This window comes from Rhodamnia argentea, chromosome 2 (assembly GCF_020921035.1).
Source record: "Rhodamnia argentea isolate NSW1041297 chromosome 2, ASM2092103v1, whole genome shotgun sequence".
Taxonomy (NCBI): Eukaryota; Viridiplantae; Streptophyta; class Magnoliopsida; order Myrtales; family Myrtaceae; genus Rhodamnia; species Rhodamnia argentea.
This window is the reverse complement of record NC_063151.1, coordinates 32,848,413-32,920,501: the sequence shown is the minus strand read 5'-3', so window position 1 is coordinate 32,920,501 and position 72,089 is coordinate 32,848,413. Positions and strand designations below refer to the sequence as shown.

At 39.6% G+C, this 72,089-nt stretch overlaps 3 protein-coding genes, 1 long non-coding RNA gene and 1 pseudogene across 5 annotated transcripts; 4 read left to right on the top strand and 1 right to left on the bottom strand.

Moving 5' to 3' along the window:
- Window positions 1–2,740: 2,740 nt before the first annotated feature.
- LOC115726302 (putative laccase-9) lies at window positions 2,741–7,250 on the top strand. The gene is made up of 7 exons (XM_030656149.2): window positions 2,741–2,854; window positions 3,347–3,498; window positions 5,203–5,447; window positions 5,629–5,760; window positions 5,893–6,493; window positions 6,577–6,935; window positions 7,017–7,250. The coding sequence occupies exons 1-7, from the start codon at window positions 2,741–2,743 to the stop codon at window positions 7,208–7,210; spliced, it is 1,797 nt and encodes a 598-aa protein (XP_030512009.2). The 3' UTR covers window positions 7,211–7,250.
- A 1,309-nt stretch (window positions 7,251–8,559) lies between these two features.
- Window positions 8,560–15,929, top strand: LOC115726460 (annotated as a pseudogene).
- An 11,377-nt stretch (window positions 15,930–27,306) lies between these two features.
- LOC115733501 (laccase-15-like) lies at window positions 27,307–31,524 on the top strand. The gene is made up of 6 exons (XM_048275129.1): window positions 27,307–27,427; window positions 27,536–27,687; window positions 28,591–28,835; window positions 28,972–29,100; window positions 29,789–30,733; window positions 31,340–31,524. Exons 1-6 carry the CDS (start codon window positions 27,338–27,340, stop codon window positions 31,468–31,470), a joined length of 1,692 nt encoding a protein of 563 aa, XP_048131086.1. The 5' UTR covers window positions 27,307–27,337; the 3' UTR covers window positions 31,471–31,524.
- A 9,184-nt stretch (window positions 31,525–40,708) lies between these two features.
- LOC125313917 lies at window positions 40,709–44,577 on the bottom strand. The gene is made up of 3 exons (XR_007197625.1): window positions 44,448–44,577; window positions 41,051–41,056; window positions 40,709–40,719 (listed from the first exon to the last, which is right to left on the bottom strand). It is a non-coding gene; the product is annotated as an uncharacterized LOC125313917 (long non-coding RNA).
- Window positions 44,476–55,819, top strand: LOC115732552 (laccase-15-like). 2 transcript variants are annotated; one of them, XM_048275128.1, is made up of 6 exons: window positions 44,476–44,577; window positions 51,853–52,004; window positions 52,917–53,161; window positions 53,264–53,392; window positions 54,088–55,032; window positions 55,638–55,819. In XM_048275128.1, exons 1-6 carry the CDS (start codon window positions 44,476–44,478, stop codon window positions 55,766–55,768), a joined length of 1,704 nt encoding a protein of 567 aa, XP_048131085.1. In that variant the 3' UTR covers window positions 55,769–55,819. The 2 variants fall into 2 exon arrangements, with proteins under 2 accessions (XP_048131085.1, XP_048131083.1); XM_048275126.1 differs by lacking the exon at window positions 44,476–44,577 and adding an exon at window positions 51,595–51,744.
- The last annotated feature ends 16,270 nt before the right edge of the window (window positions 55,820–72,089 follow it).

Sequence of the window (72,089 nt, the reverse complement as noted above, 5' to 3'; positions counted from 1 at the left end):
ATAAACGGCGTCGTGTAAAAATTTTTGAAGTAGGCGATGAGGTCATGGTTTTTCCGCGAAAAGAGCGTTTCCCTGTTGGTGCTTATAATAAATTGAAGCACAAGAAGGTTGGTCCTTGCCGAATATTGAAGAAGATCAACGACAATGCTTATGTGGTTGACCTCCCTGATGATCTCGCCATTTCTCCTACGTTTAATGTGGCTGACTTATTTGAGTATCATTCTCCCGATACTCCCCTCTATCCCGATCATAACTCGAGGGCGAGTTCTTCCGCAGAGGGAGGGAATGATGTAGAACAGTTGGCGTGCGATTATTTAGAATTACGTGATCGTCAAAATCGCCGGAAATAATCTCGGCATTTCGAAATTCGTTTGGATATGTTTTCTAGCAGTTTTCTGTTTTAGGAAATTCCTAATTATCTTTAATTTTAAATATTCTGTTTGATTAGATTAGATTCAGTTTATTTGATGTTATCTTTACTTATTCGGTTTCCAATAGGAGTCCTATCACTATATAGGACGTCCGTCTATGTAATTGATGGCATGAGAGTATCATTGAATAAGAATTTCGAGTTTTGGAATCGTTTGTTCCAAGCTTTTGCTTTCTTGCTGCGTCAATTGGTTACGGCAAATCAATCCCCGGGAAGGTACTACATGGCTGCTCAAAGATTTGCAAGTGAATACAAGGAATTCTCCAAATTTGCCCACGTTGTCGCTGCTGCTGTCATCCCGTACAAAGGGAATTTCAACCTCACATCTCCGCCAAGTTAGCCCAATCATACACTGCCATTTTATCACGACTATAATGCTGCAGCGAGTTTCACGCGACAACTGAGAAGTTTAGCATCTGCAGAACATCCCGTGGACGTCCCTCGCAAGGTGACGACGAGGATGTTCATCACAGCTTCCATGAATGAATTGCCATGCCCAGACGATTCGTGTTATTTGGGAGATTCCAAAATCGCCACAAGTCTAAATAACATAAGTTGGGGGGACCCATCTGTGGATGTGCTGCAAGCTTATTACAAGTTCATCTCTCTTCCGAGTGAATTTGCCGCCTGTCGACAATCATCACCGGTCACCGCCAGTCGCCGTTGATCTCCGGTGACCCTCGCCGGACGTAGAAGAAAAAAACAAAAGGAATTGCCACCAATCGCCGCTGATCTCCAGCGACCCTTGCCGGATGTAGAAGAAAAAAAAAACAAAAGGAAAAAAAAGAGAATATATAAAAATGTCGAAGAGAATTGTAATTTTTTTAAAAAAAATTATCTACAGCATTTTAGCAATATATTTTTTTTTTAAGAATTTTTTTTTAAATTGACATTGATATTAAAGTGTTTTAGCAATATGGGTCGGGTATGAACTGGGTATGGGTCGGGTCCGGTGGGGTATGAGTTATTTATTTATTTATCCGAGGTTGGGTCGGGTATAAGTTGTATTGCACGGAAATGGGTCAAAACGGGTTAAATGGGTAATATGGGTCGGATAATTTTCAATCTGACCCAAACTTGACCCAACTCGATCCATTCGTTTGACAGGTCCACTAGTAATTTAGTTTTTGTTTTACTTCCCTCGACTTTTTATCACAACATGCCACAAACAACTATTTTCAAGTTAGGATTACATGAGAATTATGAGTAACGCATCTTTGCCCATTGATATGCAGAAACATCAGTGGAGAATACGCCACTGATTTTCCAGATTTTCCTCCGGTTATGTTTAACTTCACGGGAGATGATTTGCCGAGCAGTCTCTCGGAGGCTACCGAAGGGACAGCCGTGAAAGTTGTGAATTACAATGAGAAGGTAGAGATAGTTTTTCAAGGGACAAATTTGTTGGCCGGATCGGAATATCATCCGATGCATCTGCATGGATATAGCTTTTACGTCGTCGGGCTCGGCTTGGGGAATTTCGACAACAAGACCGATCCCCAAGTGTACAACCTGGTCGACCCGCCTCAAGTCAACACATTTGGAGTTCCTAAAAGCGGATGGGTCGCAATTAGATTCAGGGAAAATAATCCAGGTATTCCTCCTTCTCTTTTCTTTCTTTTTGGTGTAATTTGACTTATCTAATTCGACTTGTAATTCATGTTCATGCAACGTGGGAAATCTCTTGGGACGGTCAAGTTAAGTGCTAAGGCCATTTCATGGCTTCTACGTGGGGTTAGGGCTCCCCGCACGTATCCCTCCAACGTTGGGTCAATGACGAGAACGACAAATGCACCGGTCCGGCCGAGATTGAAACTATTCCAAGCTTGGGTGAGCGTTTCATTATCCATAAAAAAGAGAAAAAGAAAAACACTTAGAGACCCTAAAGCATCTTCGAGGATGCATGTGCATTAAAAAGTCCAATCCAAAAATTTAAATTGGCATATGGGTACAGAATCCTTTGTCAAACGACGTGAGACAACACTTCAACACTTTGGAACAACGCGTCCACGCTCACGAGAGAACACTGGATGATCTGAGGAGCTAGCGGCATGTGTTCAACGTGGTTCGGTGCTGGTTTCTCGAAGAAGTATTTATTAAGTCGTTTCGAATTTCAAAGGAGGACGCTCATCGGCCGTTCTCGGCTTCGTACGCTGTAGCTGGGCGCAGCTGTAGGTAAAATTGCCCGGGGTTTGAATGTATGGTGCGCGCACGTGACCGTGAATATCCAGCAATGCCCACTCTCACTATAAGAGAGAAAGGCAGAGACACAGAGCCCTTGTGTGGTCCTCGAGTCAAGAAGACGCAAAGATGGCGATGCGATCGCCGTCCTACTCCATCTCTTTCCTTCCTGCGCTCGTCCTTCTTCTCGCGAACGCTCTCCTCGTCGCTCAATCCACCACCGTCCACTACTATGACTTCGTGGTAAGTTACAGTAGACACTTCTCTCCTTCGCGCTTCATCGCTTACCAAGCTTCAATCACCACTGGAATTTACTTTGTTTTTCTCGAATGGAATAGAAGTTGCTTACGAAACTTTTGAGTGCAGATCTCGAGGAGTTATCATTTTGTCTTTCGGTAAGTACAAAAGAAAGATTACTAGGCAGACAGAATGACAGACCAAATAGAAAAACCTTTTTTTTTCTTCCATCTCTGACCTTGGGAAGAAGGTAAATAACCCCCCCAAAGTCCAAGCATTCACATGGCACCCTGTCTCTTTTTGGTCCCCACTAAGGTAAAAACCCTAATGCAATGAGGAGAACTATGGCCAGAACAGAATGTGATATTTACAGTCAAGATCTCGTTAGCGATGAAAGTACGTCTATCTTGTTTGGAAAAAGACATGTCATGTGCAGTACACTCTTGAGTATGTGGCTATATTTACCGATGAGAATGTCTTTTTCCGCTCTTATTACAGCTGAGGGAGACGAATATCACGAGGAATTGTACTTCGTGGAGTCTATTATTAGTGAACGAAAGCCTTCCCGGGCCGACAATTGAGGTTCACAAAGGCGATCTCGCGTTCGTGAACGTTCATAATCAAGGAGATTATGGAGTCACACTTCACTGGTATTTACCAATCCCTCTTTGTCTCTCTGTTGCTCCCTTTGCTATAGCGTTAATGAGCGTTTTACTATGCGCTAAACTATTAGCGGTCTAACGAAATTAGGTTAAATATGCGCGAAGAAAAGAAACATAACCGGAGAAAACAACAATGGCGACACACTGCTATTTTAATGAGATAAGGTCGTTTAAGATATAATGTGTACCAAGCATCTGCTGGCCAAAAATGTACGATCAACAATCAAATTAAGCTGCGTTATCACTTTCCTGTCTGTAGCTTTATCCAGCGTATGCTCAACTAAAATTCAAAACAAAGCATTCAAAGGGCCTCCTCCATCCTGTCCCTTTCTTTCTTTCCTCCTCCTCTTTTCATTTAGGACTTTATGGTACATCTTAGGTCGCAAATTTAAAAAAAAAAAGTGGGCTTTGCAATAATTTTTAATTAATTTTATTTATTTATTTTTTCTCAAAACAGACTATTGACATAAGAGTCACTCAAAGACTTTTACAATTCCGTTTCATTTAAGCAAGAGATATGCTTTGGCCAAAAAAAAAATGAGAGAAATGCTTAAGTGACATCTTTAATCTATTGTTAGAATAATAATCTATTTCAGGCCACAAAAAATGAATTATAAATTATTATAAATTATTGTGGAGTTCACTCCTTCAAAAAATTATGATTCATAAAATGCTGCTACTTTCACAATGGCCCAGAGACTAGCACAGCCCGTTTAGCTTCTAGTTAATAGCTAGACCAAAGGCCGAGTTATCAATGAGGCTTAAGAGGTAAACCAAATCTATGTTTATAGGGAGAGAAATATTCGAGGTGCGAGAAAAATATTTTACCAGCAGAATTAAGGTACTGACAATTAGTACTTAGAGATAGTCCTTTATTTTGATTATTATATCCGCTCGACAACAAACGAGAGTTTTCATTGTCAAAAAGAAAGGAGATCTACGGAGGCGGAGGCGCTATATTTTTGGAGGGTGGCTCGTATGCAAGGAAACCCTAGAAATAGTATCATCTAGCAATAATTCAACCACCTTTGTAAGAAGTCCTGACATTGTTCTCTTACCACAACTAACAGTCTATGAAACGTGTCCGTAGCATCTCCTCACGTTGCCATAGCCCCGCTCATCTCGAACTTCGGCTTCTCATTTCGATCCATTTTGATGAAGGTGGGACCACACCGAATGGTCGCAATTGACAAGCCAGGGAAGATATCAGTGAGGTTACTAGAAAGGGAAAGAAAAAAGACCTTTCCCCTTAAAAATGGACATTATGGAGTAGGGACGGTCCACAAGTTTGGACAATTTGTAGTATGATTGTCTAGAATTGTCCCACAAGCAGGGTCGGATTTGGACATTTATGGAATTGGCAAATGCACATTCCATCACTTAGCTGATTAACTAATTTCGTTTTGTGTTTGCTAGAGTAAACAACATTTTCGTCGAGCGATATTCTTAGTAAAGAAGCAAAATGTGATGATACCAGCTATCCCTACCTTATTGTAGAAGCAATCAGTCCGGCGCAATATTTATCATACTTTCGGCTAATATACTGTTAGATATTATTTGTAATAACTCAAATGTGACAATTGATGGTGCTGGTGGATAGCATCCACTTTCAAAGTACTGGTTTAACATAAGCAATTGTTTTCATCAAAAAAGAGGGGCGCTTTCTAATCGAGGAAAGTTGTGTTCTTGCAGGCATGGCGTAAAGCAACCTCGCAACCCGTGGTCGGATGGCCCGGAATACATTACTCAATGCCCGATTCCCCCGGGCACAAGTTTCATGTACGAGGTAAATTTTACTACAGAGGAAGGAACCCTTTTGTGGCATGCCCATAGCGATTGGACAAGAGCCACGGTGCATGGTGCAATAGTCATTTTACCTAAAGAAGGAACAATTTACCCTTTTCCTAAGCCAGATGGTGAAGAAATCATTGTGCTTGGTACGTGTTTTAATAATAGTCTAAAATATTTAGGTAGGATGATAACCTTGTGAGACAATTGAAAAGATAAAAGCTTTTAGAAAAAGCTCATGAAAAACCTTCATAGAAATAAAACTGCATGCACTAGAGTGCGTTGAATCTCGTAAGATATTCCTTGAACTCTATCTTTCATAATGTATAGGTTCTTGGTATTCGCAAGGAGATTATCCGAATGCCGACTTGGACGAGGATCTAGCTGAAGGAAATGATGTACCTCATTCAGTTGGTTTTATGATAAATGGAGAATTCGGAGATTTTATTAACTGCTCAAAAGGTACATTTCTACTCTAGACTTATATGTCTTCAAATGTTTCAATTCACGTCTGTTCTATACTTGGTTTTTCTTTCATATTAGGGTGACAGATAAATGTGTGACATATTTGCTATGATGGTATTGATATGACAGATTCGACATATCACATGTATGTCGATTATGGCAAAACCTACCACCTCCGGATAATCAATGCCGCTGTCAGCGATCGGATCTTCTTTGCCATAGCCGATCACAACCTGACGGTTGTCGGAATGGATGCGGCATACACAAAACCATTAGTGAGTTCGTACTTAATGTTGAGCCCCGGGACAACTATTGACGTACTATTCACCGCCAATAAGACCTCGGGAAGGTATTACATGGCGGCCCGCCGCCTCTGTAGCGAGGCCACGACCGTCACAAACTTCGACCACGCCGTTGGCACTGCCATAATCCAGTACAGTGGAAACTATAGTCTGGACTCATCGCCAATGTTCCCAAATGGTTCTCTTCCGAGCTATTTCGACTATTATGCGGCAGATAGCTTCGATTTCTTGCTCAAAAGTTTGGCAAGTGAAGATCATCCTTCAGATGTGCCTCTCAACATAACAACGAGGATGTTCATAGTGGCTTCGATGAGTAAGGTATTGTGTTCGCATCACAAGTGCGTCAGTGCTCCGACCACGATCGGATCTAGTCTCAATAACCAAAGTTGGGAGAACCCATCAACGGATGTGCTCCAGGCATATTACAAGTAAGTTTTTTTTCTTATACTTATGCCATTTGAATTCTCTATCCTTGGACGAGTTTTATATAGAGTCTCGTGTGTATATGCAGCAACATCAGTGGAGTATATATGGCAGATTTCCCGGATTATCCTCCGGCTTTCTATAACTGGACGGGAGACGATGTGCCGGCAGCATCGGCAATGTCGGACAAGGTGACCAAAGTGAAGATGTTGGAGTACAACGAATCCATAGAGCTGGTCTTCCAAGCGAGCAACATCTTGCTAGGCGCGGAGAGTCATCCGATGCATATGCACGGATACAGTTTCTATGTCGTGGGACACGGCCTCGGCAACTACGACCCAGAGACGGATCCCCTAAGCTACAACCTGGTCGACCCGCCCCTAGTCAATACTTTTGCAGTTCCTAGGGAAGGATGGATCGCCATCAGATTCGTGGCAAACAATCCAGGTATGCCCTTCCAATTCACACTAATTTCCTGTTCAATCCCCATAGTTTTAAATATGACATTGATTGTGTGATCTATTACAGGTGTATGGTTTTGGCATTGCCACATAGATAAACACATGAGTTGGGGTATGGACACAGTTTTCATAGTAAAAGATGGAGGCACCGAGGAAACCAGCATGCGAGGACCTCCTTCGTACATGCCTCCTTGCGAGGATTCCTACAATATTGCCAGGATGAAATATCGACGTCTCCCCCGTCAAATCTCTAGCACATGAGACCACATGCAGCAATTTCACAGCTGAGAAGGAGAGGGTTGCGTGGCAATTATTTGTAGCCATTTAATCAGTAGCCTCGTCTGTCAAAATGATTTTTCCTCCTTAAGTTTTCGTGTGGCTCGTCGATCTTATAATTTGTACCAATTATGAACATTCAATTTAATAAAGTTATTAATCGAGACATTACCGTACAGATCAAACCCATGTTTTTATTCATTGTAACACATGTTTTTTTTTTTTTTTCAGATTACACTAATCTTAGATATATTTCTAATGCTTTTCTCCAGGTGTTTTGCATGATAATTTTTTTTTAAATCATGGAAGCAGACAATTTCTTCTTAGTAGACATTGTTTGTAAATATAGTGAACGAATGGGTATAAATAGAATCATTTTATGAGGCGTGATTACATTCTCCTTAAGGAATAATTTGCCTCACAACATTGTCAATGGTTACTTGAAAAAATCATCTAGGCCCTATCTAGTGTGGTGTCAAGAAGGACACAATCTTATTCGCGAGACTGCAAGAATAAAGTTGCCCTTCTCAGCCTTGAAATTTTATCTTGGCGTCGAAAGTGTTCATTTTTGTTTCCGAGACCGCTAGATTATAGGACGACCTTTAGACTAAGCCGGAGATAAAGAGGAAACAACCTTAGTCCGCAAGACTGCGGCTAGTCTGCTCATCTTCTTGGCCCCATTTGTCAAGCCTTTTTAGTTAGATGTCAAACCTCACATTATCATGTGCATATCTTTGTGATCGTTGCCATATTTCGATGCTCAAGTAAGTTTCCTACACTCTTCTCTATGTTACTTACCTCGTCGTGTTTTTAATTTTGCGTCAGTCCATGATAAGTGAGCCAATCGCTGCACCATTCGAAAAATTAGTTCCAATCGATAGTTTCAAAGTTCGTAATTTCAATATTTCATAAACGAACTGTCTTTCACAACTAATAAAGTAGGTGTTCGAGCATTGCATTGAAACCGGGTCTTTTCAATTTGTAATGCTTACTGCTCCAATTTCTAAGTCAAGGGGACACTCCACAGACAATTATCTTTTAGTCAGAAGTCAACTCTTCGTATTCTTGCATTTTAATTTTTTTAAACGGGACATATGTTGACACTAAAAAGTAATCGATGCCTTTATGGGTTGGCGAAGGAGTCCATATCGAGTGATCGACAAGTAAACAATACGTACCTTCACAAATCGGCGGCTGATGCGAATCGATGCCATAGGAGGATGATTTTATTGATGAAAGGTTATCGACTAGGACAATTATTGATCTACGACGATGAGTGGATGATTACAAGGGAAAATTGTAGACGAGTATTTGAATAAGAACTGGATAAGAGAATGTCTAGTGAATTGCAAACGTTTGTGGACAAGAATGCGCAGTTGAAGGCAATAAAGTTGATGCCTAGAATAACAAAGGTAGTTAGAGTTTGGAATTTGAAAGATAAACGAATTTCGACAGTTATATTTTGTATAAGGCTATAAGGCTGAAGTGAATCAATTGGAAATGATCCGCAATTTTAAAACCGTTATCTAATTTCTGCGGTTCAATTGCTTCTTGTCCAAATCGCCACAAAATCAGATGCATTTAAAAAACCAGAGATGCAATCTTTGATGAATGGTATTCTGACCAAAGATCTCTTTGATTTTATTTTATTTTTTTTTTGCTTACCTCGATCGCAAGTCTCGGCGACTCCTCCATCACCGTGATGATCTTGACGTCACTATCAAGTCTGGGGCTGGAATTGCAGCCTCCCAATCTAGAAAGGATAGATAAATGAGAGTGAAAGTACAGGAGAGAGAGAGAGAGAGTCAAGGTTGATGGATGGGATCTGTTCGAGTGTGGGTGAGCATAAATAGAGCGTCCACATAGTGTTATCTATGGGCGTAAAAAATGTCCCAGCCTAAAAGTGAAGATTTCGAATATTTTCGGGACAGGTCTCATTTTGGTTCGGGTAATAAGAAGAAAGTTTGCGTGTCTTGAAGGTTTAGGTCGTACACCCGAACCGAATCGAAACACCAAAAAGAAAAGAAACCCCATACACTAAGACATGAATGATAACCCTTTTGTTTCTGGAATCAATTTCTAATCAAAAATAGATTTTTCTATTTTTAGTTTCTGTATGAGTTTCTAAGCAGATAAACATATTTGATAATGACATAAAATTGCTTTTTCCAGCAATAATAATTCATTTGATAACAGCATAAAATTTCTAGGTTTATCGGCTATCGGAGGGCGGCGGACCGACGACCGGCAATTGGCGAACCGAGAGATGGAGGATCGACAATTGGCGACCGGTGGCTAGTGGATGGCGACCAGCGAACCGGTATTCGGCGGACTAGCGACTAGAGAATCGAGGGACAAAGGATCGGTGATCAACAACGGCGTCATGCGAAAATGGGGACCGGCAACCCGATGATCAAGATGCCAGAGAGAGAGGGCATGAGCGATTTTTAATTTCTCATTTCTATTCTAAATCTATTTCCAGAACAAATTTTTATTCCAAAAAAAAATAGAAAAATGAAATTACATTACCAAACGGATTTCTATTTCAAATTTGTTTCCGATATAGGTTTGGAGCAGAAATAGAAAAACAAAATGGTTTTTATTCACGCCCTAAATAGCTCGCTTCCCTCGGCACCTCGCCTTTCTCTCATGCCCTCTTCGCCGCAGTCCCACGGTGCCACAGTCCCACTCACCTTCACCATTAAGGAATTAGCATCCCGGCTTCTGTGCTTTTGGCATCTTCTAACTGAATGTTATTCTTTCCAAGCAAGTATCGAAAGGTTAAGGAAGAAACAAATTGTTCGAAAGTACCCCAAAGTGAAGTACGCCTGACGGCCTGAGGTTCCAGCGACTCGCATAGTTCAACGTGCTCTCGTACTGGTCGTCTCGTATCCAAAAAGGTGATGCTCATCGGACGTTTTCTCGGCGTCGGTTCACTGTAGCTGTACATCCGGTAGGTGAAAATTACCTCATTGTGAATGTATGGTGGGCGAACGGGACCAGGACATTCGAGCCAAGAAGACGCGAAAGTCGATGTGTTTGAATATATCGAGGATGGCAATGCACTCGTCGTCCCATTCGCATTTGTAGAAGCATGAAAGTCTTTCTAAAATCGAACGTGGGGATTCGCGATTAAAGAAGCTGAGTGCTTCCCCACGGTTTTTGATAAGTGGTCATTAAATCGCCGGCTGACGCGGGGGGGTGGTTCCGATTTTTATACGAAATTAATCAGTGGACATGAATATACGCTGGTTTATGAAGTCGGATCATACGAAATGACATTTTACCCGTAATTGGGTACACGTGATGGTGGTTTGATCATCGAGTTGCTGTCGCTTCAACGAAAACGTGAATTCTCGCAATTCTTCTCATCCCATCTCTCGAGATTAGCTATCAAACCTTAAAGCTTGTATCAAAAAGTTTCCCAGCTATCTTTACAAAGAGTTTTCTAATTGTATGGTTGCGAATCGACCATATGGGTCATACAGTTTATCCGACTCGAACGAATCGATAGTATGTTTTGCATTAGCAGAGAGGCTGACCTGACTTTCTGCTCAGCAGCGCGTCCCCGTGGACTATTAGTTAGGTGACAAACAAGACTATTAATTATTTCGTCGTTTATTGGCCCTCCAGAAGTGTGGAAGTGATACGGGAACAGCGACATCTTCGTGGACCACCTTCGGCATTTTGCTTCTGGCGCTCCTCCTCCTCGGCAACGTCGTTTTCGGGGCTCAAGCCAGTGTCCATCACTACGACTTTGTGGTCACTAACCTTTTGCTGCATCTTCCTAAAGAGTAGATTTTTGCATGAACGGGTTAAGAAGAAACTAATTCTCATGTGGGCAATCGAAATTGCTGGGCTTGTTGCCCCACAAGCGGCAGACAGAGTGACAGACTGTTGTTTTCTCAAAGAACAAAAGAAGAATTGACATCAAACGTTATGTGTTTGCAGCAAGCAGAACGTATGAAAGAAAAACTGCTTCTCTTCTTATTCAGAAAACTGAAAAATACTTAAATACAGACTAAAGCTTTTTTTGTTGCCCACTAAACACAAGTTACCCACTAAGTAACAGATTGCTTGATTCACAAAAGTCAGCAACAAACTAACAGAATAAATTTGCAACAAACTAATAGAATAGATAATATGCAGCTAAACACCCCTATAAAATAGGACTTTAACAAACTGACTCAACATAAAATAGATCGTGCAACCTTGATGCATCAACACAGACCCACATAGAAAAACCTCTACTTCCATCTCCGACCTAAGCTGTGCGTTCACTCTTGTGTCGGTGACCATATTCACCTTTGACAATGTTTGGCCGCTCTTATCGTAGCTGAAGCCTGAGGGAGATGAATATCACGAGGAATTGCACCTCCTGGAGACTCTTGCTAGTGAACGACAGCTTCCTGGGGCCGACGATTCAGGTTCACAAAGAGGCGACCTCGTGTTCGTGAACGTTCATAATCAAGGAGACTATGGAGTCACGCTTCACTGGTATTTGTCTTCCTCATTCTCTGTCGTCACTGCTCCTTCAATGAAGACATCTGCATCCTCTCTCTCTCTCTCTTCCTTCATTGCAAATTTCACTCCCTCTCTCGCTTCCGCCTGTGGCACGTCGCTTCCGCCTCCGCCTCCAGCACGTTGACACACTCTCTTGCCTCCACCTCCACCTCTGGCACGTTGTGAATTTTTGTTTCTCGTGGGCTTTGGCTTCCAAAGTTGGGTGTGGCTTCTCCGGCGACATCATCCACCAACTCGGCTCATAACCTACGACAAGGGGTAAGTAAAATCGGTCGAAATCCTTACATTTTTATACACGATTCGTACGAAGTTCATCTAATTCTTGCAACTCCACCGTGAGTTAGCTAGGCTTTTAAAATCACGTACATCTTAAAAAGTACTTTACCATAGAAACAGCATAAGTTCTGGGAATTACCGAGGAACAATCTAGGTCGTGCATTGAGATTTTTTTTTTTTTTTTTTTGTCGGGATTCCTTCGGACGGAGAAAAAGAATAAGTTTGGTTTTTGCTATAAATGAAGTTAAATTGACTTGTGCACTACAGCGAGTACGAGGAGACACGTGCTTATGCTCTCTCGAAGTTATAGCTTAGAGGTGTCAATATGGGTCTTTCGCTCACTTTTATTTATTTAGGTCAAATATGGGTTGAGGCCTATAAAACATATTCAAATATGGATTTTAATCCAACCCATTTTCGATCCGTGCCTACAGCTTCGCAAGATCACTTTTGTTCACTCGTAAACCGCCGACCACTGCTTGCCTGCCCGGCACTGCCTTGCGGCTCTATTGACATCTACTTGTATGTTCTTTTCCACGCACAAGAATTTATATTCGCCCAATACCAAGATCACTGGAAAGACTGCAAAAATTATCCTTCCAACGTAATACCAACCTTCTGTTAGGACATCCTTCTTCATATTGGAAAACACTAGACTACGATAGAAGAGGTATATCATGACGCAAGCTTCGAAAGCATCCCATATAAAAACAGAAGAACCTCATCTTATACACGTTCGACCCGAACTAATTCACCAATGATGGACATCTTCCGCATCGCCGCTGATCCCTTTCTCGATGTCGGTTCTAATAACAGAAGCGAGGCCAGCGACTCCACCCATCATCCGAAGCCGGTCTCCATCTCTATTTTCAAAGATCTCGGTGAGGAGAGATTGATCAACTCTGACGATGCCCTGATTCGAGCTCGCGCGGTCGTTAGTGGAGGCATCTTGTCGACGGGTGGTACGGCCGAATCTGCGAAGCCTCCTGGCCTTACTGAGAGTTGCGGATGGGAGGTCAGGAATGCACTCAGTGCAAGCCCACTTAGGCATCTGATCAAGGTGAAATGTGTACCTGGTGGGCCTATTGTTCTTCCAAGTCGGCGTACCTAAAAACAAAAGAAGTAAAGTAGCGGCGGGCAGGCCGCGGTGGAGGCAGCGGGCCCAGCGGCAATGGTGGGCGTGCCATGAAGGCGACGGGCGGTGGGTGGTGGCGGGGGGCGGTGGTCGGCGAAACAATTTTTACATTTTTTAATTTTATGAAACAAGTATTCCATAATTTAATTAAATATATAAGTATTTAAATAATATGAGTCGGGTATGAGTTATAAAATTTGTATGGTATGAAGATAAGTCAAAATGGATTAAATGGGTCAATATGTGTCGGACCAAGCCCGGCCCGACCCACCTTGTTTGACACCTCTAAATAGCCTCTCATTTTTATAGTACCATTTGGTTCATGTTTGTTGTCATGCCGGTGGAGCCTTGCCTAATATTCGTGGATGGGCAGATAGAAAAATTTTCATTTTCCATTTGCTTGGGTGAATAACATATTGCTCGAGCGATATTTACAGTAAACACCCAATAGTATTGAAGTGGTGACATTAAAAAGGTGAGTTGCGACTAAAGTACAACTTGACGTTGCAGGCATGGCGTAAAGCAGCCCCACAATCCATGGTCAGATGGTCCAAAATACATTACTCGATGTCCAACTCTACCGAGCACAAGTTTCACCTACGAAGTTAGAGGCGGTCGGTTCCGTGGAATTGCCGGTTCCGGTTCGAGAACCGGCAGTTCCGATTCCTAAAAAAGGTGGAATCGCCGGTTCCGGGCCGGTTCCGGTTCGAACCGCTGGCTTCCTAGGCCCAATGGCTCTTTTCCCCCAAGCCTCCTTTAAAATAAAAAAAAAAACGGGTTGGAACCATGGGCCCGGTCAACGGGCCGGTTTCGAGCCCACGGTTCCATTTGGCCATGTCTATACGAGGTAAATTTTACTACTGAGGAAGGAACTCTTCGGTGACATGTCCATAGTGACTGGACAAGAGCTACTGTGCATGGGGCGATAGTCATTCTACTAGAAGAAGGAATGACCTACCCTTTTCCTAAGCCGGATGGCGAAGAAATCATTGTCCTTGGTACATGTTTTAGGTTTATTCTGAGAATTTCGAGGCACGATGAAAAATTGTCCCAATTTTAAAGTTGGATAGAGTCGACTTGTTTGGAATATACCTTTGCATGGTCGTATGTACACATTTTGATTGGTTAATAAATGTTAATTTGAGATTTTATGCTCCCATCTTCTTTTACGATGCGTAATTTCTTGGTATTCGGAAGGAGATGATCCGAATTCTGACTTAGCCGAGGATCTAGATGAAGGTGCTGCTATGCCCGAGTAAGTTGGATATATGATAAATGGAAAATTTGGAGATTTTGTTGCCTGCTTACATGGTACTTTTCTACTCCAGACTTACAACTTCTAGGATTTTACATGTTTTAATTCATTGTGGATCTATGTACTTTGTTTTTTCTTTCATGTTAGTGTGACATACAGTTATGTGACATAATTGGTACGATGGTATTGGTACGACTGATTCCACATTTCACATGTCCGTCGATTATGGCAAGACCAACCTTCTCCGTATAGTCAATGCCGTCGTTGACGCTGAGCTCTTCTTTGCCATTGCTAACCACAACTTGACAGTCGTTGGGATGGATGCAGCATACATGAGACCATTAGTGAGTCTGTACTTGACAACGAGCACCGGGTCAACCCTCGACGTGATATTCACCGCCAATCAGACCCAGGGAAGGTTTTAATTACATGGCAATCCGCCGCTACACGAGCCAGAACACGGACGTCTCGAGATTTAACCATGTCGTCGCCACAGCCATACTCCAAGACAGCAGAAACTATAGTCTCGACTCATCGTCAAAATTCCCAAATCGCTCACTCCCGGGCTATTACGACTATAGCAGGGCGGATACCTTCACATTCAAGCTCCGAAGTTTGGCAAGTAAAGAACATCCTTCGGATGTGCCTCTCAATATGACAAGGAGGATGCTCATATAACGCTGTCGATGAATTGAGTTTTTGTGCCCACATCACAACTGTACCGCTGCACCGACCACGGTCGGTTCAAGTCTAAATAACCAAAGTTGGGATCACCCGTCTACGGATGTGCTACAAACATATTACAAGCAAGATTTGCTTCCCATACTTACTTTGTTATGCCAAATGATGTATGAGTTCTCTATCCTTGGACAAGCTTAATATGTGCCTAGGCATTTCCCGACATTAGAGTTTTCTTGTGTATATGCAGGAACATCAGGGGAGTATATGCGGCAGATTTTCCGAACTTCCCTTCGTTCGTCTATAACTGGATGGGAGTCGATACTCCGGATGCATGGGGAGTGTCGGACAAGGTGAACAGAGTGAAGATGTTGGAGTACAACGAATCCATGGAGGTGGTGTTCCAAGACAGCGGCATCTCGCAAGGCCCACAGGGTTATCCGATGCATATGCATGGACATGGCTTCTATGTCGTGCGACATGGCCTCGGTAACTTCGACAATGAGACGGATCACCTGGAGTACAACCTGCTCAACCCGCCCCTGGTCAATACGTTTTCTGTTCCTAGGGACGGATGGACCGCCGTCCAATTCGTGGCAAATAATCCTGGTAAATTGTTCGTAATTCTCGCTGATTTCCAATTTCATCACCTAATTTGACGTCTAAAACTTGCGGACATGAACATGGGATTGGTTTTGTGATCATTTGCAGGCGTATGGTTTTGGCATTGCCACATAGATAAACACATGAGTTGGGGCATGGACGTGGTTTTCATAGTAAAAGATGGAGTCACTGTGGAAACGAGCACGCGAGGGCCTCCTTCGTACATGCCATAATAAATGTTCTTCCCCTTAATTTTTCTTGTTGGTGTCGTTAATCAAAGAATTTGTCGTTGATCTAAGAATTTGTAGCAATTACAAACGTTTCAATTATATAGATTAATAATGATAATAGTACAAATTAACCCATGTATTATTCATTGTCGCACATAATTTTTTTTTTTTTCAAATTACAATTATCTTAGATATATTTTGTTGCAGAAACAAGCAATCGAATAACATAGATAGAACAAAAAAAAAAAAAATTGAACACTAGAATTACATGGTTCTTTCATTGTGAGATACATCAACAGAGAGAACATCATAGAATTTCACTACAGGTCAAGTCATAAAATGGAGATTGCACCAACACTCAAGTTATGCAAATAATCTCGGTGTTCTCCTACCCTTACTACACCCAATAACTCTCACAGTGTTTAGCTGTTTCAATTCCTCTCGAAATAATCTCTCGATTTCATAAGTGAATTTCACAATAATTTAACACAATAATTTCATGGTTTCAAATACTCGGGATGTAATTCACGATTATGTAGCACAATTATTTTCACAAACAGATACTCCTCTTGGATGCTCTTCACAAAGAAGATACTTCTTATATGAAAAGAAATATATTCAAAGTAGAAAATCCATTTCCAGGAAATTTATTCAAATGAGGAATCTAACACCAATTAGGAAATCTACTTGAATTAGAAAAGTTTTATTTTCAAGCCGACACTCGAGTTATATTTTCAGTGGAAAAATTACCCAAAAAGCCCTAAACCAATTACAATTGTGTCATTTTAGTATTAAATTTTTTATTTTTTGTTTTGTCAATTGAGTCCTAAAACATCCACCCGAATAGGTTCAATATATATTTATATATAGCTCTCCCAATTCATTGTTTAATTCAGTTCATTCTTACCCCTTTCCATTCTAGAAGTCTGGCTGCTCCATTTCTAGGCCTTTCGCCCTAAGATCACTCCCTGCTCTCGTCAGACCGGGTCATTACGCAAATTTCTCCATTGTACAATAAAGATCACTCCCCGCAGCAACCTATCCTAATCTTAGCAGAGAAGAGGACTCTCGGTCTCTTCCTGATAAGAACTAGGCACGGAATGCTACCTTATCCATGAAGCAAGTTCTAGCCGCAATCGGTGTAAAGAAGTTCCTGGAGGTATTGCCATTGACGATCGGAGCCGATGACGGAGGGAGGAACCTGTTTTGGGCTGCTGTGCCTGTCGTAGAGCTTCAACGTTCAGAGAGGGAGAGGGAAAGGGGCCGGACTCCACCTCACGGGCTTTGGGCTGCTGTACTTTATGGGCTTAACTTTTCTGGTTGGATTGATGGGTGAATTAGACTAAATAGATGGGCTGAAGCAAGTGGGTTTGGGTCAGTCTAATGGTCTGAGCTGTCTCAGCTGTGCTTGTGGATGGTGATGAGCTCTCTCTTGTGATTGTATTTATTTATTTTTTATTAATTGACCTCTCTCTTTTCATTGATGTATCTATTTACTTTTATTAGTATGTTCTTTTACTATTATTGTTCCTCCCCCCCCTTTTCAGTTTTTATGAAAATGCGTGCTTAGTTTGTTGGCAAAATTTTAGGTTTCAACAGTGAGCAATTCGTCTGGTCATAAGAAGTTGAAACTTTAGGAGATAGTGAGAACATTCACAAAAGAAGGTCAAGTGAATCATCGGGGGCTCCCCGGAGTACTGATGGCAAAGGGACAAGTAAGTAAGATGGTCAAAACCAGAATCATGGTGGATCAAAGTCGTGATGGAGAAGCAAACGGAGACCTAGTGCTGAAATACTTGCTAGAATAGCGAAAAGAAAGGCCATTTAAAATGAAATAGCAAAACCCCAAAGAAGAAGAAAAATCGAAATTAAGATCGAAATTAAGAGGAGGATGAATATGTAAATGAAACCATTGAAGAGATATTTATCTAAGACGCCATAATTTTGAGCTTTTGTAGTTGGATTAAGTCTTGAATTCTAGACTCAAGTGTGTTGTTTCTCCCAACTTCATGTAGAGAATTTAGTGCACCATTATGTTCCTAGAAAGTTTGAAAAGGTTTATCTTACTATATCAACCTTTGTATATTATGGGGAAGGGTAACGTTCAATTGACATTGTCGATGGAACTTGATAGAAGTTGCATGATGTCAAATATGTTCCTAGCCTAAAAAGAAATCTTGTCTATATAGGTGAATTAGACGGCATAGGGTATAGAACTGTTATTGGGGACGGCTTGTTAAAGATTATTGTAGGTGCTCTGATTGTAGCATAGGGAACGAAATTGGGAATATCGTACATGACTGAATGAAATAGACAAATAGTAGAAGTTGCTAACTCAAAAGCTTATCCCAAATTGTGGCACCACATGTTTGGACACATTAGCGAAAAGGATATGGAGATGTTAGCATCAAGAGAAACTTCTTGATGTGAGGATCGGTTATTGGTATGAGTGAGGACTGTTATCTAGGCAAGTAGAAAAGTGGCTGTTTTTTTTTTTTTTCAAAAAATAGAAGAAACCCTATAGAGGAAAGTTAGTATCGGTGCATTTAGATGTCTGGGGGCAAACCAATGTCCATTACCTTAGAAACTCACATGACTACGTCATGCTCATTGACGACTTCATGAGGAACTGACGAATTTATTTTCCGAGTTTGCTACTTACAATCGGTAGAAATCTGAAGTGGAGAATGAGACCAATCTAGAGATTAAATGTCTAATTCTGACAATGGGAGTTTGCGTGGTGGGATGGAGTTCAACGATTTTGTGAAGAGGATATAAACTAGAATGATAAGAACAGCTCCCAACAGGCCTTGACAAAGTGTGCAAGAAGTATGATAAGAAAGCAAACAAAAGTTGGTAAACTATAATAAGTTGAAAATTAAAGCAAATTGGCAAAAAGAATTAGCAGCTTTATAAATATATTTGTCAATTGAGTCTATCTGGTCAATTTTGGCTGGAAATTATGATGCGGACGCCGGCTGTCCTACGTGGCATGGCCAAAGCTAACGTAGATATTTTTTGACAATTTTTTCAAAATTTATTTTACTTTATTTGTTTTATTTTTATCATATTTTTATTTCTTCTTTACATTTTCATCGTAGCCGCCGAGGGTCACCAGGCCCTTGTCGGGCATTGAGCAAGGGCCGTTGGGCCATTGCCAACTGTAATCAAGGCCATCGTGGCCGCCCTCGTGATGGTCCGGGTTAGGCTGGCCTTGCCTGGGGCCACGATGGCTTCGCCCAAGACCGGGCAAGCACCGTGACACTCACCGGCCACAATAAAGCAAAAGTAAAAAAAAAAGAAAAATAAAATAAAGAAAGCATATATAAAAATAAAAATTAGAAATTAGAAAAATTATTAAAATACATTAAAAATTATCCACATAGTCACCGGCCGTGCCACATAGGATGTTCGGCTTCCACATTAGCGATTTTCAGCCTGGATTAGTCGGATAGACTTAATTGACAAAACGTGAAAATGTTTAAATTTCAATTGACAAAATCAAAAAATTTATGATTAAATTAATAAAAGTGCAATACATTTAGAACTTTTTGAATAATTTTCCCATTAGATTGGTGATTTTGGCCGTTGATCATTGAATTGCAACAAGTTTTGTAAACTACCCTCCATTGACCCGAATGAGCCGTCTAACTTTGCCATTAGATAGAACAACTTTTTCCGCATACTCCATTGGTTTCCGTATTGCACCAAACATTTCAATCTTCTACTCAACACCCGGAAAACGTTGGTTTTTGTCTTACTTCCATAACTAAATAATGTTGGTGGATTTTGGATTGATTTTTCTTTAACAAGTCGTGTCAAACACAACGCTGCCACCTATGGTTCGGTATCAAGACTTTTCAACCTCTCTCCTGATTTCTTCTTTATCAAGTTATGCCATCAATTAACGACGAAAATTGCCGCAAATGATTATATTAAAATTTTACAGAAAAAGTAAAACTATGTTAATAAAATCAAAAGATAAGATTGAATTTGCATTCATATAGTAAATCTAATAATGATTGGATAATATCTTCTTTCAAATTGTCTTGATTTGAGATGATAGGTTTTTTTTTTTAAGTTACATTACGGTGTAACTTTGAATCGTAACGATCCATGACTAGGTCAAAACAAAGATACTTGATTGCACGTATGAGACAGCTCACGATTGCTGCGCATTGACCTACATGACATGATGACATCCTTACCATCATTTCCACAAATCTTAGGCTGCCCATGTGCCAGTCAGCATTCCCCGGTATACTTTTCTTCCTGCAATGGACAATGAGATGTGATTCTGGAAGCAACAAATAAAAAAACACATTGCGTGGTCAAAAGCCAGGCGGCTGATTGTGACCGAGTCCTTTTTATGATGATGGCGGTATGCTTATCACGCACGCTCTTCGAACATGTATCTTAATAAATTTTCCTCTCACGCGTGAATAAACGAGGGCACACATATGTCGAGGGTACGACGATGCCGCTCCTTTTTATTCCATGGAAGCTCCCCGGCAGTTTCTCATTTGAGGAGGAATAACAATATTTCATCACGACTAAGCTGCGAGACTTCCGCCTGTAACCTTCGAATATGTATTTTAACAAATTTCTCTCTCATGTATGAGTCACTAGCATTAGGGCATGCTCCCCCTCAATACTGGTATCCTTCCGCACTGATGTTACATAAACTCAAGAATCTCCAACTCGGCTCACCAAATTTGGAAGCTGTTGATGGAGACGGCATCTACACCTTATACCCAACTCCAATCGCCTTGGCCAAGCTAAGCTTAGCGAAGAGGGGTTGGCGGGCCGGGGAGGGGGGTGCACCATTCTCATCTAACATTTTCCTTCACTAAGATATTTACCAGACAATGATATACATAGGGAGTGAGCCATCAATCAACTATCAACTCTAATACCACTAGTTGGGCAAATGCAATGGAGGCCTAATACTTTTACTTGTTAAAATCACCAAGATAAAATCTAAGTCTAAAGTGGTAGTATCCAGTTGAACTTACGTCAACTCAAAAGCCAAAATCATTGTATTACCAGAAAATTAAGATGTATTAACTACTTCGTATTACACTACATCCCTGCCGTAGGATTCTTTTCGTGTGACACCCTCCCACGATTTGTTTAACAAAATAGATAGAAGAGAGAAGAAAGAAACACCGGGAAAGAAAATCAATACTTGTTCAATAATCAATCATGACGAAAGCTAGCAACTATGAAGCTTAAACTTCTTTTTCATATTAAATTTACAAAAGAGTCCTACCAAAATGAGGGACTTAGATATTATATTAACATATATCGGACAATCCTGTAAAATTCATCCTTTACTCATAAGCTAATCGGATAGAGATTCTAGTAGGATTTCCGTCCTACGCCACGGAACGAGAGGTCTCATTTTCATCACTTGGTTTGCGTGTGGAATTCTGCTCAATGCATCACTAGTGGATTTACCCAGGCGAAGTCGGATAGATCGATGCCTGTGAGGAGGAGAACACGGCAACTCTGCCCATCGTTTTCGCTTTAAGAGGAACGTCGCAACAATCTTCAAGCCACAATGTCGAATTCTAGGTTTCGTGGTATTTCGCTTTCTAAAGCGACAATTACACTTGTCTTGCGCGCTTTTTAGGTTGTTTCATGGACCGAAATCTCATGTACTCCATTGTAAGGATTACGAGCGATAAATCTTGTATTAGATTTCGATGCAACGTGCACCGCAATGCTGAATTGTTGATTGGGTGGTCTTGTGGTTTCTAAAGCAACTATTACACTGGTCTTGCGTGCATTTCAAGTTGTTGTTTCATGGACTGAAATCTCATGCAATCGATTCGTAAGGACTACAACAAAATGAATCTTGTAATAGATTTCGATGCGACACTGCTCGCTTCTCTTGCAATTGAGAAATCACTGGGCAGAGGCTTTATGAAAGTGAGTGCATGATACTGACGAAGCAGATGGGCTAGCAACTAGCATGAATTTTCCTTGACTCCGACATTTTACTCAACAAATCATATGCACACTTCATGCAAAAGCCAAGATATAAAGATATAGATGCCTTATTTACATTAATTTCACTTTTTTTAAGTTGTTTATTAGTGGGATACTATGGACCACCGGGGCTCATTTAGGTTTTCACATAAATGTCTTGATATATATACTAAGCATTTGTTTGATAATGATTCGGATTCTCCAATTCTGTACCCTGATTAGGCTCTTTTAAAAGAAAATGGTCCCCTCTTCTCCCTTCCACACGATGGGATAGGCTCAATCATATGAAATGGTTCGAGGAGAGCTTCAATTGAAAAAAAAGAAGAAGCCTAGAACAAAAATAAAAAAAAAAAATTGATTTTTTGTTCCATAATCACTTTTGAGAAACATGACCAATAAAGTGAGAAGGCTCCATAAAGGATCTCACTTTGTTCCCTAGACCAAAAATAAATAAATAAATAAATAAATAAAGGAAGCCTCGGGGAAGAACACTCGACCGGCCGTAGCCCCTCGCTCGTCCACCGCTCCCGTCGCTCAACCAACTAGCTCTACCACTGCTATCCTCCGCCCTTGTTGCATGACTCCAATGAGTTTCGTTTTGTCATTCAGTTTTCTTGGCGTCTCTTTCCCAAGGATCTCGCTTGAAGCGGCCCTCGGTGATCTAGGCAAGGGCCGGCATCGTTAGCCTCGAGTGAGGGTTACCCTCACCGATCCGGGCAAAGACCACCCTAATTGGCCTTGAGCAAGAGTCATCCTTGCCAATCGGGGTTCAGCCTCGAGCAAGGTCACCCTCACCAGCCTTTTGCTCCTTGATGCGGGCGAGGGCTGCCCTCGTCGACCTCGAACGAACACGGTCCCATTTGGTTCTTGCTTTGCTTGGTTGACGCCTGCCTCTACGTATTTTTCCCATTGGTTCCTGTCTCTACTTATTTTTTCCATTTTTGATGCCCACCCGCCCGCTTCACGTTTTGCGAATTGTAATCTTGATTTTCCCTCAAAACTTGACTTTCCTCATTGATTGGACAATTTGTTTCATGAAATGTAGATCTAGAATTTGTACAAATTTCAAAAATAAAAGAGAGAAGAGATCAAGTGTGAAACCTCCTGCGAACCCAACATGTGTTTGACAATTCTTTCACAAGCTAATTTAAGTGCAAATTTGCGGAATTTAAGTGCAAATTGCCTGTTTAGCTTATGTTCTTTCTTAAGGATCTTGCATACGTCTTTATGCTCCACAAAATAAATAGACTAATTGTGGATTATGCATCATCTGTAATCATTTTATTAGCGATGCTATATGGATTGACTTTATAATGATAAAGCGTAATTAGTTGACATAAACGGATAAAATTGGGAAGAGAACTTGTTCCCAGGAACAAGAATTTCATGTAGTTATCAAACCCATTTTTGTTCCGAGAATAGAAATTTTGTTCAATTATTAAACGCGTTCTAATTCTCTAAAACTTATTCAAAAAGAAGAATAATTTTTTTTTCCATTTTTAAGCTCATCGCTGTTTTAGCCCGTTAACTCAATGATTATGTCCGTCAAATCCAAAAAAAGAAAAAAGAAATCTTAGCTGCTTTCAACAATTGGAATGAGTAAGCCATGGGGTTTCCTCATGTGTTGTTTCCACGAAGACATCGTTGTCAAGCAAGAGCTGCAGGCTAAGGAGTATTAACACATGCAAAAACAAGACCCGGTCGCTGTGGAGATCCAAGGTCATTGTGAATAAAGCACAAAACTTGAAAAGAACAAGGCTCGAGTCAAAATAAGTGAATGGATTGAACTACGAGGGATTGCTACCTGTTTCTTTCCTGATAACTGATACCAATTGGATGAATCAATTTATTGTATTGAGATTTTGTAAGTATTAATGTTTCGAAGATGGGTTACGACATAATCACAAGAAAGTGAACTGCGCTAATTATATATCCATTTTTATTGAGGCAAGCGTTTAGTTAATTTAATTTGAGAGGAGGCTGTTAATTTACGTCTCGAGTTTGATCGTTTACGGAAACCAACCCGTTGAAAGATTTTGATTTGTTCAAAATCTGGAGCACATCTAATTTGGATTATTTGGGAAAAGAAGGTCAAATCTTTTCTTGTTTGACCGATTCTTTATATTGGGTACTGGAGCAGGAAATTTCTTCTTTGGCAAAGAAGAGAGTCACTAAAAGACAAAAAAGAGGAGCTCAAATAAAATATTTTATTGTGGGGCTCATGGAGTAAACGAAAGAAGGGTTTCTTTGTTTTTTATCTATTCCTGACATGTGGCTATAGAAGTTGCGCAGAAGAAGATGTAAAAGGGGGTTATTTCTCTCTGGACGAAAACTATACGTGCACAAAAAAAAGTCCATCAACGAGCCGCTCGAAGAAGAAAGTCGCACATGTAGGACAGTGAACGTACCAGACGCTCCTGAGTTCAGCCGTACGAAGTGCTTTGGACACAGATGAGATTTTTTGTGTTCGTGAGTTTACGTATATCCAATTGAGTTATTTTACTTGTAAATATTTAGGATTTGGGAATAATTTAGGTGCGAAAAATACGAGCGTATTGAGCAAATGTAATTCCGATTCTTCGATTATAGTGGGTTATTCATGCTGGCTCTCCCGCGGACGTAGGTGCCGATATTCGTACCGAACCACGTAATCTCCGATGTTCTTTATTGTTCATTATTATTTCTCTAAGCTTTTTACATTGACTTATTTGCAAGATCCTGGTTAGTTTCCGCACGTATTATATTTCAACAAAGGCCAACATTGGCTTACTAAACTCTTGAGTATCGCCTTTCTCTCACAATTTAAGCTTTTTAAAAATAATTATCGAGTGATCCTACAAAATCTCACACGGTGTTAGAGGGGGAGACCCTAAGGCTGCATTTGGTCGTCCGTATAAAACTCGAGATATGATATATTTTATCATATCCCGTGTTTAGTAGATGTCCCGGATAGTATAATGTCGGATATAGAGGGGATATAACCCGGATAAAAAAAATCCAAAAGGAGGGGATAGGATAAGGTTGGATAGGATTTCTCTTATCCGTCATATAAAAGCTAACTTTTAGAATTTGTTTCTATTTTCATTTTATTTATTATTATTTTTTGCAAAGAGATTTGAAAATCTAATAAAGTGTGTATATTTTCAAGTTTTTTTGTTATAGAAATAACATCAGAATATTTCATGAGCATCACGTAGAGTTATATATGTCATTTATATTGATATACGGTTTCTACCAAATGCAGGATAGATTAGGATAGGATATGAGAATATTCGACTTTAAATCCGCAATTCACCAAACAGTGGATAAGATATGGCAAAATCCCTAGATTTCTTATCCTATCCTATCAATCCTATCCTAACCAGAAATCCCGACGACCAAACGCAGCCTAAATTCACATTGTTATAAGCCCTTATTTCTTCCTCAAAGTTTGATACCCGAAAAAGAGTATCATGTAGATTCATTTCATGGATGACATTGATAAGAAAGTCGAACCCAATAACTTAAATTAACAGGTGGATAAAAAATTATATGTATATAAAGAGCATATAAATCCATAGTTAACTTATGTGAGATATTTCAATATTCCATCTCACTTGCAAGCTAGATCCAAATGATTAAATTTCTTAAACTGTTTGATTAATGCGTGATTTAAAATTTAAATATCCTACCATGAGCCATTGTACGCAGCCTAGACTTTGGCATAAGACTACAATGTAGAAACATCCATTGGGGAGGCAAATAAGAGGCCTAAAAGATTTCAGTTCAGGGCTTCTTGCTTCGATAGATGAAGGATGATCACATGTATGCAAAAAGCAAGTAAACACATAGCCAAGCAACGTAAGATATTTCAACGGACGCAACGCGATGGATAAGACTAATCACCGCGAAGAAAAAGGTTATGGAACACGTGTTGTGACCAACGTGTCATCAGCATCGATTTGAATTTTCCTTGGTTCTCAAATGCGGTTAGCGAGTCTTCCTCCAAGCGGTGGCTTTGGTCGGCGCAAATTTGATTGCAGCCAATTTTTTCCATGATCCTGGCTCGAAAGTGCGAGTTATTGGACGTGGGTTACGTGTATTACAATGACATGTCAATTTTCCAGAGAGCGATTGCTGCACGACACACCTTTTTATTTTTATTTTCCCTCCATAGTGGCTCTGCATCCATTCAAATTAACCTGCGATTAAAAGAATTAGGCGAGATCGATGGAATTATTATCCTAACTATTCGAATCTCTGTTGATAAGGATTGTCTAGCCAACCCTGCAATTCACCGGACTGGTGAAGGTACTTCGACTTTTCAAGTCAATGAAGGCATTGAGACTTAGAGAGCTGTTGAGTTCATGAATGGATGCTCATCTGAAGGCTTGGAAAATTTAACATTGCCACTTGAGATCTCAAGGAAAAAACATGTCGATAACGAGACATGGATGATTTTATTTCTATGGTAGCCAACATAATCTTTTCAAAGAGAATTGTCAAAAAAAGGTCCTAAACCTACTGTACTATCACCACTTCAGTCATAAGCCTTTCAACTTTGCTAATTGAGTCCTAGGCCTTTTCACATTTTGTCGGTTGAGTCCATCCGGTCAATTTTTTGTCAGAATGCGCTGGCATGGACGCCGGTCGTCCTATGTGACACGGCCGGTGCTGACGCGAATAAATTTTAATAATATTTTAATATTTTTGTGATTTTTTTTCTTTCTTTTTTTGTCCTTTCTTCTTCCTTTTGCGCTGAATTGGCAAAAGTGCAATAGGTTTATGATTTTTTAGACGATTTTACCGTATTTTCCATATTCTGATTGTTGACGATGATTTTTCACCTCATTTGACTGGCAAACACACACACATTAAAAAAAAAAAAATACTTAACTAGAGTCTAGAAAACGAAGACCTTGACTCACAACACCGTAGATGAACAGTGTAGCTGGTTTACGAAATGAGTGCTTCCGTTAGTTGCATTGCTTGATTAAGAACGTCGTACCTAGGGTAATAAATTAATTGACTGCTATACGAAGCTAGTAGCAGCATAGAGGATGAAGAGGAAAACCAATTTAGGAGGAAAAAGTCAAGTTTAAAGTGATGACATGGAACTATGGTCATCCATAAACGTTAGTCAGGAAATAACTGTTGTGTCAGAATTCGTCAACCTTCCCCTGGCCAGGGTACCTATGAAGGTTAACCAGCAGGTAACAATAGGCCTCGAGAACATATTTGCCGCTGGTTTTCTCGTATTACCAAAGCGTGCCGTTATAATGTCCTGTCTAAACGTTGACAAAATCATCCGCGTCCCCACTTCCACGTGTCCCCCGCCAGCCCCAGCCTTTCTCTGAGCCTTATAAATACCTTTCACGCTCGGCTTAATCTCCAAATAATCGAGCCCCAGCCACCATCTCGTTGTCAAGTCAATCTCCATGAAGTCATCAAGAGCACAATACGTAGGGTTTCTACTCTTCCTCGTCAGCATTCTCCGATGCAAAGCCTTGGTTCGTCACACGTTCGTGGTAAGTTCGAATGAGTGTTAATACCGCCATTTTCCGCGACATCATATGCATGCAGACCGGGGTTGGACTGCTAGGTTTCATGTTGCTCAAGTGCGTGAAATATTACAGGTCGAAGAAACGCCGTACAGGAAATTATGCAGCACGAAGAACATCTTGACGGTGAACGGACAATTTCCCGGGCCGACTCTGTACGTGCACAAAGGCGATACCATCATCGTTGATGTCTATAACAAGGCAAAATACAACATCACCATTCACTGGTATGAATAGTATTTCCCAGCATTCACATTATGAAGCGTCATCTTGAAAGTGATCCCATCATTAGTATATAGGAGTATACTAACTGCGGTTCTTAGATAGAATTGACCTTCTCTATGTGAAAGTAATTTATAATGTCTTCCTTGTCATAACATACAATCCACGGATTTACAATACATAGGCACTCAAAGTCGGAAGAACTCAAAAAAAGCCCTAAACCTATCGCAATTGTGTCAATTCAGTCATAAACTTTTTACATTTGTGTCAATTCTGTTCATCCGCCCAATTTTGATCAGAAATTGCTAACATGAGAATTTTTAATAATATTTTGGCTTTTTTAGTTATTTATCTATTTTTTTTTTTTTTTTTTCCTTCACTATCTTCTTCTTCTTCCTCTAACTGGTCGCCGAGGTCCGATGATTCACCGGCCACCGGCGAGGCCGAGAATCACTAGATCTAGGCGAGCTTCGCCCGAGGTCGGTGAGTCGCCGGACCTTGGCCACTAGTTGGAGGAAAAAAATTCGGAATAGATTTTAGAATAACTAAAAATTTTCATGTTAGCACAAGTAGCGTCATATTAGCGATTTTTAATCAAAATTGATCACCTGAACCGAATTGGCATAAATACAAAAGGTTTAAAACTGAATTGGCACAATTGCAATAAGTTTAGGACTTTTTTTAGTCATTTTCCTCTCAAAGTCATCAGTCATATATTTCATTATGCCAAGCCCATTTCAAACCATATGAAGTCGTTGTCCTTTTTTAATAGATCTCCAACTAGCTTTTTTCAATGACTTTTCATTACCTTGTTCTAATAGATAAGGTTCTCCAGAAATGTTTCTCAGCGTCATCCCATGGCTGCTTTAAAATTTGTCCTAACTGAATGGTGGATGATTTTATTGTAGGCATGGTGTGAAGCAACCGAGATATCCGTGGTCCGATGGACCAGAATACATAACCCAATGTCCAATACAGCCCGGAGCTAAGTTTAGTCAAAAAGTGATATTCTCCACGGAAGAAGGGACCTTGTGGTGGCACGCTCACAGTGATTGGTCAAGAGCCACCGTGCATGGAGCCATTGTTATTTACCCCAAAAAAGATTCGACCTACCCTTTTCCGAAACCCGATGCTGAAGTGCCTATCATATTAGGTACCCCACAAAAATCCTCGAGTGATTAATGTGTGCTCATGATTTCAACATAATTTTTTTTTTTTGGTAAGTGTGATTTCAACATAATTGATCTTCGATCATTTCAAAAATTCTAAACTCAACGATAATTGTGCAGGAGAATGGTGGAAGGAACCGATAATGGAGGTGTATGATGAAATGCTTAGAACCGGAGGAGATCCAAATGTTTCCGATGCCTATACCATCAATGGTCAACCGGGTGATCTATACCCATGCTCAAAGCAAGGTCAGAGACAACATGTTTGAACTCGTCGTCTTCGTCTTCGTGTTCTTCTTGGTCTAACTTTATTTCATCGTTCCTCCGCTTTCTTACATGGTTTTTCGGCATATCATCAAGTAGAGGCACTAAGGTTGCCTAGTGTGATGGAAATTAATGGTAAAATTTAACTATATCTCCTGCACCTATAGTTGCTAGCTTTCGCAAGAGATTCCCATAGTCTTTAATGCATGCATCCACCATGATATATAAGCACGTGACCCTGCATCTACTTGCTTTTGAAAGCATATAACTTTCCAAAAGCTGGACCAGCCATAGGGACGTCCCAAAATGAAATCATATGCATCTTGTAACTTCATAATTGTAAATTTTGAGGTTAGCAAGAGTTGTAGCCATCGTCTTATATCATTTTTTGTTCCTTAATTTGAAAAATGTCCGTCTCATGCCTGATGCAGACCCATCTCCCACCTAAGGCTATTGAACAATATAATGATTATTATTATGCTATAAATTCAACCATCAAAACAAGAAATGGTGGTTTACTATGCTAAGATGGATTGCTCCTCAAATGGAATATTCATACGGTTTGGACTTTGTGCATAAACTATTGTTGGCTTAGACAAAAAAAGTTGTCGTATCTTCTCTATAGTTTTCCATCTGTATGTTTGTAATTAGTGACGGTGCAATTTTGTTTCAGATACATTCAAACTGAGGGTTGAGCAAGGCAAGACGTACTTGCTGCGAATAATCAACGCGGCCTTGCAAGACCTCCTCTTCTTCTCCATTGCCAAACACAGCGTCACCGTCGTCGCGACGGACGCGAGCTACACTAAGCCACTAACGAGAGATATCATCACAATATCCCCCGGTCAAACCATCGACGTCCTCCTTAAAGCCAACCAAAACCCCGACCACTATTATATGGCTGCTAGGGTTTACTCCAGTGCGCTCGGTGTGGCTTACGATAACACAACCACCACGGCCGTGGTGGAGTACTCCGGAAAGTACACTCCCACCTCGCCGCCTCCTTTGCCTCGACTTCCTTATTACAATGACACTTCCGCATCGGTCAATTTCACAGGCAGCCTCCGTAGCTTAGCAAACGACAAGTACCCCGTCGACGTCCCCAGGAACATAACCAACCATTTCATCTTCACAGTCTCTGTGAACTCGTTCCTTTGCCCAAACAATTCCTGCGCAGGCCCTAACGGGACACGTCTTGCTGCAAGCCTGAACAACATAAGCTTCACAAACCCATCGATCGACATCCTTCAAGCTTATTATTACGGCATCAATGGTGTGTTCGGAGCCCGTTTCCCCAGCTTTCCACCGTATGTCTTCAATTTCACGGCCGACATCTTGCCGTTGAGCTTGGAGACGCCAAAGCGCGGGACGGAGGTGAAGGTATTGAAGTATAACTCGACCGTGGAGCTTGTCTTCCAGGGGACGAACTTGCTCGCCGGGACCGATCACCCGATGCATCTGCATGGATATAGCTTTTACGTTGTTGGCTGGGGACTTGGGAACTTCGACATCAAGAAGGATCCTTTGAATTATAATCTAGTGGATCCACCTTTGCAGAACACCATTGCGGTGCCGAAGAATGGATGGGCTACGATCAGATTTAGGGCGGACAATCCTGGTGAGTTTGAACTAACGTTTGATTTAGACGCTTTATTTGTGTTAATATCTATCGGTATTACCTTGGCCATATGAGCTTTGGCTCAATATGTAATGTGGTCCTTAAACTCTTAATTTTGCTTAATGTGCTCCCTAAACTTTAGCCCAATGTGCAATCTGATCCCCGAATTTTTAATTTGTTCAACGCGGTCTATGAATTTTTAATTTGTTCAATGTAGTTCTCGAACTTTGTTCATTTTAGTCTCTGCATCATATGAAAATGTTCAATGTTGTCCCCAATCTTATATCAATGGAATGACTACATTAAACATTTTTATATAGTTTAGAGACTACATTGACCATGTTCTAGAAGTCTAAGGACCGCACCGAACAAATTAAAAGTTCAGGGATCACATTAAATATTAAACCAAAGTTCAAAGACAACATTAAACAAAATAAAAGTTTAGTGACCACATTATACATTGGGCCAAAAGCTCATGGACCATTTGTATCGTTATTCCTATTGATGGTGGACGAATACACCCATAATACACACAAAGCCATTTATACAGACATCTATTGAGTAGATAGAAAATTATTGATTCTGGTTGGGACAAAAATTGGGCAGGAGTGTGGTTCATGCACTGCCACATAGAGCGGCACATGACGTGGGGCATGGACACAGCATTCATCGTGAGGAATGGAGTTCCCCCGAACACCCACTTGCTGTTGCCACCACCGGACATGCCACCTTGTTGAAACACCTTCGATTCCTATCCACTTTGGGGGGAGACCTGATGAAGACAATTTAGTTTCGTTAATATGCCGTCACAGTAATAGTATTGATTTGGATGCGCCCCGTCGTAGAACGAGTCATCTCTTGGAATAAGATGGCAGATTCTGTTAACTTTTTTGGGATCCGATCCCGCATCTTTGCCTCTCTTGTGAAGTTATTACATGAATCGTAAATCATGTGGGCCAAAACTGTCCCGACCATGAACAAAAATCGGTCGTCACGTAGAACTTGCATGATTCGTATTTGAAATAAGATTTGATTGATGTGATTTGAAGATCATGCAATATTTTTTTCGGCCGTTGTTGGGATTTAAATCCCTCTGCCACTCTAGTTTCCTCTGCCCGGCCAAGAGGGTCAGTCTTGCCTGTGCTTATTTATTACCATGAAGTCTAACTATTGAAATGTTCAAACGTTATCTCCCTCTCTAAGTAAATTGCACCAACACTTGTACCAAAGCGGTTCGTCTGTTCTTCTTCTTGTAAGTTATGTAAGCAAAAAGAAAGCAAAAGAAAAAAGCGGTTCTTTTATGCAAGCATTACATTTTACTATTTTACCTTGATAAAATAAAAAGCGATCATAAAATCTCAAAAAAGATAAGAAAAAAGTGAAAGAGAGAATTTTGCAATTTCTATATATTATATGTGTATAAAAAAAGAATGGGAGAATTACCGAAAACGTCATAAACCTATTACAACTTTGTTAATTCAGTCTTAATTTTTTTTTTTGTCAAACCTTTTGTATTTATACCACTTCAGTCCATTTGGCTAACTGGTGCTAACATAGACTATTTTTGTCCAAAAATGATTTTTAATATCAACTTTAAAATTTAAAAAAAAAAAGCAAAAAGAAGAGAGTGAAGTAGGCGAGAGAGCCGCAAGCCTCGCTGCCGCCATCCCACCATTGCCAGAAATGGCGGTTACAGTGGGGGATGGTCGGCAGGGTTTGCTGGCCCCGGCCAGGGGTCTTCAGTGTACTAAAGAGAGATCTGGTTGACATTGACTTGTCTACTTACGAGGCTATTATGGGTCACAACATATACCCTATTTTTCCCTTTGTTTTGGGGGGTTATGAGTGTGGTAATTTAGTAATTGAGAGGGAGTACTCTTGGAAAGAAAATGTACTTTCGTTAATAAGGTTACTGGGACAATTGATTTAGGAAAAGGATTGCATGACATTCACACTGTGCATGACAGTGTGACTGTGTTATGCAATCCACAAAAAATTTTAACATTCTTTTTTTTTTCTTAGTTTTATGAGCCGGCCACCACAGAATTTGTGGCTAGCATTTGACCATCCATTGTCAATATGACAATGGACCGTCATCATAGCATGGCCCATTGATTAAGATACAAATTGGTCTTTAAAAGAAAATTCCAAATGCAAATTCATGTTTAAGAACAGAGGTATGTAAGGAGTCATTGGGTGAAAGGTGATGCTTGCCATCATTTCTCTTCTAGCATTACAACTTCAACGCGTCATTCAATTTAAGTGGGCTAGTGGGCTCCGTTATGGATTAGGCTTCCAAGATCAATGGACCTGAGTGTGTATTTGGGCCCTTTTGGCCTTTAGTTTTCTTTTTTTATCATCTGATTCTGGTCCCCGGGACTCCCGCCAAATTTAGCATAATCTCCAGTTCTCCACCAAACCATTTGGAAAAGTCTTAACTTCCTTGAAGACAAGTTTGACAGTTACTTATTGCTAGCGCCCAATTCAGACTGGACGTGGGGTGTTTGTCTTCAACTGGGGCATTAATTGTTGAATGTACATGTGGCTTTGTCTTCATCGTGCATGATTGCTGATTGTTACAGGTGATGCTGTCTTCATGTCGCGGTGCAATGATCTTGATCGAGTCAAGACGTGCACGTTATATCTTCATAGCATCTTATGTTTTCTTTGGGCGGCCCAATCAAAAGGAACATGACAAAAGCGTTATGATCGATGGGACGCAAGTGTCCATGATTCTACCTAGCGTGGAGACCAAGCTAACGGTCTATCGTGTGCTATGTACACGAGTCAGCCTTGAAAATTCAACATGAACGCAAAATTTCGAAACTTACCCGTCGAAATTAATTTCTCAAATTTTGAAATTTAAAACTTGCTCCGTATACTCTGTAATTTGAAACTTACTCTATTACAAGTTTTAAGATCGATTCTAAAATTTAATTAGGTTCCATCTATATTCTTAATTAAACGATTACATTAGATCATCACTTCTAATAACCACCAATTATTATTATAATCCATTGACCACAATTCATATTTAGATACATAAAGAATATGAACGTTAACAAAGTAAAACTCTCAACCTTGAATATCGCCTGAAATTAAAACTCAAACTAGTGGTTTTAAATTACACACCCATCATCCGACGCCACGGAATACCGTAGAATTGTGCAAAAACATAGAACACAAAAAACACAAGTTCCAAGCTCTCACCGGACCGGACTGGTTCCACAAAGATATGGAACCTACCCTGTATAATTGATACGTTTCTTCAATTCTCGATTTTATCATGAAACTATGCCCCCACCCCTCCTAATAGAGGCTGACCAACTACTTCCTTGGATTTTCCAAAGCAGGCAAAGACTTAAGCATACATAGCGAAGCATCGAATTCGTTAGTTATAAAGGAGCTTAAGACAGAAATTGATGCAAGAAGAGGGAAGACAAATTGATGGCAGCATGGTTCACTTTGGAAGGGGGATCAAAGAAATTATCAAATAAGTCGTCAACTTCATCAAGAATCAGTTTGTTCGACGAGCAGCCGTTTTCGTGATTTTCCAATATTTGAGTAACGGAAAATTACTCGATTGATGGAAAACATTTTCCATTAATTGAAAATAATAAGTTTAAATTTGAGAAAACGACTTTCCTTTCTTATAAGAAGCGGTTTTTTTTTTCCTTGATTTCATGCTTCGCATCAAAGCGTAAATACCCCTTTATGTCTATTTCCAATCTCTCGTTAATTTATTTTTTTTGTTTTTTCCAGATAACTCTCATGTTTTTTTTTGTAAGTGTATCGCAAGTGCCATAACTTTTATACATCGTTCACTTTAGTGCCATAATTTTTTTTTCGCTCACTTGAGTGTCATAACTTTCAAAAATCAATCACTTAAGTGCCATTTCAAAGTAAAATCGTTCACTTAAGTACTACTTGAGGCAAATTGTCCGACGTGGACTTTTTTTTATTATTTTATTTATTTTTTAATGACATGTGGATTTTTTTTTGAATTTTTTAAATATTTTCTGAAAATTTTTTCTTATTTATTATTTATTGCCATATTTTCGTTTTTTAGTTTTTAGGCCTTTTTCCCCTAGGCCAGCGAGGGTCACCGGAGACCCTCGCCGACCACCACCGGGTTGCCCAGGGGCCTAGGCCCGCTCGCCCCGGGTCGGCGAGGTCGTAACGGCCTTGGGCGACTACCGTTGCGGCCACAATGGCTGCAGGCGAGGGCGTGAAGCCCTTGCTAGATCTAGGCGAGAGCCCTCGCGGCTCGGCCGGCCACAGGTGATGGGGCCCTTGCAATGGCCGTTGCAGCCTCGATGGCCGTGGGTGAGGCCTCGACGGTCGTCACCGGGTCCAGGCGAGGGTCGCTTCACCCATAGCCGGCGGGCGGCGAGGGCCCTCGACCCCGGCCGCCAAGGGCCCTCGGCCTCGGCTGCCGAGGCCGCAATGGTCGTCACCCAGGGCCATTGCGGCCTCGCCGGCCCCGACCCCCGGGCTGCCCAGTGGTGGCCGACGAGGGTCATCAAGCCAAAGGCGCAAAAACAATAAAGAAACAAAAAAAAAATTGCAAAATAAATAAATAAAATTTATGAAAAATTCTAGGTGTACATTTGAATATTTAAAAAAATCATTTTGCCGGTGCCATGTTAGTTATTCCGGCTGCGACATCAACTTTCCGATGTCCACGTAAGTAATGGCACTTAAGTGATCGATTTTTTAAAGTTATAGTATTCAAGTGAACGCCATACAGAAGTTATGGCACTTGCGATGTACTTATCCCCATGTTTTTTTGTTCATAAATATGCTACTATGTCCCGAATATACTTCATGCTCACTTTCTTCTACATTCCCAAAAAACCCAATCATGCATAACATTTCACAAATATGACTTCATAGTTTATTTCCTTGTTTCTTTGCATTTCATGTAATTTTGATGGATTATATATAATAAACAAAGAAAATGTCGATTTCAATTTGTAGTCATTTTTTACGATGTAAACTGTCTTTAGTAGATTTCACTTATTACCACATACCATAAAATCAACTTACTCAATTTTCTTTCAGCAGAAACACCAGAAAACGGTCCAAATTCTACCAAATTGAATTTCCGAAAATCATTTTCCAGCAATAGGAAGTTTTAGGTGAAATGAACGAATACTAAGGCTCCATTTGTCTCACTTAAATTAACTTTCAGGAATTTTTTTTTCAAATTTTCCTATGTTTGGTTCACAGAAAATAAACTAATCAAGGAAATGACTTTCATCATTGGAAAACACATTCAAAATGGGGAAAGTGGCGAAATCATTTTAAATTATTTTTACTTTTATTTTTGCTTTCTTTCTTAGCTAGTCGCTAGCCACGTCGACCAGCCACATGCTAAGGACAAGATCACCCAAGGCAGGCGAGGCTCGAGCTTGCTAGATTTCGAAGAGCTTGAGCCTCGCGAGATCCAGCCAAGTGGAACCTCACCTGAGGCCGGCGAGCTCATCCATCAACGTGGCCTACGATTGGAATAGGAAGAAGGAAAAAAGAAAAAAATAATAATTAAAAATTCAATTTTTCTGGTAATTTTCTTCAAAAAATCAAATAAGATTTTCCATACCAAATAACGAAAAATATTTTTCTATTCATTTTCAAGTTTTAACGAAACACCAAAAAACACTGCCATATTCTTGAAAAATGACTTACTACAATATTTTCAAAAATATATCATTTTTTGCGAAATAAACAAAGTCCTAATGCAAAGACAGAACCACGAGATTATGTTGCATTTGACGGTACTGGAATATACACTTGGACGGGTATGATCTTTTTCTTCTATGAGACAATGGCAACACTTCACCACGGGGCCAAATGATTCATTTATGAGCATTTTGTCAAGCATGTAGGTTGGGGCAAGGCTAGGAAAAATCATGCCCAGTGCTATCCAATTCATAGGGATCCAATTTGGGGACAGAGTTCGACTCACAATGGCGATAGGCTTCCTGAAATTGGTGGACGTAGGGTCGTTACTAGATCTCACTGGTTGGCATGGTCGGGTTCAATCAAAATAATGTTTCAATTATTTCGTTCATTTCATTAACTCCTGAATCAGATTTCCTTTTTTGTGTTATAAATCATTAGAGGGAGCTTGATGAGATATAGGAAAAATTTCAAATAAAGGCCCCGAAGTATTATTATTTTCTCAAATAATGGTTTAAAGTGAATCTTATTTCAAATAAGGACATAAAATGTTCAATTTACTTTAAAAAATGGCCTAATCGAAGGGCATGTTTGCCCTTTACTCTTTTTTTTTTCTTTTTCTGTTTTTCAGTTTTCCTTTTACTTTTTCTCTTTCCTCTTTCCTCCCCTCCCCAGTTTGATATGCGTCATTGCCCACTGCCCCTGTCGCGGCGTCGTCCACTGAGACATCAAGCCCGACAACATACTCTTCGATTCCGGGGGGGCAGCTGAGGTTCACGGACTTCGGCTCTACGGAGGTGATCAATGGAGATGAGAAATGGTGCCCGCCGGGAGCCCGTAAATGTCCTCTCTCCTCAAATCGATCCTCTTCACGTCATTCTCATCGGCCCAGTTCATCCTTCCACTCTCTCATCACAGGAAGGGAAATGCACCTAGAATTTTTTTTTATTTAATTGATCAAACTGGTTTGCTCATTAGTGGATGTAATGTAACATTAATTATTACCAGTGTTGACGTAGAGGACCGTGTCCGAGTGGAGGAGCACGGGGAGGAACAGAGCGTTGGGCTCGAGCGTGATGAACTGCAGCTGGTAAATCCCCCCTCCTGGCTCTGCCGGACACCTGGACCGTCGAGATCCTCCGTACTCCATCGCCGCTATCAGCGTCCTCTCCTCTCTTCGCTACCATCCCAACGCCCTCTCCTCCCTCGTCGGGATCACGAAAGCCTCGAGCATCGCCGCCACTGCGGTCTCTCGCTCCGCCACCTTCCACATGCAGAGGAGAGACGGCGATGGTAATAAGCAAGAGTACAGAGAAGGGCACGGCCAGAGGCTTGTTTCCCATTTTTCCAAAAACTTCACACGGTGAGAAAGAGAAAGAAGGAGACCGAGTTCGAAGCCCCCACATCCCCTTGCGGCCCCAGATCTGCTCAGCAAGATGCTGGGCAGATCCCTTGCCGCCGGCGACATCGACCGAAAGACCCGCGACGGGATTCGAAGAGTATGTTGTCGGGTTTGATGTTTCGGTGGACGACGCCGGGGTGGTGGCAGTGGGCAACGGCACGTATCAAGCTGGGGAGGGGAGGGGAGGGGAGGGGAGAGAAAAGAGAATAAAGTAAAAAAAGAAAAAAAGAAAAACAGGAAGAAAAAAGAAAAAAAAAAGTAAATGACAAAAATGCCCTTTGATTAAGCCATTTTTTGAAACAATTTGATCATTTTAGGCCCTTATTTGAAATAAAATCTATTTCATATCCTTATTTGAGAAAATGATGGCACTTTGGGCTCTCATTTGAAATTTTTCCCGAGATATACGCGAAAGCGAAGCGACATTGTTATGTTAAAAAAAAAGTAGAGAGATAAAGAAGTCCTAAATTTATTGCATAGCAGTTAATTCGGTCATAAACCTTTTAATTGTGCCAATTTAATCCTAAATTTTTTAATTGTACTAATTTAATCCTAAACCTTTTTTTGGATCAATTTAATCCTTAATTTGTTGAAGATTCGTCAATTTAGTCATAAACCTAATATTTGAATTCTTGAAAGGAATGAATATATTGGCAAATTGTGAAAAAAAATTAAAATCAAATTGGCAAATCATCAAAAGATTTAAGACTAAATTGACATAAGTGAAAGATTCGGGATCGAATGAGAATCTGTATTATTTAGGACTTTTTGGACAATTCTCCTAAGGAAAAGGGTATGACAATTACTAAAGACAGTGAATGAAGCGAGCAATTAACCTTTAGAAAGCGAGAGATTTTCATGACTTTATATGTAGTATTAATTGCTTTATAATAGTCTTCATTTCTATGCTTTGACATCACGACTATGATTGAAGTGCATATTATAAACTTGACAAAGATTTCACCGACATAATATTTTTTCTTTCAATTACGTATGTCTGAAAATAAGTATTGATTTCTTCAAAATTATCAACATTTAGGATCATTTAGAGGGCAATTATCAGAAGGTGTGTTTTTTATCGGCACCCCAACCTTCATATGGGGCAACAACAACTTTCTGACGTTGACAATCTTGAAGAAAGTGATGCTTGTCCCCCAACACGGGCATGCCTAATTGGATAGAAGTTTGACACGGAAAGGCCATCTTCAGAGGGCGCACCCATTCAAAAGGTTTTTTTTTTTTTTTTTTTGGGTAAGGTGAGCTGTAACCCATTCAAAAAGGTTCATGTTCGGTAATCCCAAAAAGATTTGTTCGACCGAAAAAAAAAAAAAAAGATTTGAGAAGTTTTTGGGCTTCATTCATGGAGAGTCAAAGGTCGGGTACCAAAGCGAATCACGCCACCATAAATTACGTACGCTTATGGAACTACATCCCCATTGCCAAACACCCTTGAATTTTCCTTTTTGAATTTCTCTCGGACGTTTTTTTTTTCCCAAGCCTATTAGCTCGATCGATCACTATGGACACGTGCAAAAAGCCGTGTTCATGCATATTGGATAAGACTTTGCTCGTTGAGCGGCAGGCATGACCTCATCGAATTGGTTGCATCCTCATAAGATCCAACGCCTCCAAACTGAACGTTTGATTGTTCAATTGGACCCTTTGCGAAATTATTTCTGAATTTTGCTTGTGAGTGCGACGTCGACGGTGAGAATGTACAATTTGTAAACAAGAAGGTGAGCTGGGTAAAAAGGTCCGGCTCAGCCAACCTCGTTGAATGTGATGCCGACACCGACAAGCATTAGGGCCCTACTTTATTGAGATAAGGTGCTGGAACGAGAGTTCCAGTGCTTCAAATTCTAGGGCTTTTGCTAGTCCTTGGCATCCTCTATTGCGAAGCTAAGTTCGTGGTAAGTGAGACATCTTGGGCATTGACTTTTCTTTTCCATGGTTTTTAGGGCATAACCAAAGCTTTCATGATCGAGGGGTTTGACCTGTTTAATTTATGCAATCGTCTTTTGACGATTGTTTTATGGCTCAACAATCAAAGGAGGGCCAAATCGACCACACCTGATTAGCGCTTCCATTGGGACAAAAAAAAATGAATATGACGAAAAATTTCAATTTGATATATGTATATGATAAATTTATTTTAAATTATTTTTTTAACTACAAAAAATTTCAAATATGTACATTTGTGAAAAATTTACCGCAAACTATTTATTTGACCGCAATAATTTTAAATTGATACACATGTGACAAATTAATCCCAATTTTTTTTTATTACCAAAAACTCCAAATTAATACACATGTGATAAATGTATCCCAAACTAAATTTTTTACCATAAAAAAACCCTAACTGATCTTTCATTAGTTTCTGTTTAATTGGGTATTACACAAAAAATCTCAAATTGATACGCCCATGATAAATAGAAGGTAAAACCTCAAATTGGTACACCCGTCAATGATCACGTGTCATTCACTTAGTAATTTGACGATAAAATTTAATGGAGACTAACATATGGTAAATTTATCACAAATATACTACTTTGAAGTTTTTGGTAATCAAAAAATTAGTTTGGGGCAAGTTTGTCACAAGCATATCAATTTGAAAATTTTTTATGATCAAAAAATAATTTTGGATAAATTTTTCATGGGTGTATCAATTTAAAGTTTTTTTATGGTATTAACCAAAAAAAAAAAGAATTATTAGAACCAAATGTATTTTATATTTCGGTCCAGTAACTTGGAGCTTTCTTTCTATTTTCGTCCTTCATCTTTCACCATGATCTTTTGGCTATAGCTCAATTTGTCCGGTCAATTACTCCTTTCACCTAAGGTGTTTGATATACTCCGTCGACTTATCGACATGGCTGTTCATTGGTCCTTCGTCTCTCTCTCTCTTGAAATTGCGGAAATACAACATGATACAGGATTAAAATAGATTTCGTAAAAAAAAGAAAAGAAAAAGAGAAATGGTTGTGTAATTATCCTTAATTCATTGTGAGGTTAATAGCCTATTGTGGGCCATAAAAAAATAAAAAATAAATAAAAATTATTATGAGGTTCACACTTTCAAGAATTCGTATTCAACAATATGTTGATACTTTCATAGTCACCAAAAATCGTTATGCTAGTAAAGTCTAAAAAAAAAAATTAGACAAGAAAAAACTTAATGGTATTCCGTTAGCACCCAAATAATTTGTTTACAATATATTTTTTTTCGTTCCCACCTCTCTCTTTACTGGAAAACATGTTTGATAAGCCTTAGAATTCTCTTAGAGAAAGAAAATGATGCAAATTTTTATATCCCACCAAAACTACGAAAAAGCATCACTACCGTAAAAAATCGGAAAAATATTGAAATATAATAAAAAATAATATGCATCGGTGACGATCGTGCCACGTAAAACTGTTAGCGTCCACGTTAGAGATTTCCGGACAATTGGCCAGATGGACTCAATTGGAAAAATATGAAAAGACTTACGACTCAATTGATTAAATTAAAAGATTTATGATAGAATTGGTAAAAGTATAATAGGTTTATAATTTTTTATTCAATTTTCATTCTTTTGTATGTGTATGCGAGCATATTGTCGCCTTTTTTTTGCGTGAATGATTCATTTATGTAGTTATGGTGCTAGGGTTTCATTAGAGGAAAAAGGAATTTTGTGCATTCCTATTTTAGATCGAGGAGACATACTGTATAATCAAGCTAGAAAATTAGGATATCTCCCTCTACTATCCCCAATACGGGCAAAATTATTAGGCTAAATTTTAAATAAGGACCTGAAGTGAACATTATTTCAAATAAGGGCTACATCACATAATCATGGGCTAGCCGAATTTTCATGGGGGCCTGGTCCTTATGAACTCGATCTTGGAAATTCAATAAAGCTTAGAGCCTTCCTGCTTAAACATACTCATCAAATTTATGACCATGCTGGTTAATATGAAATTGATGTGAACGTATTATGATAGTGTCCCAAATATCTGTAATACAAATGTCACTGCAAATTAATGTTCGTGGTATTTTTGGTCGGGATCGATCCCTAGTTTTCATATGCAATAAATGGTCAAATAAGATAGCTAAATATTTAGGTGTCCACATCGAACGGGCTTTGCCCTGGGTGACCTTCTCATAAAGGTGTTAGGACCTTTTCCCAAGGATTTTATCTGTTTCTCGTAGGGAGGTAGCCACTGAAACCAGATCCACAAAACTCGGATATCAAATGAAAATCTCGTGGGGGGAAAACGTCTCCTTCGCTCTCCGCTGAAGGGAGTGTGTGTCCCCATCCGACACGGAGGAGGGAACAGCGAGAGAGCAACATGGACACGCACCTTTTAAAAGTGCTCGGCCAACCCTCGAATGGCTCATGTTTGAGGCGGCCGAAAGGGAAATCAAAGCTTTTTTCCGTTGTCGTTACCTTTGGTTTTTGTTCCCCCTTTTTCATAGCACAAGGTATCGAAATCTTTGGACTCAAATGATCCTCGCATATGCACGCGGAGCCTCCGGTTCACGTGTATGGGAACGTTGTGGTTTAGTTAAGACAGTGGCATCTAAACCAAAAGCTTAACCGCTCGACCAATCCATTGAATTTACCTTTGATTTTTCTTCGAGAGAATAACAAAAAAAAAATCCTAAATTTATTGTAATTGTGCCAATTTAGTTATAAACTTTTTTTTTACCGATTGAGTCTTAAACCTTTTGTATTTGTGCTAACATAGTCCATCCGGTCATTTCTGGATGGATATCACTGATGTGGCGCAGCCAATGCTAACCTAGGCAATTTGCAATAATATTTTAATATTTTTTGAATTTTTTTCTTTTTCTTTTTTTTCTTTCCCTTCCTTTTTCCTTTAGCCAGTTTCCATGGGCTGACGAGGTCAACCTGTACCAACCTCCGGCAAAGCTCACCCCCGCCGACCACCGGCGAACTTGCCCTCGCCTTTAGCCGATCGCCGGACCTCGACTATCGCTTGGAGGAAGAAAAAAGGAAAGAAAATAATATATAATAAACAATTCGAAAAAAATTAAAAGATTACTCAAAATTGTCCACGTCGCCGTAGGCCGCGTCATGTTAGTGATTTTTGGCCAATTTGGCTTGATGGACTGAATAGACACAAATGCAAAATGTTTAGGATCAATTGGCAATAAAAATGTTTAGGACTGAATTATTACAATTATAATAAATTTATGATTTTTTTTTATAATTTTATCTTTTTTCTTTGATGAGCGCCACAAAAAACATAGACCAATTTGTATGCGAGATAGTGAGCCGAGGAAGTGTTTGGTTCAGTTGACGACATTATATTTTGATGGGCCTAATACCCAAAAAAAACCTTCGATTTTAGCATTTGTGACAATTATATCCAAAAAAAAAAAATTTGTCTCAAAAAAACCCCAAACTTTTACTTTTGTCCTAATTCTACTGATCTAATACTCAAAAAAACTCTCAACTTTAGAATATGTCCCAATTATATCCAAAACTTTTTTTTGTCTCATAAAAAATCCTCAATTTTTACTTTTATCCCAATTCTACTATCGTCAATCTTCCGTCTATAATCACCGTTAGTTAATCCTATGTGAATCGAGTTTTCTCGCCAAACTTACCAATAAATCTTCTAAATTTGGAAACAGTAGGTTTTAGGGACGACAAGGTTTTAGATCGTTAATCCAAATATCTCCATGTCTAGCCGTTTTTGGGCTGCTGAGTGCCGTAGAGAATACAAAATGTGCCGTCTTGAGTGACTCTATATCTCCCAACAATATGTAGGGGAAGCAAACTACAAAAGAGAAGTTTTACTGAGGTACAATTTATTAACAACGTGAAAATGCCACATAGGATTTACTAATGGTGATGACCCAACGTTCAACGAAGATAACAAGCAAATCCTTGCTTAAGAGAGAAATCTCGAAAAGTCTGATAATAAAATAATAATAATCATCCCCAAAAATATCATAAACACATCTTTTATAGGGTATTAACCCTAATTCTAACCCTAGTAGGATTCTAAACATCCAAATCCAAAATTACAAAACTACTATTAATAGTAAAATAAATTCCGAAAATACTATAAAAAATAGGAAAACTTATCTAGACGATCTTGAATCACCAAAATCCGTTAGTCACGGCGCAAGGCTGTGAATATTGATCGAGACGCCGTTTCACTTCAGCCAACCGAATTTGAGCCGATCCGATGTCCTTGACCCGGTCCGCTAGTTTTTGGCACATCACCGTTTCGCCTTCTGATTGGATTTACGCATGTCCAATCAATCTAGAAACGCGCTACTAATACATTCCACATCAGGTGATTATGGACGGAAGGTTAACGATGGTATAATTGATACAAAAGTAACAATTTGAGGTTTTTTATGAGATAAAAAAAAAAGTATTAGATATAATTGGGATATATGCTAAAGTTGAGAGTTTTTTTGGTACTAAGCCGGTAGAATTGGCATAAAGCAAAAGTTTGGGATAGAATTGTCACAAATGCTAAAGTTGGAGGGTTTTTTTGGTATTGAGCCTATTTTGATGACGAATAGGAGGGGAGCCTATTCGCAATGTATAAATAGACACTTCCCGCAATCCGCTAAACTTAAGGGGCAAGACAGAAGAACACATTTACTTTTCTCTCTCTCTCTCTGTTGATTGAAATGTGGAGCTTAGTGGGAGTTCAAGTGCTTCAAATTCTAGGGCTAGTGCTAGTCCTCGGCACCCATTACTGTGATGCTGCTACTCTTCGTCGTAAGTTCGTGGTAACTGCAATAGATCTGGCCCCTAATTTTGTTTATCTAAACTAATTTCAAGCCTATTATATGGCTAATCCCAAGATGGCGCATTTCAACATGGGTTTAGCGCTTTCCATAAGGAACAAAATCATTCGAAATCGTTTCCATATGCATAATATTGGGTCCATTGCTTCCAAGTTTTCTTTGGATTTTGCACTTCATCTTTTGCCTCGAAACTTGTTCAGTTTGGGGAATCAAATCCTTCTCTCACCGGATTAGAAATTAGAAAAATTATTAAAATACATTAAAAATTATCCACATTGCCACCGGCCGTGCCACATAGGATGCTCGGCTTCCACATTAGCGATTTTCAGTCCGGATTAGTAGGATGGACTCAATTGACAAAACGTCAAAAGGTTTAAATCTCAATTGACAAAATCAAAAGGTTTAGAATTAAATTGATAAAAGTTCAATACATTTAAGATTTTTTGGATAATTTTCCGGTTAGATCGGTGATTTTGGCAGTTGATCACGGAATTGCAACAAGTTTTGCAGACTACCCTCCATATTTCTTCGAGTCGGTGGATTATAGAAATAGTTTACCATTGACCATGATAAGCCGTCTAACTTTGCCATTAACTGAACAACTTTTTCCGCATACTCCATTGGTTTCCGTATTACACCAAACATTTCAATCTTCTACTCAACACCCAGAAAACGGTGGTTTTTGTCTTACTTCCATAACTAAATAATATTCGTGGATGTTGGGTTGATTTTTCTTCAACAAGTCGTGTCAAACATAACGCTGCCACCTATGGTTCGGTATCAAGACTTTTCAACCTCCCTCCTGATTTCTTCTTTATCAAGTTATGCCATCGATTAACCATGAAAATTGCCGCGAATGATTATATTAAAATCTTATAGAAAAAGTAAGATTATATTAATCAAATCAAATGATAAGATTGAATTTGCATTCATATAATAAATCTAAAACAGATTGGATAATATCTTCTTTCAAATTGTCTTGATTTAAGATGGTAGTTTTCTCTTTCTTTTTTTTTCTGGTTACGTTATGAAGTAACTCTGAATCGTAACGATTCACGATTAGGTCAAAACAAAGATATTTGATTACACGTATGAGAGAGTTCATGATTGCTACGCATTGACCTACATGGCATGATGACATCCTTACCATCATTTCCACAATTCTTAGGCAGCCCACGTGCCAGTCAAGATTCCCCGGTCGGTATCGCTTTTCTTCCTGCAATGGACAATGAGATGTGATTCTGCAAGGAACAAACAAAAAAACATATTGCGGGGTCAAAAGCCAGCCGGCTGATTGTGACCGATTCCTTTTATGATGATGGCGGTACGCTTATCCCACACTTTCTTCGAACATGCGTCTTAACAAATTTTCCTCTCACGCGTGAATAAACTAGGGCACACATATGTCGAGCATACGACCATGCCGCCCCTTTTCATTCCATTGAAGCCCCCCGGCAGTTTCTCATTTGAGGAGGAATAACAATGTTTCATTGCGATTAAGTTGCGAGACTTCCACCTATCACCTTCGAACATGTATCTTAACAAATTTCCCTCTCACGTATGAGTCACTAGCATTAGGGCCCGCTCCCCCTCAATACTGGTATCCTTCTGCACTGATGTTACATAAACTCAAGAATCTCCAACTCGGCTCACCAAATTTGGCAGCTGTCGACGGGGATGGCATCTACACCTCATACTCCAACTCCAATCGCCTTGGCCAAGCTAAGCTTAGCAAAGAGGGGCTAGGGGGCCGGGGAGGGGGGCGCACCATCCTCATCTAACATTTTCCTTCACTGAGATATTTACCAGACAATGATATACATAGAGAGTGAGCCATCAATCAACCATCAACTCTAATACCACTAGTTGGGCAAATGCAATAGAGGTTCAATACCTTGTTAAAATCACTAAGATAAAATCTAAGTCTAAAGCGGCAATATCTAGTTGAATTCACATTAACTCAAAAGGCAAAATCATTATATTACCAACCAATTAAGATGTATTAACTACTCTGTGTTACACCACATCCCTGCCGTAGGATTCTTTTCGTGTGACACCCTCCCACGATTTGTTTAACAAAATAGATAGAAGAGAGAAGAAAGAAACACCATTAGAGGGAAAGAAAATCAATACTAGTTCAATAATCAATCATAACGAAAGCTAACAAATATGAAGCTTAATATTCTTTTTCATATTAAATTTACAAAAGAGTCCTACCAAAATAAGGGACTTAGATATTATATTAACATATATCGGACAAACCTGTAAAACTCATCCTTTACTCATAAGCTAATCGGATAGAGATTCTAGTAGGATTTCCGTCCTACGCCACGGAACGAGAGGTCTCATTTTCATCACTTGGTTTGCTTGTGGAATTCTGCTCAATGCATCGCTAGTGGATTTACACAGGAGAAGTCGGATAGATCGATGCCTGTGAGGAGGAGAACATGGCAACTCTGCCCATCGTTTTCGCTTTAAGAGGAACGTCGCGACAATCTTCATGCTGCAATGTCGAATTCTAGGTTTGGTGGTCTTTTGCTTTCTAAAGCGACAATTACACTTGTCTTGCGTGCTTTTTAGGTTGTTTCATGGACCGAAATCTCATGTACTCCATTGTAAGGATTACGAGTGATAAATCTTGTATTAGGTTTCGATGCAACGCGCACCGTAATGCTGAATTGTTGATTGGGCGGTCTTGTGGTTTCTAAAGCGACTATTACACTAGTCTAGCGTGCATTTCAAGTTGTTGTTTCATGGATCGAAATCTCATGCAATCGATTTGTAAGGACTATGACAAAATGAATCTTGTAATAGATTTCGATGCGACACTGCTCGCTTCTCTTGTAGTTGAGAAATCACTGGGCAGAGTCTTTATGAAAGTGAGTGCATGATACTGACGAAGCAGATGGGCTAGCTATTAGCATGAATTTTCCTTGACTCCGACATTTTACTCAACAAATCATATGCATACCTCACGAAAAAGCCAAGATATAAAGATATAGATGCCTTATTTACATTAATTTCACTTTTTTTAAGTTGTTTATTAGTGGGATACTATAGACCACCGAGGTTCATTTAGGTTTTCACGTAAATGTCTTGATATATACTAAGGGCCTATTTGGTAATGATTCGGATTCCCTAATTCTATACCCCAAATAGGCTCTTTTAGAAGAAAATGGGTCCCTCTTCCCCCTTGCCCACGATGGGATATGCTCAATCATCAGAAATGGTTCGAGGAGAGCTTCAATTGAAAAAAAAAAAAGCCTAGAACAAAAATTAAAAAAATTGATTCTTTGTTCCATAATCACTTTTGAGAAACAAGACCAACAAAGTGAGTAGGCTCAGGGAAGGATCTCACTTTGTTCCCTAGACCAAAAATAAATAAATAAATAAAGGAAGGAAGCCTCGGGGAAGAACACTCGACCAGCCCGCGCCCCCCGCTCGTCTGCCGCTCATGTCGCTCAACCAAGTAGCTCTACCACCGATGTCCTCCGCCCTTGTTGCATGACTCCAGTGAGTTTCGTTTTGTCATTCAGTTTTCTCGGCGTCTCTTTCCCAAGGATCTCGCCCGAAGTGGCCCTCAGCAATCTAGGCAAGGGCCAGCCTCGTTGGCCTCAAGTGAGGGTTACCCTCACCGATCCGGGCAAAGACCGCCCTAATCGGCCTTGAGCAAGAGTCATCCTTGCCAATCTGGGTTCGGCCTCGAGCAAGGTCACCTTCACCAGCCTTTTGTTCCTTGATCCGGGCGAGGGCTACCCTCATCGGCCTCGAATGAACACCGCTGCTCGAACACCGTCCCATTTGGTCCCCGCTTTGCTTGATTGACGCCTGCCTCTGCGTATTTTTCCCATTTGTTCCTGTCTCTGCTTATTTTTTCCTGGTTCGCGTTTTGCGAATTGTAATCTTGATTTTCCCTCAAAACCCGACTTTCCTCATTGATTGCACAATTTGTTTCATGAAATGTAGATCTAGAATTTGTACAAATTTCAAAACTAAAAGAGAGAAGAGATCAAGTGTGAAACCTCTTGCGAACCCAACATGTGTTTGACAATTCTTTCACAAACTAATTTAAGTGCAAATTTGTGGAATTTAAGTGCAAATTGCCTATTCAGCTTATTTCCTTTCTTAATAATCCTACATATGTCTTTATGCTCCACAAAATAAATAGACTAATTGGGGATTATGCATCATCCGTAATCATTTTGTTAGTGATGCTATATAGATTGACTTTATAATGATATGACGTAATTAGTTGGCGTAAACTGATAAAATTGGGAAGAGAAATTGTTCCTGGGAGCAGAAATTTCTTGTAGTTACCAAACCCATTTTTGTTCCGAGAACATAAAGTTTGTTCAATTACTAAACGCATTTTGATTCTCTAAAACTCGTTCAGAAAACAGAATAAAAAATTATTTCCATTTTTGAGCTCATCGCTGTTTTAGCCCGTTAACTCAATGATTATGCCCGGCAAATCCAAAAAGAGAATAAAGAAATCTTAGCTGTTTTCAACAAGTGGAATGAGTAAGCTATGGGGTTTCCTCATGTGTTGTTTCCATAAAGACATCGTTGTAAAGCAAGAGCCGCCGCTAAGGACTATTAACACACGCAAAAACGAGACCTGGTCGCTGTGGAGATCCAAGGTCCTTGTGAATAAAACACAAAACTTGAAAAGAACAAGGCTCGAGTCAAAATAAGTAAATGGATTGAACTACGAGGGATTGCTACCAGTTTCTTTCCTAATAACTGATACCAATTGGATGAATCAATTTATTGTATTGAGATTTTGTAAGTATTAATGTTTGGAAGATGGGTTATGACATAATCACAAGGAAGTGAGTTGTGCTAATTATATATCCATTTTTATTGAGGCAAGTGTTTGAGCTAATTTTATTTGAGAGAAGGAGGCCAACATTGGCTGACTACACTCATGAGTATCGCCTTCCTCTAACAATTTAAGCTCTTTTAAAATAATTATCGAGTAATCCCACAAAATCTCACATGGTGTCAGAGAGAGAGACCCTAAGTTTAAATCTTTATAAGCCCTTATTTTCTTCCTCAAAGTCCGATGCCCGAAAAAGAGTGTCGTGCAGATTCATTTCGTGGATGATGCTGATAAGAAAGTCGAACCCAATAACTTAAATTAATAGGTGGATGAAAAATTACATGTATATAAAGAGCATATAAATCCATAGTTAACTGATGTGAGATATTTCAATATTCCCTCTCACTTGCAAGCTAGATCAGAATGATTAAACTTCTTAAATTGTTAGATGAAAGCGTGATTTAAAATTTAAATATCTTACCATTATCCTTTGTGCGCAGCCTAGACTTTGGCATAAGACTACAATGTAGAAACATCCAATGCGGAGGCAAATAAATGGCCTAAAAGATTTCAGTTCAAGGCTTCTTGCTCCGATAGATGGAGGATGACCACATGTATGCAAAAAGCATGTAAACACATCGCCAAGCAATGTGAGATATTTCAACAGACGCAACGTGGTGGATAAGACTAATCACCACGGACAAAAAGGTTATGGAGCATGTGTTGTGACTAACGTGTCATCAGCATGGATTTGAATTTTCCTTGGTTCTCGAATGCGGTTAGCGAGTCTTCCTCGAGGCGTTGGCTTTGGTTGACGCAAATTTGATTACAGCCAATTTTTTCCATGATCCTGGCTCGAAAGTGCGAGTTATTGGACGTGGGTTAGGTGTATTACAATGACATGTTAATTTTCCAGAGAGCGATTTCTGCACGACACACCTTTTTATTTTTATTTTCCCTCCATAGAGGCTCTGCATCCATTCAAATTAACCTGTAATTAAAAGAATTAGGCGAGATCGATGGAATTATTATCAGGATTGTCTAGCCAACCCTTCAATTCACCGGACTGGTGAAGGTACTTCGACTTTTCAAGTCAATGAAGGCATCGAGACTTAGAGAGCTGTTGAGTTCATGAATGGATGCTCATCTAAAGGCTTGGAAAATTTAACATGGCCACTTGAGATCTAAAGGAAAAAACATGCCGATAACGAGATGTGGATGATTTTATTTCTATGGTAGGTAACAAAATCTTTTTGAGGAGAATTGTCAAAAAAGGGTCCTAAACCTGTTGTACTGTCGCCACTTCGGTCCTAAACTTTTCAATTTCGCCAATTGAGTCCTAGGTCTTTTCACATTTTGTTAGTTGAGTCCATCCTGTCAATTTTTTGTCGGAATGCGCTGATGTGGACGCCGATCGTCCTATGTGACACAACCGGCGCCGACATGGACAAATTTTAATAATCTTTTAATATTTTTGTGATTTTTTTCTTTCTTTTTTTTTTTTTTTTTTGTTTCTTCTTCCTTTTGCACTGAATTAGCAAAAGTGCAATATGTTCATGATTTTTTAGACGATTTTACCATACTTTTCATATTCCAATTGTTGACGATGATTTTTCACCTCATTTGACTGGCAAACACACACATTAAAAAAAAAATACTTAACTAGAGACCAGAAAACGAAGACCTTGACCGGCAACACCGTAGATGAACAGTGTAGCCGGTTTACAAAATGAGTGCTTCCGTTAGTTGCATTGCTTGATTAAGAACGTCGTACCTAGGGTAATAAATCTCATAAGATAATTAACATCAGTCAAAGTAAATTAATTGACTGCTATACCAAGCTAGTAGCAGCATAGAGCATGAAGAGGAAAACCAATTTACGTGGAAAAAGTCAAGTTTAAAGTGATGACATGGAACTATGGTCATCCATAAACGTTAGTTTGGAAATAACTGTTGTGTCAGAATTCGTCAACCGTCCCCTGGCCAGGGTACCTAGGAAGGTTAACCAGCAGGTAACGATAGGCCTCGAGAACATATTTGCTGCTGGTTTTCTCGTATTACCAAAGCGTGCCCTTATAATGTCCTGTCTAAACGTTGACAAAATCATGCGCGCCCCCACTTCCACGTGTCCCTCGCCAGCCCCAGCCTTTCTCTGAGCCTTATAAATACCTCTCATGCCCGGCTTAATCTCCAAATAATCGAGCCCCAGCCGCCATCTCGTTGTCAAGTCAATCTCCATGAAGTCATCAAGAGCACAATACGTAGGGTTTCTACTCTTCCTCATCGGCATTCTCCGATGCAAAGCCTTGGTTCGTCACACGTTCGTGGTAAGTTCGAATGAGTGCTAATACCGCCATTTTCCGCGATGTCGTATGCATGCGGACCGGGGTTGGACTGCTAGGTTTCGTGTTGCTCAAGTGCGTGAAATATTACAGGTTGAAGAAACGCCGTACAGGAGATTATGCAGCACGAAGAACATCCTGACGGTGAATGGGCAATTTCCCGGGCCGACTCTATACGTGCACAAAGGCGATACCATCATCGTTGATGTCTATAACAAGGCAAAATACAACATCACCATTCACTGGTATGAATAGTGTTTCCCAGCATTCACATTATGAAGTGTAATCTTGAAAGTGATCCCATCATTAGTATAGGAGTATACTAATTGCCGCTCTTAGATAGAAGTGACCTTTTATATGTGAAAGTAATTTATAATGTCTTCCTTGTCATAAGGTCCAATCCACAGATTTACAATATATAGACACTCAAAGTCCGGAGAACTAAAAAAAAGTCCTAAACCTATCGCAATTATGTCAATTCAGTCCTAAACCTTTTACATTTGTGCCAATTCAGTCCATCTGCCCAATTTTGATCGGAAATCGCCGACATGACAATTTTTAATAATATTTTGGTTTTTTAGTTATTTATCTATTTTTTATTTTTCTTTTGTCTTCATTTGCTATTATCTTCTTCTTCCTCTAACCGGTCACTAAGGTCCGATGACTCACCGGCCACTAGTAAGGCCGAGAATCGCTAGATCTAGGTGAGCTTCACCTAAGACCGGTGAGTCGCCCGATCTTGGCCACCGGCTAGAGGAAAAACATTCGAAATAAATTTTAAAATAATTAAAAATTTTCATGTTAGCACAAGCAGCGCCATATTAGCGATTTTTGACCAAAATTGATCAGCTGAACCGAATTAGCATAAATACAAAAGGTTTAAAATTGAATTGGCATAATTACAATAGGTTTAGGACTTTTTTGGTAATTTTCCTCTCAAAGTCATCAGTCATAGATTTCATCATGCCAAGCCCATTTCAAACCATATGAAGACCATGTCCTTTTCTTAGTAGATCTCCGTGTACATTACTAGCTTTTTTCAACGACTTTTCATTACCTTGTTCTACTAGATATGGTTCTCGAGAACTATTTCTCAGCGTCATCCCAAGGTTGCTTGAAAATTTGTCCTAACTGAATGGTGTATGATTTTATTGTAGGCACGGCGTGAGGCAACCGAGATATCCGTGGTCTGATGGACCAGAATACATAACCCAATGTCCAATACAACCCGGAGCTAAGTTTAGTCAAAAAGTGATATTCTCCACAGAAGAAGGGACCTTATGGTGGCACGCTCATAGTGATTGGTCAAGAGCCACCGTTCATGGAGCCATTGTTATTTATCCCAAAAAAGATTCGACCTACCCTTTTCCAAAACCCGATGCTGAAGTGCCTATCATATTAGGTACCCCACAAAAATCCCCGAGTGATTAATGTGTGCTTGTGATTTCAACATAATTGATCTTTGATCATTTCAAAAATTATAAACTTAACGATAATTGTGCAGGAGAATGGTGGAAGAAACCGATAATGGAGGTGTATAATGAAATGCTCAGAACCGGAGGAGATCCAAATGTTTCCGATGCCTATACCATCAATGGTCAACCGGGAGATCTATACCCATGCTCAAAGCAAGGTCAGAGACGACATGTTTGAACTCGTCGTCTTCGTCTTCGTGTTCCTCTTGGTCTAACTTTATTTCATCGTTCTTCCGCTTTCTTACATGGTTTTTCAACATTTCATCAAGTAAAGGCACTAAGGTTGCTTATTGTGATGGAAATTAATGGTAAAATTTAACTATATCTCCTGCACTTATAGTTGCTAGCTTTCGCAAGAGATTCCCAAAGTCTTCAATGCATGCATACACCATGTTATATAAGCATGTGACCCCCTGCATCTACTTGCTTTCGAAAGCCATATAACTTTCCAAAAGCTGGACAAGCCATAGGGACGTCCTAAAATGAAATTATATGCATCTTGTAACTTCATAATTGTAAATTTTTAGGGTTAGCAAGAGTTGTAGCCGTCGTCTTATATCATTTTCTTGTTCCTTAATTGGAAAAAATGTCGGTCTCATTCCTGATGCAGACCCATCTCCCACCTAAGGCTATTGAACAATATAATGATAATTATTATGCTATAAATTCAACCATCAAAACAAAGAAATGGTAGTTTACTATGCCAAGATGGATTGCTCCTTAAATGGAATATTCATACGGGTTGGACTTTGTGCATAAACTATTGTTGGCTTAGACAAAAAAAATTGTCGTATCTTCTCTACAGTTTTCCATCCGTATGTTTGTAATTAGTGACGGTGTAATTTTGTTTCAGATACATTCAAACTGAGGGTTGAGCAAGGCAAGACGTACTTGCTGCGAATAATCAACGCGGCCATGCAAGACCTCCTCTTCTTCTCCATTGCCAAACACAGCGTCACCGTCGTCGCGACAGACGCGAGCTACACTAAGCCACTAACGAGAGATATCATCACAATATCCCCCGGTCAAACCATCGACGTCCTCCTTAAAGCCAACCAAAACCCCGACCACTATTATATGGCCGCTAGGGTTTATTCCAGTACGTTCAATGTGACTTTCGATAACACAACCACCACGGCCGTGGTGGAGTACTCCGGAAAGTACGCTCCCACCTCGCCGCCTCCTTTGCCGCGACTTCCTTATTACAATGACACTTCCGCATCGGTCAATTTCACCGGCAGCCTCCGCAGCTTAGCAAGCGACAAGTACCCCGTCGACATCCCCAGGAACATAACCAACCATTTCATCTTCACAGTCTCTGTGAACTTGTTCCTTTGCCCAAACAATTCCTACGCGTGCCCCAACGGGGCACGTCTCGCCGCAAGCCTGAACAACATAAGCTTCACAAACCCCTCGATCGACATCCTCCAAGCTTATTATTATGGCATCAATGGCGTGTTCGGAGCCCGTTTCCCCAGCTTTCCACCGTACGTCTTCAATTTCACGGCCGACGTCTTGCCGTTGAGCTTGGAGACGCCAAAGCGCGGGACGGAGGTGAAGGTATTGAAGTATAACTCGACCGTGGAGCTTGTCTTCCAGGGGACGAACTTGGTAGGCGGGACCGATCACCCGATGCATCTGCATGGATATAGCTTTTACGTCGTTGGCTGGGGAGTTGGGAACTTCGACATCAAGAAGGATCCTTTGAATTATAATCTAGTGGATCCACCTTTGCAGAACACCATTGCGGTGCCGAAGAATGGATGGGCTACGATCAGATTTAGGGCGGACAATCCTGGTGAGTTTGAACTAATGTTTGACTTAGACGCTTTATTTGTGTTAATATCTATCGGTATTACCTTGGCTATATGAGCTTTGGCTCAATATGCAATGTGGTCCTTAAACTCTTAATTTTGTTTAATGTGCTCCCTAAGCATGAGTCCAATATGCAATTTGGTCCATGAATTTTTAGTTTGTTCAACGTAGTCCTTGAATTTTTAATTTGTTCAATATAGTCCCCGAACTTTATTCAATTTAGTCCCTACACCATATGAAAATGTTCAATGTTGTCCCCAATCTTATATCAATGGAAGGACTACATTAAACATTTTCATATAGTTGAGAGACTACATTGAACATGTACCAGAAGTCCAAGGACCACACTGAACAAATTAAAATTTCAGGGATCATATTAAATATTAAGCCAAAGTTCAATGACCACATTGAAAAAAATAAAAGTTTAGTGACCACGTTACATATTGGACCAAAGCTCATGGACCATTTGTATCACTATTCTTGTTGATGGTGGACGAATACACCCATAATATGCACAAAGCCATTTATACAGACTTCTATTGAGTAGATAGAAAATTATTGATTCTGGTTGGGACAAAAATTGGGCAGGAGTGTGGTTCATGCACTGCCACATAGAGCGGCACATGGTGTGGGGCATGGACACAGCGTTCATCGTGAGGAATGGAGTTCCCCCGAACACCCACTTGCTGTCGCCACCACCGGACATGCCACCTTGTTGAAACACCTTCGATTGCTGTCCACTTTGGGGGGAGACCTGATGAAGACAATTTAGTTTCGTTAATATGCCGTCACAGTAATAGTATCGATTTGGATGCGCACCGTCGTAGAACTAGTCATCTCTTGGAATAAGATGGTACATTTTTGTTAACTTTTTTGGGATCCGATCCCGCCTCTTTGCCTCTCTTGTGAAGTTATTACATGAATTGTAAATCATGTGGGCCAAAACTGTCGCGACCATTAACAAAAATCGTTCGTCATATAGGACTCACATGATTCGTTTTTCAAATAACATTTGATTGACGCGATTTAAAGATCATGCAATATTTTTTTCGGCCGTTGTTGGGATTTAAATCCCTCTGCCGCCCTAGTTTCCTCTCCCCGGCCAAGAGGGTCGGTCTTGCCTGTGCTTATTTATTACCATGAAGTCTAACTATTGAAATGTTCATACGTTATCTCCCTCTCTAAGTAAATTGCACCAACACTTGTACCGAAGCGGTTCGTCTGTTCTTCTTCTTGTAACTTATGAAAACAAAAAGAAAGCAAAAGAAAAAAGCTGTTCTTTTATGCAAGCATCACATTTTACTATTTTACCTTGATAAAATAAAAAGTGATCATAAAATCTCAAAAAAGATAAGAAAAAAGTGGAAGAGAGAATTGTGCAATTTCTATATATTATATGTGTATAAAAAAAGAATGGAAGAATTGTCGAAAACGTCGTAAACCTATTGTAACTGGGTTAACTCGGTCTTAATTTTTTTTTGTCAAACCAACTATAAACCTTTTGCATTTATACGACTTGAGTCCATTTGGCTGACCGGTCTTGACGTAGACTTTTTTTGTCCAAAAATAATTTTTAATATCAACTTTTAAATTAAAAAAAAAAAGTAAAAAGAAGAGAGTGGAGTATGCGGGAGAGCTGCAAGCCCACGCCGCCGCCGTCCCACCATTGCCAGAAATGGTGGTGAGGGTGGGGGATGGTCGGCGGGGTTTGCTGGCCCCAGCCAGGGGTCTTCAATGTACTGAAGAGAGATCTAGTTGACATTGACTTGTCTACTTACGAGGCTATTGTGGGTCACAACATATACCCTGTTTTTCCCTTCGTTTTGGGGGGTTATGAGTGTGGTAATTTAGGAATTGAGAGGGAGCACTCTTGGAAAGAAAAGGTACTTTCGTTAATAAGGTTACAGGGACAATTGATTTAGGAAAAGGATTGAATGACATTCACACTGTGCATGACAATGTGACTGTGTTGTGCAATCCACAAAAAATTTTGACATTCTGTTTTTTTTCTTAGTTTTATGAGCCAGCCACAATAGAATTTGTGGCTGGCATTTGACCATTCACTGTCAAAATGACAATGAACCCTCATCATAGCATGGCCCATTGATTAAGATACACATTGGTCTTTAAAAGAAAATTCCAAATGCAAATTCATGTTTAAGAACAGAGGCATGTAAGGAGTCATTGGGTGAAAGGTGATGCATGCCATCATTTCTCTTCTAGCATTACAACTTCAACGCGTCATTCAATTTAAGTGGGCTAGTGGGCTTCGTTATGGATTAGGCTTCCAAGATCAATGGACCTGAATGTGTATTTGGGCCCTTTTGGCCTTTAGCTTTCTTTCTTTATCATCTGATTTTGTCCATGGGACTCCCGCCAAATTTAGCATAATCTCCACCAAACCATTTGGAAAAGTCTTAACTTCCTTGAAGACAAGTTTGACAGTTACTTATTGCTAGTGCCCAATTCAGACTGGACGTGGGGTGTTTGTCTTCATCGTGCATGATTGCTGATTGTTACAGGTGATGCTGTCTTTCGCGGTGCAATGATCTTGATCGAGTCAAGACGTGCACGTCATATCTTCATAGCATCTCATGTTTTCTTTGGGCGGCCCAATCAAAAGGAACATGACAAAAGCGTTATGATCGATGGGACGCAAGAGTCCATGATTCTACTTAGCGTGGAGACCAAGCTATTGTGTGCTATGTGCACGAGTCAGCCTTGAAAATTCAACATGAACGTAAAATTTCAAAACTTATCCGCCGAAATTAATTTCTCAATTTTTGAAAGTGAAAACTTGCTCCGTATACTCTGTAATCTGAAACATACTTTATTACAAGTTTCAAGATCGATTCTAAAATTTAAAAGTTCCATCTATATTCTTAATTGAACGATTGCATTGAATCATCACTTCTAATAACCATCAATTATTATTATAATCCATTGATTACAATTCATATTTAGACACATAAAGAATATGAACGTTAACAAAGTAAAACTCTCAACCTTGAATATCTCCTGAAATTAAAACTCAAACTAGTGGTTCTAAATTACATACTCATCATCTGACGCCACGGAATACCGTAGAATTGTGCGAAAACATAGAACACAAAAAACACAAGTTCCAAGCTCTCATCGGACCGGAGTGGTTCCACAAAGATATGGAACCTACCCTGTATAATTGATATGTTTCTTCAATTCTCGATTTTATCATGAAACCATGCTCACCCCTAATAGAGGCTGACCAACTACTTCCTTGGATTTTCCAAAGCAGGCAAAGACTGAAGCATACATAGCGAAGCATCGAATTCGTTAGTTATAAAGGAGCTTAAGACAGAAACTGATGCAAGAAGAGGGAAGACATCGTTAGTTATAAAGGAGCTTAAGACAGAAATTGATGCAAGAAGAGGGAAGACAAATTGATGGCGGCATGGTTCACTTTGGAAGAGGGATCAAAGAAATTATCAAACAAGTCGTCAACTTCGTCAAGAATCAGTTTGTTCGATGAGCAGCCGTTTTCGTGATTTTCCAATATTTAAGTACCGGAAAATTACTCGATTGGTGAAAAACGATTTCCATTAATTGAAAATAATAAGTTTAAATTTGAGAAAATGACTTTCATTTCTTATAAGAAGCGGTTGTTTTTTTCCTTGATTTCATACTTCGCATCAAAGTGTAAATCCCCCTTTATGTCTATTTCCAATCTCTCGTTAATTTATTTTTTCAGTTTTTTCCAAATAACTCTCATTTTTTTTGGGTAAGTACATTGCAAGTGCCATAACTTTTATACAACGCTCACTTCGATGCCATAATTTTTTTTTCGCTCACTTGAGTGTCATAACTTTTAAAAATCGATCACTTGAGTACCACTTCAGGCGAAAATCGTTCACTTAAGTACCATTTCAGGCAAATCGTCCGACGTGGACTTTTTATTATTATTTTATTTATTTTTTTAATGACACGTGGATTTTTTTAAAAAATATTTTCTGAAAATTTTTCCTTATTTATTATTTATTGCCGTATTTTCGTTTTTTTATTTTTGAGGCCTTTTTTCCCTAGGCTGGCGAGGGTCACCGGAGACCCTCACCGGCCACCACCGGGTTGCCCAGGGGTCGGGGCCAACTCGCCCTAGATCGGCGAGGCCGCAACGGCAATGGTCGATAGCCGTTGCGGCCTCGGTAGGCTGCAGCGAGGGTGCGAAGCCCTTGCTAGATCCGGGCGAGGGCCCTCGCGGCCTTGCCGACCACGAGTAATGGGGGCCTTACGATGGCCGTTGCGGCCTCGGCGGCCGCAGGTGAGGCCTCGACGACAATCGCCGAGTCCAGGCAAGGGCTGCCTCACCCATAGCCGGTGGGAGGCGAGGGCCCTCGCCCCCGGCTGCCGAAGTCGAGATGGTCATCACCCGGGGCCATTGCGGCCTCGCCGGCCCGGACCCCTGGGCCGCCCAATGGTGGCCAGCGAGGGTCATCAGGCCAAGACGCAAAAACAATAAAGAAACAAAAAAAAATTGCAAAATAAATAAAAAAAATTATGAAAAATTCCAGGTGTACATTAAAATATTCAAAAAAATCATTTTGCTGGTGTCATGTTAGTTCTTCCGGCTGTCACGTCAACTTTTCGACATCCACGTAAGCAATGGCACTTAAATGATCGATTTTTGAAAGTTGTGGCATTTAAGTGAGAGCCGCACAGAAGTTATGGCACTTGCGATGTACTTATCCCCATGTTTTTTTGTTCATAAATATTCTACTATGTCCCGAATATACTTCATGCTCACGTTCTTCTACATTCCCGAAAAACCCAATCATGCATAACATTTCACAAATATGATTTCATAGTTTATTTCTTTGTTTCTTTGCATTTCATGTAATTTTGATGTATTATATAATAAACAAAGAAAATGTCGATTTCAATTTGTAGTCATTTTTTACGATGTAAACTGTCTGTAGTAGATTTCACTTATTACCACATACCATAAAATCAACTTACTCAATTTTCTTTCAGCAGAAACACCAGAAAACGGTCCAAATTCTACCAAATTGAATTTCCAAAAGTCATTTTCCAGCAATAGGAAGTTTTAGGTGAAACGAACGAATACTAAGGCTTCATTTGTTTCACTTAAATTAACTTTTAGGAATTTTTTTTTCAAATTTTCTTATGTTTGGTTAACAAAAAATAAACTAACCAAGGAAATCAATTTCATTATTGGAAAACACATTCAAAATGGAGAAAATGAGGAAAATCATTTTAAATTATTTTTTACTTTTCTTTTTTCTTTCTTCCTCAGCTAGTCACTAGCCACGTCGACCAGCCACATGCTAGGGACAAGATCACCCAAGCAGGCGAGGCTCGAGCCTCGCGAGATCCAGCCAAGTGGAACCTCACATAAGGCCGGCGAGCTCGTCCATCAACGTGGCCTACGACTGGAATGGGAAGAAGGAAAAAAGAAAAAAAATAATAATTAAAAATTCAATTTTTCTGGTAATTTTCTTCAAAAAATCAAATAAGAGTTTTCATTTCAAATAACGAAAAATATTTTTCTATTTATTTTCAAGTTTTAGCGAAACACCAAAAAACACTGCCATATTCCTAAAAAATGACTTACTACAATATTTTCAAAAATATCTCATTTTTTGCGAAACAAACAAAGTCCGAATGCGAAGACAGAACCATGAGATTTTGTTGCATTTGACGGTTACTGGAATTATACACTTGGACGTGTATGATCTTTTCTTCTATGAGACAATGGCGACACTTCACCACGAGGCCAAATGATTCATTTATAAGCATTTTTTCAAGCATGTAGGTTGGGGCAAGGCTAGGAAAAATCATGGCCAGTGCTATCCAATTCAAAGGGATCCAATTTGGGGACAGAGTTCGACTCACAATGGCGATAGGCTTCCTGAATTTGGTGGACGTAGGGTCGTTACTAGATCTCAGTGGTTGGCAAGGTCGGGTTCAATCAAAATAATGTTTCAATTATTTCGTTCATTTCATTAACTCCTCGAATCGATTTCCTTTTTCGTGTTATAAATCATTAGAGGGAGCTTGATGAGATATAGGAAAATTTTCAAATAAAGGCCCGACGTGCTATTATTTTCTCAAATAAAGGTTTGAAGTGGATCTTATTTCAAATAAAGACATAAAATGTTCAATTTACTTTAAAAAACGGCCTAATCGAAGGGCATTTTTGCCCTTTACTCTTTTTTTTTCTTTTTCTGTTTTTCAGTTTTCCTTTTACTTTTTCTCTTTCCTCTTTCCTCCCGTCCCCAGTTTGATACGCGTCATTGCCCACTGCCCCTGTCACGGCGTCGTCCACTGAGACATCAAACCCGACAACATACTCTTCGATTCCGGGGGGGCAGCTGAGGTTCACGGACTTCGGCTCTACGGAGGTGATCAATGGAGATGAGAAATGGTGCCCGCCGGGAGCCCGTAAATGTCCTCTCTCCTCAAATCGATCCTCTTCACGTCATTCTCATCGGCCCAGTTCATCCTTCCACTCTCTCATCACAGGAAGGGAAATGCACCTAGAATTTTTTTTTCTTTAATTGATCAAACTGGTTTGCTCATTAGTGGATGTACTGTAACATTAATTATTACCAGTTTTGACGTAGAGGACCGTGTTCGAGTGGAGGAGCACGGGGAGGAACAGAGCGTTGGGCTCGAGCGTGATGAACTGCAGCTGGTAAAACCCCCTCCTGGCTCTGCCGGACACCTGGACCGTCGATATCCTCCATACTCCGTCGCCGCTATCAGCGTCCTCTCCTCTCTTCGCCTCTCTTCGCTACCATCCCAACGCCCTCTCCTCCCTCGTCGGGATCACGAAAGCCTCGAGCATCGCCGCCACTGCGGTCTCTCGCTCCGCCACCTTCCACATGCAGAGGAGAGACGGCGATGGTAATAAGCAAGAGTACAGAGAAGAGCACGGCCAGAGGCTTGTTTCCCATTTTTCCAAAAACTTCACACGGTGAGAAAGAGAAAGAAGGAGACTGAGTTCGAAGCCCCCACATCCCCTTGCGGCCCCAGATCTGCTCAGGAAGATGCTGTGCAGATCCCTTGCCGCCGGCGGCATCGACCGAAAGACCCGCGACGGGATTCGAAGAGTATGTTGTCGGGTTTGATGTTTCAGTGGACGACGCCGGGGCGGTGGCAGTGGGCAACGGCACGTATCAAGCTGGGGAGGGGAGGGGAGAGAAAAGAGAATAAAGTAAAAAGAAAAAAAAAAGAAAAACAGGAAGAAAAAAGAAAAAAAAAAGGTAAATGACAAAAATGCCCTTTGATTAAGCCCTTTTTTGAAACAATTTGATCATTTTAGGCCCTTATTTGAAACAAGATCTACTTCATATCCTTATTTAAGAAAATGATGGCACTTTGGGCCCTCATTTGAAATTTTTCCCGAGATATACGTGAAAGCGAAGCGACATTGTTATGTTAAAAAAAAAGTAGAGAGATAAAGAAGTCCTAAATTTATTGCATAGCGATTAATTCGGTCATAAACCTTTTAATTGTGCCAATTTAATCCTAAACTTTTTAATTGTACTAATTTAATCCTAAACCTTTTTTTGGATCAATTTAGTCCTTAATTTGTTGAAGATTCGTCAATTTAGTCATAAACCTAATATTTGAATTCTTGAAAGGAATGAGTATATTGGCAAATTGTGAAAAAAATTAAGCTCGAATTGGCAAATCATCAAAAGATTTAAGACTAAATTGACATAAGTGAAAGATTCATGACTGAATTAGAATCCGTACTATTTAGGACTTTTTGGACAATTCTCCCAAGGAAAAGGGTACGACAATTACTAAAGACAGTGAATGAAGCGAGCAATTAACCTTTAGAAAGCGAGAGATTTTCATGGCTTTATATGTAGTATTAATTGCTTTATAATAGTCTTCATTTCTATGCTTTGACATCACGACTATGATTGAAGTGCATATTATAAACTTGACAAAGATTTCACGGACATAATATTTTTTCTTTCAATTTCGTATGTCTGAAAATAAGTATTGATTTCTTCAAAATTATCAACATTTAGGATCATTTAGAGGGCAATTATCAGAAGGTGCGTTTTTTATCGGCACCCCCACCTTCATATGGGGCAACAACAACTTTCTGACGTTGACAATCTTGAAGAAACCAGCGGCAATAATAGTGCGTTACATTGACATGAGCAGAAGTGATGCATGTCCCCCAACACGGGCATGCCTAATTGGATAGAGAGTTTGACATGGAAAGGCCATCTTCAGAGGGCGCACCCATTCAAAAAGGCCTTTTTTTTTTTTTTGGTAAGGTGAGCTGTAACCCATTCAAAAAGGGTTTTTTTTTTTTTTTGGTAAGGAGCAAAAAGGTTCATGTTCGGTAATCCCAAAAAGATTTGTTCGACCGAAAAAAAAAAAAGGATTTGAGAAGTTTTTGGGCTTCATTCATGGAGTGTTAAAGGTAGGGTATCAAAGGGAATCACGCCACCATAAATTGCGTACGCTTATGGAACTACATCCTCATTGCCAAACACCCTTGAATTTTCCTTTTTGAATTTCTCTCGGACGTTTTTTTTTTTTACCTAAGCCTATTGGCTCGATCGATCGCTATAAAAACATGCAAAACGCCGTGTTCATGCATATTGGATAAGACTTTGCTTGCTGAGCGGCAGGCATGGCCTCATCGAATTGGTGGCATCCTCACGAGATCCAACGCCTCCAAACTGAGCGCTTGATCGTTCAATCGGACCCTTTGCGAAATTGTTTCTGAATTTTGCTTGTGAGTGCGACCTCGACAGTGAGAATGTACAATTTGTAAACAAGAAGGTGAGCTGGGTAAAAATGTCCGGCTCAGCCAACCTCGTTGAATGTGATGCCGACACCGACAAGCATTAGGGCCCTACTTTATTGAGATAAGGTGCTGGAATGAGAGTTCCAGTGCTTCAAATTCTCGGGCTTTTGCTAGTCCTCGGCATCCCCTATTGCGAAGCTAAGTTCGTGGTAAGTGCGACATCTTGGGCATTGACTTTTCTTTTCCATGGTTTTTAGGGCATAACCAAAGCTTTCATGATTGAGGGGTTTGACCTGTTGAATTTATGCAATCGTCTTTTGACGATTGTTTTATGGCTCAACAATCAAAGGAGGGCCAAATCGACCACACCTGATTAGCGCTTCCATTGGGACAAAAAAAAATGAATATGACGAAAAATTTCAATTTAATATATGTATATGATAAATTTATTTTAAATTATTTGTTTAACTACAAAAAATTTCAAATATGTACATTTGTGAAAAATTTACCGCAAACTATTTATTTGACCACAATAATTTTAAATTGATACACATGTGACAAATTAATCTCAAATTTTTTTATCACCAAAAACTTTTAATTAATACACATGTGATAAATGTATCCCAAACTAAATTTTTTACCATAAAAATACCACAACTGATCCTTCATTAGTTTCCGTTTAATTGGGTATTACACAAAAAACCTCAAATTGATACACCCTTGATAAATAGAGGGTAAAACCTCAAATTGGTACACCCGTTAACGATCACGTGTCATTCACTCAGTAATTTGATAATAAAATTTAATGGAGACTAACATAGGGTAAATTTATCACATATATACTACTTTGAAGTTTATGGTAGTCAAAAAATTAGTTTGGGGCAAGTTTGTCACAAGCATACCAATTTGGAAAATTTTTATGATCAAAAATAATTTTGGGTAAATTTTTCATGGGTGTATCAATTTAAAGTTTTTTGTGGTATTAACCAAAAAAAAAAGAATTATTAGAACCAAATGTATTTTATATTTCGGTCCAGTAACTTGGAGTTTTCTTTCTATTTTCGTCCTTCATCTTTCACCATGATCTTTTGGCTATAGCTCAATTTGTCCAGTCAATTACTCCTTTCACCTAAGGTGTTTGATATACTCCGTCGACTTATCGACATGGCTGTTCATTGGTCCTTCGTCTCTCTCTCTCTTGAAATTGCGGAAATAGAACATGATACAGGATTAAAATAGATTTTGTTTAAAAAAGAAAAGAAAAAGAGAAATGGGTATGTAATTATCCTTAATTCATTGTGAGGTTAATAGCCTATTGTGGGCCATAAAAAAATAAAAAATAAATAAAAATTCTTATGAGGTTCACACTTTCAAGAATTCGTGTTCAACAATATGTTGATACTTTCATAGTCACCAAAAATCGTTATGCTAGTAAAGTCTAAAAAAAAAAAAATCAGACAAGAAAAAACTTAATGGTATGCCGTTAGCACCCAAATAATTTGTTTACAATATATTTTTTTTCGTTCCCACCTCTCTCTTTATTGGAAAACATGTTTGATAAGCCTTAGAATTGTCTTAGAGAAAGAAAATGATGCAAATTTTTATATCCCACCAAAACTACGAAAAAGCCTCACTACCATAAAAAATCGGAAAAATATTGAAATATAATAAAAAATAATATGCATCGGTGACGATCGTGCCACGTAAAACTGTTAGCGTCCATGTTAGGGATTTCTAGACAATTGGCCGGATAGACTCAATTGAAAAAATATGAAAAGGCTTATGACTCAATTGATTAAATTAAAAGATTTATGATGGAATTGGTAAAAGTGTAAAAGGTTTATAATTTTTTATTCAATTTTCATTCTTTTGTATGTGTATGTGAGCATATTGTCGTCCCCTTTTTTGCGTGAATGATTCATTTGTATAGTTATGGTGCTAGGGCTTCATTAGAGGAAAAAGGAATTTTGTGCATTCCTATTTTAGACCGAGGAGACATACTATACATTCAATCTAGAAAATTAGGATATCTCCCTCTACTATCCCCTATATGGGCAAAATTGTTAGGCTAAATTTCAAATAAAGACACGAACTGGGCCTTGTTTTAAATAAGCATATGAAGTGAACATTATTTCAAATAAGGGCCGCATCACATAATCATGGGCTGGCCGAATTTTCATGGGGGCTTGGTCCTTATGGACTCGATGTTGGAAATTCAATAAAGCTTAGCGCCTTCTTGCTTAAACCTGCTCATCAAATTTATGACCATGCTGGTTAATATGATATTGATGTGAACATATTATTATAGTGTCCCAAATATCTATAATACAAATGCCACTGCAAATTAATGTTTGTGGTAGTTTTGGTCGGGATCGATCCCTAATTTTCATATGCAATAAATGGTTAAATACGATAGCTAGATATTTAGGTGTCCACATCGAACGGGTTTTGCTCTGGGTGACCTTCTCATAGAGGTGTTTGGACCTTTTCCCCGAGGATTTTATCTGTTTCTCGTAGCGAGGTAGCCACTGAAACCAGATCCACAAAACTCGGATATCAAATGAAAATCTCGTGGGGGGAAAACGTCTCCTTCGCTCTCCGCAGAAGGGAGTGACAAGGGACACGCGTTAGGAGAAGCCAAAAAAGATAACCCGTCCTGCCGGAGGGAGTGCTGGTCCAACCCTCGAATGGCTCACGTTCGAAATCAAAGCTTTTTTCCGTCGTCGTTATCTTTGGCTTTTGTTCCCCCTTTTTCATAGCACAAGGTATTGAAATCTTTGGACTCAAATGATCCTCGCATATGCACGGGGAGCCTCCGGTTCACGAGTATGGGGAACGTTGTGGTTTGGTTAAAACTGTGGCATCTAAACCAAAAGCTTAACCGCTCGACCAATCCATTGAATTTACCTTTGATTTTTCTTCGGGAGAATAACAAAAAAAAAATCCTAAACTTATTATAGTTGTGCCAATTTAGTCATAAACTTTTTTTTTTTTTTGGCCGATTGAGTCTTAAACATTTTGTATTTGTGCTAACATAGTCCATCCGATCATTTCTGGATGGATATCATCGATGTGGCACAGCCAATGCTAACCTAGGCAATTTGCAATAATATTTTAATATTTTTTTGAAATTTTTTATTTTTTATTTTTCTTTTTTTCTTCCCTTTCTTTTTCCTTTAGCCGGTTTTCGTGGGCTGACGAGGTCGATCTGCACCAACCTCTGGCAAAGCTCACTCCTGCCGACCAATGGCGAACTTGCCCTCGCCTCTACCCGATTGCCGGACCTCGGCGATCGATTGGAGGAAGAAGAAAGGAAAGAAAAATAAATAAATAATAAAATAAATTAAAATATTACTCAAAATTGTCCACGTCAAGATAGGCCGCGCCATGTTAGCTATTTTCGACCAATTTGGCTTGATGGACTGAATAGATACAAATGCAAGATGTTTAGGATCAATTAGCAATAAAAAGGTTTAGGACTGAATTGTTACAATTGTAATAAGGTTGTGATTTTTTTTATAATTTTATCTTTTTTCTTCGATGAGCACCACAAAAAACATAGACCGATTTGTATGCGAGATAGTGAGCCGAGGAAGTGTTTGGTTCAGCTGACCACATTATATTTTGATGGGCCTAATACTAAAAAAAACTTCAACTTTAGCATTTGTGACAATTATATCCAATTTTTTTCTCAAAAAAACCCCTAACTTTTACTTTTTTCGAAATTCTACCAATCTAATACCCAAAAAATCTCTCAACTTTAGCATCTATCCCAATTATATCCAAAACTTTTTTTGGTCCATAAAAAACCCTCAACTTTTACTTTTATCCCAATTCTACCACCATCGGTCTTCCGTCTATAATCACCGTTAGTTTTTTTTTGGTAAGGTATAATCACCGTTAGTTAATCCTACGTGAATCGAGTTTCCTCGCTGAACTTACCAATGAATCTTCTAAATTTGGAAATAGTAGGTTTTAGGGACGACAAGGTTTTAGATCGTTAGTCCAAATATCTCCATGTCTAGCCGTTTTTTGGGCTGTTGAGTGGCGTAGAGAATGTGAAATGTGCCGTCTTAAGTGACTCTATATCTCCCGGAAATATGTAGTGGAAGCAAACTACAAAAGAAAAGTTTTACTGACGTGTAATTCATTAACAACGTGAAAATGCCACATAAGATTGACTAATGGTAATGACGCAGCGTTCAAAGAAAATAACATTCAAATCCTTACTTAATCTCGAAAAGTCTGATAATAAAATGATAATAATCATCCCCAAAAACACAATAAACACACCTTTTATAGGGTGTTAACCCTAATCCTAACCTTAGGAGGATTCTAACTATCAAAATCCAAAATTACAAAACTCCCATTAATAGTAAAATAAATCCCAAGAATACTATAAAAAATAGAAAAATCCATCTTTAGTGATGGCCCAAAGCCGTGAATATTTATCGGGACTCATTTTCGCTTTAGCCGACCGAATTTAAGCCCGATCCGATGTTATCGACCTAGTCCGTCGATTCTTGGCACATCACCGTTTCGCCTCCCGATTGGATTTCTGCCTATCCAATCAATCCAGAAACACACTACTAATACATTCTGCATCAAGTGATTATGGATGGATGGCTAATGATGGTATAATTGGTACAAAAGTAACAGTTTGAGGTTTTTTATGAGACAAAAAAAAATTGGATATAATTGGGACATATGCTAAAGTTGAGGGTTTTTTTGGTACTAAGCTGGTAGAATTGGAACAAAGCAAAAGTTTGGAGTAGAATTGGGACAAATATAAAAGTTGGAAGTTTTTTATGAGACAAAAAGAAGTTTTGGGTAGAATTGCCACAAATGCTAAAGTTGGAGTTTTTTCGGGTATTGAGCCTATTTTGATGACGAATAGGTAGGGAAGCCTATTCGCAGTGTATAAATTAACACTTCCCGCAATCCGCTAAACTTAAGGGGCAAGAAAAACACATATACTTTTTTTTCTCTCTCTCTGTTGATTGAAATGAAGAGCTTAGTGGGAGTTCAAGTGCTTCAAATTCTAGGGCTCGTGCTAGTCCTCCGGCACCCATTACTGTGAAGATGCTACTCTTCGTCATAAGTTCGTGGTAAGGGCAATAGAGCTGGCCCCTAATTTGGTTTATCTAAACTGGCTTAAGTACACTACAAGTGTCAAAACTTGTGTACGACGCTCACTTTAGTGTCAAAACTTTCAAAACGATCATTTAAGCGCCAAATTTTTTGAAAATGATCACTTTAATGCCAAAACTTTCAAAATAATCACTTAAGTGCCAATTTTTTTTTAAAAAATGATTAGTTAAGTGTCAATTTTTTTAAAAAAATCACTTCAAGGTGAACTCCACCGAGACACGTCAGCTCAAATATTAATAAAAAATAGCTCGTGTCGGATTTCTGACAAGCCACGTTAGCTCAAATTGAAGTTGGCACTGAAGTTATTGTTTTTAAAAAAAGTTGGCACTTAAGCGATTGTTTTTTAAAAGAGTTGGCGCTTAAGTGATTGTTTTGAAAGTTTTAGCACTAAAGTGAGCGTCGTACACAAATTTTGGCACTTCTAGTGTACTTAAACCTATCTAAACTAATTTGAAGCCTATTATATGGCTAATCCTAAGATGGGGCATTTCAACATGGGTTTAGCGCTTTCCACAAGGAACAAAATCATTCGAAATCATTTCCATATGCATAATATTGGGGCCATTGCTTCCAAGTTTTCTTTGGATTTTGTACTTCATATTTTGCCTCGAAACTTGTTCAGTTTGGGGAATCAAATCCTTCTTTCTCCGGATTAGAAATTAGAAAAATTATTAAAATATATTAAAAATTATCTACATCGTCGCCGGCCTTGCCACATAGGATGTTCGGCTTCCACATTAGCGATTTTCAACCCGAATTAGTCGAATGGACTCAATTGACAAAACGTGAAAATGTTTAAATCTCAATTGATAAAATCAAAAGGTTTAGGATTAAATTGATAAAAGTATAATATATTTAAGATTTTTTGGATAATTTTCTGGTTAGATTGGTGATTTTGGCCGTTGATCACGGAATTGCAACAAGTTTTGCAGACTACCCTCCATATTTCTTCGAGTCGGTGGATTATAGAACAACTTTTTCCGCAAACTCCACTGATTTCCGTATTGCATTAAACATTTCAATCTTCTACTCAACACCCAGAAAACGTTGGTTTTTGTCTTACTTCAATAACTAAATAATATTGGTGGATTTTGGATTGATTTTTCTTTAACAAGTCGTGTCAAACACAACGCTGCCACCTATGGTTGGTATCAAGACTTTTCAACCTCTCTCCTGATTTCTTCTTTATCAAATTATGCCATCGGTTAACAACAAAAATTACCGCAAATGATTATATTAAAATTTTACAGAAAAAGTAAGACTATATTGGTAAAATCAAAAGATAAGATTGAATTTGCATTCATAGAATAAATCTAAAACTGATTGGATAAATCTTCTTTCAAATTGTCCTGATTTGAGATGGTAGTTTTCTCTTTCTCTCTTTTTTTTTTAGTTACGTTACGATTCTCGACTAGGTCAAAACAAAGATATTTGATTGCACGTATGAGAGAGTTCACGATTGCTACGAATTGACCTACATGACATGATGACATCCTTACCATCATTTCCACGATTCTTAGGCAGCCCACGTGCCAGCCAGGATTCCCCGGTCGGTTTCGCTTTTCTTCCTGCGATGGACAATGAGATGTCATTCTGGAAGCAACAAATAAAAAAACATATTGTGTGGTCAAAAGCCAGCTGGCTGATTGGGACCGATGCCTTTCAGGATGATGGCTGTACGCTTATCCCACACCTCCTTCGAACACGAGTCTTAATAAATTTTCCTCTCACGCGTAAATAAACTAGGGCACACATATGTCGAGTATACGACCGGGCCGCCCCTTCTCATTCCATTGAACCACCACCACCACCACCACCACCACCACCCCCCCAACAACGGGGGGGAGTTTCTCACGTGAGGAGGAATAACAGTATTTCACTGCAATTAAGTTGCGAGACTTTCGTTTATCGCCTTTGAACATGTATCTTAACAAATTTCCCTCTCACGTATGAGTCGCTAGCATTAGAGTCTGCTCCCCTCAATTATTAGTATCCTTCTGCACTGATGTTACATAAACTCGAGAGTCTCCAACTTGGCTCACCAAGTTTGGCAGCTGTCGATGGGGATGGCATCCACACCTCATACTCCAACTCCAATCACCTTAGCCAAGCTAAGCTTAGCGAAGAGGGGTTGGGGGGCCGGGGAGGAGGGCGTACCATCCTCATCTAACATTTTCCTTCACTGAGATATTTACCAGACAATGATATACATATGGAGTGAGCCATCAATCAACCATCAACTCTAATACCACCAGTTGGGCAAATGCAATAGGGGTCCAATACCTTTACTTGTTAAAATCACTAAGATACAATCTAAGTCTAAAGCGGCAATATCCATTGGAATTCACGTTAATTCAAAAGCCAAAATCATTGTATTACCAGCCAATTAAGATGTATTAACTATTTCGTGTTACACTACATCCCTGCCGTAGGATTCTTTTCGTGTGACACCCTCCCACGATTTGTTTAACAAAATAGATAGAAGAGAGAAGAAAGAAACACCATTAGAGGGAACGAAAATCAATACTAGTTCAATAATCAATCATGACGAAAGCTAACAAATATGAAGTTTAAACTTCTTTTACATATTAAATTTACAAAAGAGTCCTACCAAAATGAGGGAGTTAGATATTATATTAACATATATCGGACAAACCTGTAAAACTCATCCTTTACTCATAAGCTAATCGGATAGAGATTCTAGTAGGATTTCCATCCTACGCCTCGGAACGAGAGGTCTCATTTTCATCACTTGGTTTGCTTGTGGAATTCTGCTCAATGCATCGCTAGTGGATTTACACAGGAGAAGTCGGATAGATCGATGCCTGTGAGGAGGAGAACATGGCAACTCTGCCCATCGTTTTCGCTTTAAGAGGAACGTCGCGACAATCTTCAAGCCGCAATGTCGAATTCTAGGTTTGGTGGTCTTTTGCTTTCTAAAGCGACAATTACACTTGTCTTGCGTGCTTTTTAGGTTGTTTGATGGACCGAAATCTCTTGTACTCCAATGTAAGGATTACGAGTGATAAATCTTGTATTAGGTTTCGATGCAACACGCACTGCAATGCTGAATTGTTGATTGGGTGGTCTTGTGGTTTCTAAAGCGACTATTACAC

Coding starts and splice junctions, on each gene's coding strand:
- LOC115726302 (XM_030656149.2), top strand. CDS start 2,741: ATGGCGATGCGATCGCCGTCCTACTCCATCTCTTTCCTTCCTGCGCTC. Junction 5,761..5,892: donor TTTTATTAACTGCTCAAAAG/GTACATTTCTAC, acceptor TTGATATGACAG/ATTCGACATATCACATGTAT. Junction 6,494..6,576: donor GTGCTCCAGGCATATTACAA/GTAAGTTTTTTT, acceptor GTGTATATGCAG/CAACATCAGTGGAGTATATA.
- LOC115733501 (XM_048275129.1), top strand. CDS start 27,338: ATGAAGTCATCAAGAGCACAATACGTAGGGTTTCTACTCTTCCTCGTC. Junction 27,428..27,535: donor TGGTTCGTCACACGTTCGTG/GTAAGTTCGAAT, acceptor GAAATATTACAG/GTCGAAGAAACGCCGTACAG. Junction 27,688..28,590: donor TACAACATCACCATTCACTG/GTATGAATAGTA, acceptor ATTTTATTGTAG/GCATGGTGTGAAGCAACCGA.
- LOC115732552 (XM_048275128.1), top strand. CDS start 44,476: ATGTGGAGCTTAGTGGGAGTTCAAGTGCTTCAAATTCTAGGGCTAGTG. Junction 44,578..51,852: donor CTCTTCGTCGTAAGTTCGTG/GTAACTGCAATA, acceptor GAAATATTACAG/GTTGAAGAAACGCCGTACAG. Junction 53,162..53,263: donor TGAAGTGCCTATCATATTAG/GTACCCCACAAA, acceptor ATAATTGTGCAG/GAGAATGGTGGAAGAAACCG.